This window comes from Neovison vison, chromosome 7, assembly GCF_020171115.1.
Source record: "Neovison vison isolate M4711 chromosome 7, ASM_NN_V1, whole genome shotgun sequence".
NCBI classification, from domain to species: Eukaryota; Metazoa; Chordata; class Mammalia; order Carnivora; family Mustelidae; genus Neogale; species Neogale vison.
Genome location: NC_058097.1, coordinates 57,760,870 through 57,823,825, shown reverse-complemented (window position 1 = coordinate 57,823,825; position 62,956 = coordinate 57,760,870). Strand labels below are relative to the sequence as shown.

General features: G+C 47.7%; 3 protein-coding genes across 11 annotated transcripts; all 3 read right to left on the bottom strand.

Moving 5' to 3' along the window:
• Positions 1 to 1,815: 1,815 nt before the first annotated feature.
• On the bottom strand, positions 1,816 to 13,083 carry LOC122912091 (zinc finger protein 814-like). Of its 3 annotated transcripts, none has more exons than XM_044257427.1 (3): positions 12,895 to 13,083; positions 8,778 to 8,904; positions 1,816 to 4,598 (listed from the first exon to the last, which is right to left on the bottom strand). In XM_044257427.1, the coding sequence occupies exons 1-3, from the start codon at positions 12,925 to 12,927 to the stop codon at positions 2,590 to 2,592; spliced, it is 2,169 nt and encodes a 722-aa protein (XP_044113362.1). In that variant the 5' UTR covers positions 12,928 to 13,083; the 3' UTR covers positions 1,816 to 2,589. The 3 variants fall into 3 exon arrangements, with proteins under 3 accessions (XP_044113362.1, XP_044113363.1, XP_044113364.1); XM_044257428.1 differs by lacking the exon at positions 12,895 to 13,083 and adding an exon at positions 6,898 to 7,070 and having other exon boundaries at positions 8,778 to 8,801; XM_044257429.1 differs by lacking the exons at positions 8,778 to 8,904; positions 12,895 to 13,083 and adding an exon at positions 4,677 to 5,102.
• Positions 13,084 to 27,855: 14,772 nt separating this feature from the next.
• Positions 27,856 to 62,235, bottom strand: LOC122912079 (zinc finger protein 585A-like). Of its 7 annotated transcripts, XM_044257398.1 has the most exons (5): positions 39,187 to 39,623; positions 38,925 to 39,073; positions 37,911 to 38,767; positions 35,330 to 35,456; positions 27,856 to 31,211 (listed from the first exon to the last, which is right to left on the bottom strand). In XM_044257398.1, exons 3-5 carry the CDS (start codon positions 38,001 to 38,003, stop codon positions 28,297 to 28,299), a joined length of 3,135 nt encoding a protein of 1,044 aa, XP_044113333.1. In that variant the 5' UTR covers positions 38,004 to 38,767; positions 38,925 to 39,073; positions 39,187 to 39,623; the 3' UTR covers positions 27,856 to 28,296. The 7 variants fall into 7 exon arrangements, with proteins under 7 accessions (XP_044113333.1, XP_044113336.1, XP_044113332.1 ...); XM_044257401.1 differs by lacking the exons at positions 37,911 to 38,767; positions 38,925 to 39,073; positions 39,187 to 39,623 and adding exons at positions 39,934 to 39,976; positions 43,496 to 43,549; XM_044257397.1 differs by having other exon boundaries at positions 38,925 to 39,623.
• Positions 51,366 to 52,225, bottom strand: LOC122914622 (zinc finger protein interacting with ribonucleoprotein K-like; the record flags this gene model as incomplete). Its single annotated transcript, XM_044261247.1, has 1 exon — positions 51,366 to 52,225. A coding segment is annotated over one exon (738 nt), but the record flags the coding sequence as incomplete, so codon positions are not given.
• Positions 62,236 to 62,956: the final 721 nt, after the last annotated feature.

Here is a 62,956-nt window from a genome sequence, read left to right as displayed (position 1 = left end):
GGATTCCAACAAGTATGCTGGCTCGGAGAGGTCACAAAAGCTACATCCCTGGAGGATAAACTGTCCCTTGTCTTTATCTTCTTTCCTCCTGCACCTTGACATGTAAGCACCAGAGTGCAAATCAGAATTCATAGGTTATTTTACCACGATCTCTTCCACAGGCTTTGCGTCTGAATGTGACGAATTTATGAACACTGATCCCGGCCAGCCAGGCACATCATCTGGAGATACCCTTTTGGAAGACATACACCCCATCAGGGGCCTGAGGTGTTCTCTGAGGTACCTAACTGCCCAATCATCTAGATTACCAATTACAGTCCCCCTGCCCCCGTGGGGGTTCCAAGTGGAAACTGCACAAGGCTCCTGTTAAGGATGTGGGTAGAGATTCCACTCAACAGTGTCCCGCAGCCTGGGCTATCAGTTGTGGACAAGCAAAATATTCTTGTTTCCACAAGCACTGGAGAAGGTCTCAAGTGCTCCCTCTTCATGGTGACCTCTGGGCATACACAGCTTCCTGGCACCCAGACCACAAAACCCAGACGTGGATCTGAGGAGGCTGTACTAGCTAGAACTGATGTAACACACCACCACTCTGGGTGACCAGACAAGAGAAATTTATTTCACCCCAATCTGGAGTCTCGAAATTGAACATAAGATGTCAGCTGGGTTAGTTTCTTCTGAGGCCTCTCTCCTTGGCTTGCAGATGGGGATTCCGTGTCCGCCCATGGTCATCCCTGGGTGCCGGATTCCTCATCTCCTCTTCTCACGGCGTCAGCCATACCACATGAGTCCATCCTAATAACCCACTTCAACCTCATGATGTCTTTAAAGATGCTCTAACTATCCTCACCTTGTGAGGTATTGGGGGTCATACTGCAAAATACGGATTTGGGTATACAATTCAGCTCATCACAAAGGTCTTGGGTTATAATGCAAATTAACACACAGGCTGGAGTATGTACATATGTATATGCACTTCAGTATTACTGATACATTTGCAATGTTCCTCTCAGAGACACAGCAAGAATGGGATGGAATGTGATCTGCTCATTCCTTCATGTGGGAGAGCTCGATGCTGCTTTCAAACCACCCCTTCGAGTGCACACAATGTCTAAGATCAAAGGTAATTAAACAAACATGGCACTTACTGATACATTAATCAGAGCAACACAGGGCACACAATTCCTGTGTGATGACCTGGAAGCTGCAAATAGTCATCAAAGCATCAGGAGACCAGCAACACCCCTGTGGGACTGAGCCTTCCTGTGCGAGTCACCACCCAGAACTCACAACGCCCACTGTGGATCAACAATGGTCACATCCATGCCCTAACTGGAACGGAACGAGGGGTTCCAGGTACCCAGAATTTGGATGACCAGTCGAGAATGCGAACAGCTCGACATCATTAACCATGTTAGGGTGCTGACATACGCACACTACTGGGAACTGCCAGGTGCCAGAAACTGCCAGTGACTGCCATCTTGGAACGGAACAAGTGGTTTCAGGTACCTAGAATAAGGATGAGCAGGCAGGAAAGCGGACAGCTCGGCATCATTAACCATGGTGGGGTGGTGATGACACTACTGGGAACTGCCAGTGACTTCCATCTTGCAGTGACTTCACACACATCCGAAAGCACTATGCAGGTTCCAAATTTTTCTGAAAAAGGCTGGTTCTTTTTTATTTTTTTTTAAGATTTTATTTATTTATTTGACAGAGAGAAATCACAAGTAGACGGAGAGGCAGGCAGAGAAATAGAGAGGGAAGCAGGCTCCCCGCTGAGCAGAGAGCCCGATGCGGGACTCAATCCCAGGACCCTGAGATCATGACCTGAGCCGAAGGCAGCGGCTTAACCCACTGATCCACCCATGCGCCCCAAAAGGCTGGTTCTTATGGGAAATCACTGCACTGGGGACATTCAGGGAAACCATGGTTAATTCAGGTGTTGTCTACCTCAGAGGTTGTCCTCCAGCCTAAACGCCACTACACAAGAAGTATCACCACCTTTGCTGTTTTAGATCCTTCCTGCAGTGCGAAGGCTGTAATGATGTCTCAAAGCATGATGACTTATAGAGATTTCCCACATTCATGGCACTCTAAGGCCTTTCTCTTGAGTGAACTAGCTTGTGACAATGGAGGGCAGTACTTGTAATAAAAGATTTCTCACATTCATTGCACTGATAAGGACTTTCTCCAGTGTGAAGTCTCTGGTGACGGTGGAGGGTAGAATTATCAGCAAATGATTTCCAACATTCATTACACACGTAAGGCCTGTCTCCAGTGTGAATTCTGTTGTCAGAACGGAGGGAAAAAACAGTACAGAATGATTTCCCACATTCATTGCCCTCATATGGCTTTTCTCCAGTGTGAAGTGTCAGGTGGGAATGGAGGGCAGATCTAGTAAAAAAGGATTTCCCACATTCATTACACTTAATAGGCCGTTCACCTGTGTGATGCATTTTGTGTTTACTGAGGGTACTTTCTTGGACAAAGGATTTGCTGCAGTCAGGGCATTTATAAGGTCTCTCTCCACTGTGAACTCTCTGGTGATCCTGGAGCTGTTTACTAGTGATGAAAGATTTCCCACATTCACTGCACTTTATCAGGTCTCTGTCCAGTATGAAGTATCTGGTGAGTACGGAGCGAAGAATTTGCAGCAAAGGATTTCCCACATTCATGGCACTTGTAAGGCTTTTCTCCAGAGTGAGTTCTCTGGTGACGTCGGAGGGCACTAAAAATCATAAAACATTTGCAACATTCGCTACACTTGTAACGCCTTTCCCCAGTGTGAATTTTCTGGTGATAATAGAGAGCAGAATGAGAGGTGAATGATTTCCCACATTCACGGCACTCATAAGGTCTTTCTCCAGTGTGACGTCTGCAGTGATTACGAAAGCCAAAAAGAGTAGTACAACATTTCCCACATTCAATACACTGATAAGGTTTCTGTCCAGCATGAGTTTTCTGGTGAAAACGGAAGGAACATTTAGCAGTAAAAGATTTCCCACATAAATAACACTTATAAGTCTGTTCACCAGGATGAAGCTTGATGTGATAATAGACGGAACTTTTTTGACGAAAGTATTTCCCACATTCAGTGCATTCATAAGGCCTTTCTCCAGTGTGAACCGTCTGATGACGACAGAGGGCAGAATTCCTAGCAAAGGATTTCCCACATTCACTGCACTTATAAGGCTTTTCTCCAGTGTGAACCCACTGGTGACAAGAGACTTGAAATTTACTTGTAAAAGATTTGCCACATTCATGGCACGTATAAGGCTTTTCTCCAGTGTGAACCCACTGGTGACAAGAGACTTGAAATTTACTTGTAAAAGATTTGCCACATTGATGGCACGTATAGGGCTTTTCTCCAGTGTGAACACTATGGTGATGACGGAGGCCACCGGTGCTCATAAAGGATTTGCCACATTTGCTACACTCGTAAGGCCTTTCTCCACTGTGAACTCTTTGGTGAGAACGGAAGGAAGTAATATGAACAAAACATTTCCCACATTCATTGCATTTATAAGGCCTTTCTCCAGTGTGAAGTCTCTGGTGAGAACGGAGAGATGAAGTACTGGTAACAGATTTCCCACAATCACTGCACTCATACTGTCTTTTCCCTGTGTGAGATCGCTGATGATAACGGAGGGCAGACATAGACGGAAAAGATTTTGCACATATGCGACACTTATAAAACCTATCTCCAGACTGAACCCTATGAGTATTCAACACTGAGCTACCGCTGACAGATTTCACACACCCGCTACAAACATAATTTTTCCCTCCACTGGGCAATTTCTGGACATTACGGGGCACAGATTTACCACCGAAAGATTTCCCACATTTGCTGCACGTGTACTGCCTGGATCCACCCTGAGTCTTCCCATGTTCGTTCAGGGTTGGTCGTTCCCCAAGGGATTTTCCACATGGACCAAACTCATGATGTCGTGCTCCAGTATGGTATCTCTGGTGTATGGCAAATAAGGACTTGTACCTGAAAGTTTTCCCACATTCACTGCACACAAAGCACTGTCCTCCAAGGTGGACACCCTGGTCACGTGTAACTGTGTGTTTGGGACCAAAGGCATTCTCGCATCCTCCCCAAGCACCATGACTGCTTCCGCGCTGTAACGTTGCCTTGCACTGGGGGATCATGTGTGCTTTCTCCCCAGTATGAGTGGCCTCTTGCCCCAGATGCCCCGAGCCAGAGAGCAAGTCCTTCTCAACCTCTCCACAGCTAAAGGGCTTTCCCGAACTACCGGATCCCGAGCTCTTGACAGCAGAGGCCCTGTCCACACGGCTTCTGAATGGTTTTGCTCCCAAGGGCTCCTCCTGCTGCTGCTGCTGCTGCTGCTCCAACTTCACACTGAAAGAAAATCGTTTCCCGCAGGCCCCACACCCCAACCGTTTCTGGCTGTTTTCTTTGCCCTGGAGCTCAGCCAAGTGGAAAATGTCTCTCAAGACGGGACCACACATCTCACAGGGGTGGGTCTTCCGGGAAGACAGAGCAGCCCTGGGCGTCCAGGTCCGTGAAACGCCTACAGAAGCGCTCTGTGCAAAGGGGGCCTCCTCATCCTCTGCTCCACAGCAGCAACCTGGAAGCAGAGAAACGTTGGTGAAACACGTGCTGGCTGTAGCGCGGGGTGAGCCCATCACACACGCACCCGACTCACCTAAGCAGGATGTACAGCATGCTTTTCCAGACAAAGGAGACAGAATTCATTTGAAAGACAGGTCGCTGTGCACGACTGGGCACAACCAGTCAGAGTACTGGGGAGAGCACACTAGAAGGACAGAAAACTAGGGTATGACACAAAGAAGACAGCCAGAGCCTACAGCTTATTCTTTGCCCAAAGGTTTGTGTAGGTCCATTTCTGCTGCTGAGATTTGGCTGAGTAGAAACTACAGGAATATCCCACCCCAAGAAATTTACTTGTGGTCAAGGACAGTTGAGGGCATGTGAATATGTCATGGTAAAACTTTCAGGGGTGAATGCTGAACCACATGGAAATAGCAGTGAGAGATACGGGTGCCATGTGGAGGCCCGAGAAGCATTAATTAACCCTATACTGGACACCATGGAAGTACCAAAGGGTAGAATTCCGAAGTCCACAAACTGTCAATAGTAAGGAAGGAAAGACAGAAATGGGGTGTGGCCATCTGCGTAGACACCGCAGTCAGGTTGAAGAAATTGAAGAAACTCAGTATGATCTGAACACGGTGCTGGTATCACACTTCTCCCAGCTGCCATCCACCAGAACCAGGTTCCCTATGAGCCCACCTGCTCATGCCTGGAGCACGTCCATGCTGTGACACACAACGGACTCTTCCCTGGAAGCCTTCCTGAGCAACCAAAGGGTACCAGAAGCACACTAATACTGTAGGAAAACGGGCCAAGGGGACCGCCAGCACTGTCTTAGAGCTACCCAGGACACAACAAAGAAAAACATCCTATGCGACTGATGGCAGCAGGAAGGCGGGAAAGCAGAAATCATCCCTCACCTCAACAAAAAATCAGTTCGACAGCTGTCTATGAGTGGCCTTAGCCTGAGTGCCCAAGAGCCCATTAACACTGACTAGAACACAGCAGACCATCAAAGGGGGCACAAGCACACAGAAAGACGGCTGGAGACTGTGTTAACACAGACATGTGCGACGTGTGAGAAATTAGGCCTGGGCTGGCTCCATCCGGCGCAGGGTGGGTGTGACTGCGGTCCCTGATCACACAGCCTCCAGCTTCCTGCTCCACAGGGGACACTGGAACACTGGCCAGTGAGTTAACCCATGTCTGAAGTCAAAGCAATTTGAGAAAGAGGATCAAGCTGAAGGCAGCACACTTGTGGTTTCAAACTATACTACAAAGTCATTGTTTTCACAACACTAGGACACGGGCATCCAAACAGACCAGTGGAACGGAATGAAGAGCCCATAAGTAAAGCAACACCTCTACAGACGACTGATCTTTTTTTTTTTTTTTTAAGATTTTATTTATTTATTTGACAGACAGAAATCACAAGTAGGCAGAGAAGCAGGCAGAGAGATATGAGGAAGCAGGCTCCCTGCTGAGCAGAGAGCCCGATGCTGGGCTCAATCCCAGGACCCTGGGATCATGACCTGAGCCAAAGGCAGAGGCTTTAACCAACTGAGCCACCCAGGCGCCCCAGACGACTAATCTTTGACAATGAGGCCAAGAATCAACCCTGGGGAGAATAACCTCTTTCATACTGCTGTGGTATCTGACTGTTCAAATGAAAACACAAGGATCCTGGGTCTCCTGCTTGCAGCACTCAAGGAAATGAACTTCAAATTGATTAAGGACCTACACATAGGATCTCAAACCCTAAAATTCCTAGGAAAAAAACATAGGGAAAAGCCTCTGTAACCTTATTCCTGACAATGCTTTTTTGAGTGGAAAAAAACATAGGGAAAAAGCCTCTGTAACCTTATTCCTGACAATGCTTTTTTGAGTGGGACATCTGAAGCACACACAACGAAAGCAAGCACTCACAAACACCACTACACCAAATTGAAAAGTGCAACTTTTCAGGTGCACCAGAGCCAATGAAACACACCAGAGAGTGAAAAGGATGTACAAGTGACTAACATGTGCTCACAATCACCAATCATCAGGGAAACGAAAACCAAAACCACAAGATATCACCTCCTACCTCTTACAATAGCTATTACCAAAAAAGACAAGAGGAAACACCCTGGTCAGGATGTGCAGAAAAAGGAACACTGGAATACCGCTGCTGGGAATGTATACAGGGAAGTCTGTATGGAAAATATAAGGGACACCCAACAAAAATTGAAAATACAACTACCACACAGTCAACCACTGCCATTTCTCGGTATGTATTCCAAGGACACAGAATTCGTATCTCCACAACCTACCCGAACAGGAACATCCACTGCAGTACTATTCACAAAGCCAACGTATGGAAACATTACTGTGTGTCAGTGTTTATACTGACAAATCGGGGGCAACCGCCCAGCTCAGTCCATAGAGTACACAACTCTTGATCTCAGGTGGTGAGTTCAAGCCCCATAGCCGGCATGGAGTATATCTTAAAAAAAAAAAAAAAGAATAAAAAAATAAATTGTTTCTAGATAGAGAAATGAATAACGTGACAAAAAAACATTTAGTACACGCATGTGCAGGAACAGTCAGCCATAAAACTGCAGGCAACCCTGCCACTTGCCACAAACAGATGAATCCGAAAAAAAAAACCACACTAAGTCAAATAAGCCACACAGCAAAACACAAACCCTGTATGTGGATACAGGATACAAACCCACTTATGTGGATTTTTTTTTTTTTAAGATTATTTATTTATTTATTTGACAGACAGAGATCACAAGTAGGCAGAGTAGGCAGAGAGAGAGAGAGAGGAGGACGCAGGCTTCCCGCCTCGCAGAGAGCCCGATGCCGGGCTCAACCCCAGGACCCCGGATTCATGACCTGAGCTGAAGACAGAGGCTTTAGCCCACTGAGCCACCCAGGGTGCCCCTATGTGGATATTTATTAAGAAAAGAAAAAAGTCAAACTCAAAGAAACAGAAAGGAGAATGCCACAAGCTAAGGACTGAGGGAAATGGGGAGATGTTGGTAAGGATACAACTAACATTCACAAGATAACTTCTGAGGCTCTATCATACAGCACATTGACTACAGTTGCCAATATTCTATGGAACACTTGAAATTTGCTATTCGGGTAGATAGTAAGCTTCAGAACCAACAACAACAGAAAATGTAATTGGGTCAAGCGATCCTGGACTGATCAGGTTCATTTTGTTAGTAATTTCATAATGTAAGGGCACCTCGATGTCTGGGTCTAGAGATCAAGGCCTGCCTCAGGATCCCTGCTCAGCATAGTCACCACGAGTTTCTCTCTGTCTGTCTGCCCCTCCCCCTGGCTCTCCCTCTATTCTCTCTCTCTCTCACACACATAACACACACTCTCTCTCTAATAAATAAATAAATAATTAAAAATTCATAATGTATATCAAACCATTATGTAATATAATTTCAATAATACAATTTTTTAAAGATTTTATTTATTTATTTGAGAGAGATTTATTGAGAGAGATCACAAGCAGGCAGAGAGGCAGGCAGAGAGAGAGGAGGAAGCAGGCTCCCTGCTGAGCAGAGAGCCCGATGCGGGGCTCAATCCCAGGACTCCGAGTTCATGACCTGAGCCGAAGGCAGCGGCTTAACCCGCTGAGCCACCCAGGCGCCCCTCAATAATACAATTTTATTTGTCAGTCATATCTCACAAGGATGAATGGAGGGTAGCAGGTAAAAAAGCGATAGAACACCACAAAAAGAACCATACAGGGCAGTCTTGAGAAGTAACCCATGGTACACATAAGCAGTAAACATGCCCATGCCTCCAGGCACAGGCAGGCAAGAGGAAATGTCACCCCAAGGAAGGGTTCAAAACCCAGGCCACAGAAATGGCACCGATCTGAACACAGAGACCAAGCCAGGGAGAGGGCAAGCAAGGTGCATTCCATCAGCCTCAATGCAGGACCACTGACCTGCGATCTTAGCCGATCAGGGCTCAGCACAGCGGGTACTGGGGCTGCGGGCAGACAGAAGGGCACACCAATAACTCAGGGCCAGCAACAAAAGCAACTGCCCAGAAAGCCGGGGAAGCACGCAGTGAACACAGTCCACACCAGAGAAGCACAAACTCTCCCCTGGAGAATGGAAAAGGGGAGTCCGCAGGATACAGAGTCCAGGGCAGGTCAAGGGGATGCTTAGGGCCTTACCCAGTGACGATACAAGTGCAAAGTTCTCCAGCATCACATGGTGGTACAGCCGTCTCTGAGCCTCATCAAGAAGTCTCCACTCCTTCCAGGAGAAGTACACGGCCACGTCCTCAAAGGTCACACCACACTACCATGAAAGGAAAACATGGAACCCTGAGCATTCTCTGAGAACCCACCAGCGTTGCAACCCACACACCCACCACCCCAGTCTCTCCTGCCAGCCCAGCTCCCCTCCTCAGATAAACACCAGGTCCTGGTGCCTCTAACGCTGCTCTCCTCTCACCTTCCCACCAATCACTGTTCAGTGCTCAGCGATAACACACAGGGGTCACATGGAAGCAATCTAAGCTCCGGGTTTGGCCTGCAAGTCCCATCCCTGCCAGGATATTCCCATGGAGTCTCCCAGGTCATGCCTTCAAGACAGCCAATTATAGACCCTGCTCTGCCGGGAAGTCTTCAATACCAGGACCCTGAGGCCCTTAGCTCACACTTCCTCTCCAGGTCTACATGATTCTGTAGACTGTACCTCTCTCATGTCTTCAGACCCCAGAGATGAAAAAGCTCACACCTTCCAAAGGATTCTCCCTTGACTCACACTTGTCCTTGTCACTTGACAACCACTTCATACATCACTTGATGTGTGACAAACTCAAACAGGTTCCACTACCACACCAATACGCCCATGTATCCCTACTGAGGGAAAGCCTCAAATGCTGCTGAGAGGCCTCCTCACCTGCCTCTAATCCTCCCTGCAGCACGACACTCATAACAACTGTCAACCTAGGATCCTCCTACACCGTCATCTACTTCTCTGCTGCCCATGCTGGCCCTCGACAATCTGAAGGTACCACTTTCCACTGAACCTTTGTGAAGTCTCCAGTGGTCTCCCTGCCCAGCACAGTGCATCACAAATGACCACATTTGCCCCAAACCTTTTCTTTTCTTGTTTTAAAGATTTTATTTATTTATTTGACAGAGAGAGATGACAAGCAGGCAGAGAGGCAGGCAGAGAGAGAGGAGGAAGCAGGCTCCCCGCTGAGCAGAGAGCCTGATGTGGGGCTCGATCCCAGGACCCTGAGATCATGACCTGAGCCGAAGGCAGTGGCTTAGCCCACTGAGCCACCCAGGCGCTGCCTGCCCCAAACCTTTTCTAACAGCAAGTCTTTGAAACACCTCAAGGACCATAAAAACATCCCAAATTGCTGTTGAAGCCCCACAACACTGAATAAAGAGCATCCCCGACTATCAAATGCTCCTGTACAAGAGGTGCTGTATGTCTCCATGGGTTAAGGGCTGATTTCTGCTCTTCGCTGAGGTCTTGATCAGGGTCCTGAGTTCAGCCCCCATGTTGGACCCTATACCCGGCATGGAGACTACTGGGGAAAACAAACAAACAAACTCCTAGGTGTCCTAGCTGTATCTCTTGTTTGATCATTCCATGGAAGGCTTGCCCATGTATCTGCCACATCATTCTTTCTCCTTCACCACCTGTGTTGGCCATGCCCAGCAAACCCAACCAGGAGTTGAAGAGAAACACTCTGAAGCACAGTTTACCAGGACCCTGCGACCTACGGATAGCATTGTCTGGGTACTCTGCATTCCCTTCCTAAATGTGATCCAAATCTCCACCCTACACAATACCTATCATTCTTCCAACTGTCCATCCTAATGGTCTTTCTCGCCCCAATGTCCCAAGATTTCCCATCCAGCTGCCCACCTTTTGCCATCACTCACACTTCTCTGAAACATCAGAGATTGTAAACAATGTGAAAACAACTTAGGTATCCCCAAGGACAATCAACTCACTGGTAACTTCCATCTGGATGATGGCAGCCTTCATACCTTTGCCTACCCTAGCCATGTGAAAATAATGGGAAAACTCACCAACATGGGGTCAGAGGCTGCAACTGGGACACCCTCAGACACGACTACCGTGATGAACTGCAGACGCAAGAGGAGGGACAGACTCGACCCTATACTACCACAGTACTTCACTACCCCAGAGCCCCAAAAAAGACAGGCTTTCTATCACCCCACCCAACTTCAGCCAATGCCAAGCCACTGTTCTTGGGACTCCCAGTTTACTTCAATGCACTGGGTGTTCATAACAGCCTTCAAAACTCTTCCCTTTTCCCCTTAAAAAAATCCTATCTAGGGCGCCTGGGTGGCTCAGTGGGTTAAGCCGCTGCCTTCGGCTCAGGTCATGATCTCAGGGTCCTGGGATCAAGTCCCGAATCGGGCTCTCTGCTCAGCAGGAAGCCTGCTTCCCTCTCTCTCTCTCTGCCTGCCTCTCCATCTACTTGTGATTTCTCTCTGTCAAATAAATAAATAAAATCTTTAAAAAAAAAAAAAATCCTATCTCTTGGGGCGCCTGGGTGGCTCAGTGGGTTAAAGCCTCTGCCTTGGGCTCAGGTCATGATCCCAGGGTCCTGGGATCGAGCCCCGCATCAGGCTCTCTGCTCAGCAGGGAGCCTGCTTCCTCCTCTCCCTCTGCCTGCTTCTCTGCCTACTTCTGATCTGTCTCTCAAATAAATAAATAAAATCTTAAAAAAAAAAAAATCCTATCTCTCCTTTGTACTCCTGACTATCCTACTGTTTTGCCGAAGCTTGTTTGTTCTGAACTGCAATTTCTTTCTTTTACCCACCATTTTCGTGGGTAAAATAACTGCCAGTTTTTGTTTTCATTTTTACGGTTCACTGGAGTTTTCCCAGACCCCTCCCTTTCTCTGTGTGTCACCTGCAACACCCACAATTTGGTTTGGCTCTTCTTAAAAAAGTACTATAATTTGGGTCGCCTGGAAGGCTCAGTGTTAGCCTCTGCCTTTGGCTCAGTTCATGATCTCAGGTCCTGGGATGGAGCCCTGTGGCGGCAGGGAGCCTACTTCCCCCTCTCTCTGTCTGCCTCTCTTCCTACTTCTCATCAAATAAGTAAATAACATCTTTTTTTTTTTTTTTTTGTAATGACCACAATTCAACCAATTCTCCAACATCCACGGTGGTCATTCTACTCCATCAACAATAACACTGAAGGGTCTCGGTGACGCTGTCCCTTGAAGGCCCCACTCTCGACTTTGGCTCAGGTCAGGATCAGAGGATGCTGGGGCAGTTGTCTCCACTCTCAGAAGGGAGTCGGCAGGGATTCTATCTCTCCCTCTCTTCCGAGCCCTCAACGTGCGCGTGTTTTATGTCAAATAAATATCTTTTTTTTTTTTAAGATTTTATTTATTTATTTATTTGACAGAGAGAAATCACAAGTAGATGGAGAGGCAGGCAGAGAGAGAGAGGAAGGGAAGCAGGCTCCCCGCGGAGCAGAGAGCCCGATGCGGGACTCGATCCCAGGACCCTGAGATCACGACCTGAGCTGAAGGCAGCGGCCTAACCCACTGAGCCACCCAGGTGTCCCTCAAATAAATATCTTTAAGAAAATCAGTATCATCCGGGGCGCCTGGGTGGCTCAGTGGGTTAAGCCGCTGCCTTCGGCTCAGGTCATGATCTCAGGGTCCTGGGATCGAATCCCACATCGGGCTCTCTGCTCAGCAGGGAGCCTGCTTCCTCCTCTCTCTCTCTCTGCCTGCCTCTCTGCCTACTTGTGGTCTCTCTCTCTCTCTGTCAAATAAAAAAAAAAAAAAAAAACTTTAAAAAAATAAAAAAAAAAAAAAAGAAAATCAGTATCATCCACTCTGCAATTGCCTCCTGCTGCGCGCTCTGCCTGCGCGCTCACCCCCGGCGGCGGCGCTTCTCCGCGGCCCGAGAAAGCCCCCCTGACACCCGGGTTAGACTACCTCCCCTCACCGCCAGCAGACACGCCCTCGGCAGGCAGAGACCGCGCCGGCCTCACCCGCCGCGCCGCACCCTGCTCCTGACAGAACCAATGCAGCCGCGCGGTCCCCCGTTGGTGGCGCGGGCCCCCTGCAGCCCCCGCCCCCGCGGCCCGTCAGCCCGGAGCCCGCGCCCACACGCAGCCTGCCGGCGCTCCCACACGGGCCCCCGCCCACCGGCGCCTCCTTGTCCCGGACACCAGGGCCTGGGCCGCAGGGCCGCGAACAGGCGCCCCGCGCTCGGGCCTTCGGGGTCTGCGTGGGGGGCGGCGGGGAGGGCCCGGGGGACGAGCGTTTACCTCAGCCGAGTCCCTGGGCGCGGCTGCCGCCATTGGGCCGGAGGGGAGCGGACACCTGGGCTCAACTGTGTGCGGCGAGGACGGCGCCTCCCTCAGTCTTTCAGATCAGTCACACAAACACGCGACCCTCCACAGCAGCCTACGAATAAGCAGGTCCAACAGGCAGCAAAAACACCTACAGGTCTAGTAGCCTGAAGTTCCCCACCCCCAGCGGATGCGCATTCGTAGAATTGCCTTGTCCTGTTCCCTCATTGGCTCCTCGGTCTGTCCCCGTGGGCGGAGCTTTTTCTGGGTGGTGTGCGTCCTAAAGTTCTGGCTGTTGCCCTCAGGCGACCTTGAACCCTGGAATGTGTGTGCTTTGTTTACGTGGCTTCCTGACTGTTGGAGAAAAGAGCTGCTCGCACTCAGAGGAACCGCCCTTGCGACTTTAAAGGCAGAGAAGATCCCTCATTTCAGACTCCGTGACTCTCAGCTTCCAAAGTAGAAAAGTGCTATTTTAGATGCTCCTAATCCTTTTACTGAAATAGTCTATCCTTTCTGTACGACAGTTCAGAAATAAAGAGACCTTACATAGCTGCAAAGATGTTCCTGCTCCTCCAATGTTTGCATCCTGAAGTATTAGAGTCAGTTTCCTATGTTTCAGTAGGATTGGCTGGGAACTGTAGATTAGTTCCGGTTAAACAGCCAGATATTCAAGCCATCACACTGTAAAGGTCTGTTGGCTTTGTTCAGTGATTTGTGGATTGGGCAGCATCCCATCTAGCAAGGAGAGGGCAGCTCTTAAGTGCTATAGAAAGGGAAAGTTTTAGGGGCACCTGGGTGGCTCAGTGGTTTAAAGCCTCTGCCTTTGGTTCAGGTTATGATCCCAGGGCCCTGGAATCAAGGCCCGCACCCGGCTCTCTGCTGAGCAGGAAACCTGCTTCCTCCTCTCTCTCTGCCTGCTTCTCTGCCTACTTGTGATCTCTGTCAAATAAATAAATAAAATCTTAAAAAAAAAAAAAAAAAGGAAAGTTTTCTAAAGGTAGGACAAGACTACTATAAGCAGAAAAAAGGATTAGTTAAGGCGAAGTCACCTTACTGTGGAGACGAGTCTTATTAGGGGAATGCCTCAACTTTTGGGTGACAGAGAGGGCCCATCAATGTGGCAGATTACATTTTTGGTGCTGAGTAGAAAATTCCTGACTGAGCAGTGGAATCTGAATTTCTGGAGGAGGTTGAAAGTGCAATGAGCTCAGGTATTATGCCCTGGTTTGGTGACATGGCCTAGCTAAGTGACACTATTTGGGGCCCCTGGTTTCCTTTTTCATACCTTAAACATCTTGGTGACATTAAAGGAGGACGAGGGATGGTGAGTCACCCAGAATTATGGGGATAATGATGATGAGGTGCATTTCTGGTTCCACACTCAACCTCGCTTGCTTATATAGTGACTGTGTTGCATCTGTTGAGAAACATTTTTTTTTTAAGATTTTATTTATTTATTTGACAGACAGAAATCACAAGTAGGCAGAGAGGCAGGCAGAGAGAGAGGAGGAAGCAGGCTCCCTGCCGAGCAGAGAGCCCGACGTGGGACTAGATCCCAGGACTCTGAGATCATGACCCGAGCCGAAGGCAGCGGCTGAACCCACTGAGCCACCCAGGCGCCCCGAGAAACATTTTTATCCATGTATTTCTTACTCCGTATTCTCAGGTATATTCATTGCCTTTTAAGAGTCTGACATTACCTCAAACACAGAGGTAACTACTTAACTGATGCTAGTTTTGGTACCAAAAGTGTTTGGTACAAAGTGTTTGGTACCACAACACTTTGCCATTTTCAGTTGGAGCATGTGTGCGAAGGGAGAATCCGAGTCCACTGCTCTCATCGTCTTGCTGGGAAGTAATTCTTCTTTCTTCAGGCACTGGCAGTAAGTACTGTTGCTGGAGGAGCTGAAATTACTTCTAAAAAAATTGTGAAATACATATTTAGATGTTTAAAGACAGTAGCAGAAATAGATATGGGGAAACCCACATTCCATCTCCCTACACATCACTAAAGGCTAATAAACAGTTACCAGTTCACAGACCTTTTAGGAGAAGGCTTAGCAAATCTGAGAAAAGATAGAATCAAATGAGCATTCACCATTCTAGACCAATGTGCCTCATATAGTGAGGCTTTTATCTCTAACACGTGATTTTTTTCATTCCTGAAAACACTGAACTATGCTACTGTCAACCCGAAGGATAAAGAGCCCATTTTGTTTTGTTTTGTTGTTGTTGTTTTTAAAGATTTTATTTATTTATTTGACAGAGAGAAATCACAAGTAGATGCAGAGGCAGGCAGAGAGGGAGAGGGAAACAGGCTCCCCGCTGAGCAGAGAGGCCGATGGGGGACTCGATCCCAGGACCCTGAGATCATGACCTGAGCCGAAGGCAGTGGCTTAACCCACTAAGCCACCCAGGCGCCCCTGTTGTTGTTGTTTTTTACAAGCAAACTGAGTTAATTCTAGAATAACAGTGCAATTCCAACTCAGGATAAGCACACTATAGCAAACCAGGAACAATACAAAGAGACAAGAGGAAAGTCAGCTTTTATTAGGTCTTAGAAGATTGAGGAGGATAACTTTGAATAAAATGTCCTTGAAAAACCAGAGATTGAGTTTTGACAGTGTTTCATTGTCTGCATACCAAGGTTAGTGTGTCCTTGCTTCCGCAAGGAGGTATCAACCTTTCTTTTATTAAAAGCAGAAGATTAGGGCGCCTGGGTGGCTCAGTGGGTTAAGCCGCTGCCTTCGGCTCAGGTCATGATCTCAGGGTCTTGGGATCGAGGCCCACATCGGGCTCTCTGCTCAGCAGGGAGCCTGCTTCCTCCTCTCTCTCTGCCTGCCTCTCTGCCTGCTTGTGATCTCTCTCTGTCAAATAAATAAATAAAATCTTTAAAAAAAAAAAAAAAAAAAGCAGAAGATTAAAATCCTCCCAGGAATGTATGTTCATTTGTCAAGATAAAAATTACCTTCCTTCCTACTGCTGATTTTGCATGTCCTACAAGTGTGTAGCCTGTGGTTCCTTAATCCATTTTCAATAAGTTGTCTCATGATTTCCACATTACTTTAGAGAGACTTAAAAGAGGACATTTAGGGTACCTAGAGTTAAAATGGCAGGGAAATTGAAAATGTCATCTTTATTTACTGTTCTAACAAATATGCATTGGGGTTTTCAGGAACTTGGGTAGATGCATGGGAGAAATGCAGGCACAAGACAAGCAGTCCTAGGGATGCCTGAGTGTCTCAGTCGGTGAAGTGCCTGCCTTCGGCTCAGGTCATGAACCCAGGGTCCTGGGATTGAGCCCCTCATTGGGCTCCCTGCTCCACGAGGAGCCTGCTTCTCCCTCTCTCTCTGCCTCTTTTCCTGCTTGTGCATGTTGTGTCTCTCTGACAAATAAATAAAATATTAAAAAAAAAAAAGACAAGCAGTCCTGTGTTCCTGTGGCACTCATTATGTTTAAGGAAAACACAGGAAACAAAAGCAGAAATACTGAGTTAAACAGCATGGTAGGTTGTAGCAGGAGCAATGGAACAAGGAGAGGTGATGTTGTGAAAAGGGGATTGGATGGAAGAGGCAGTAAGGAAGCCCCACTTGGCAGAGCCTTGACAGACAGGATCACAAGTAGGCAGAGAGGCAGGCAGAGAGAGAGAGAGAGGAGGAAGCAGGCTCCCTGCAGAGCAGAGAGCCCGATGTGGGGCTCGACCCCAGGACTCTGGGATCATGACCTGAGCCGAAGGCAGAGGCTTAACCCACTGAGCCACCCAGGTGCCCCTAGGCATCCCATTTTTTTTTTTTTTTTTTTTTAGGCATCCCATTTTTAATGAAGGAAATTAATGTGTTCTGAGGAATTTTGCTGCTGAGGTTACAAGCTCCTGCTGCTGTAGAGCAGGTAAGTGTGAGTGGAGGAGTATCAGGTGCCCATCCCCAGGATGCACAGGAAGGAGATGCAGTGCTATATGTCTGTCTCAGCCAGAGGCTTCTTGAAACACTCACTCTGAGGCTACCCCCAGAGTCCCTGAGTCAGTAGGTTGTCTCGTGCAGTGAGAATGAGCATTTCTAATGAGCTGGGGTGCAGCTGATGGAGAAAGCAATGCAGAGATGAAGCCTTGACAAGAGTTTTTTTTGAGGGGGAAGGCCGGGCGGCCTCCCTCCAGACTCCAGTAGAGGGCGGCTGGGGACCTACAGACTGTGATGAGTGGAAGAGCCCAGGCTGCTAATGCACACCTGCAGAGGGTCCCTGTGCTGAGTGGAGCAGACTGAAGCCTTAAAGGACTGGAGTGCCAGGGTCACCACTGGGGAAGACTCCACAGGAAGCCACCCTCCAACTCCCTTTCCAGCTTCCTATTGAAATCAACAAGCAGGACATTAGATGCAGGTGACTCTGATGCTCTACCCCCTACACAGGCAAACTGAAACCTAACCTCCAGCGAATTCTTTTAAATGTCTCAAATGGGGGCGCCTGGGTGGCTCAGTGGGTTAAGCCTCTGCCTTCAGCTCAGGTCATGATCCCAGAGTCCTGGGATCAAGCCCTGCATCCGGCTCTCTGCTCGGCGGGGAGCCTACTTCCCCCTCTGTCTCTGCCTGCCTCTCTGCCTACTTGTGATCCTGTCTGTCAAATAAATAAATAAAATCTTTTAAAAAATGGGATGCCTAGAATGACAGTTTTCTGTTGTTTTTTTAACAGATTACTAGTCCTCTGTGGACACAGAAAATGAAATTCACTAATCACTCTGCTGTGGAGAACGAAGGAGAACAACAAAGTTCCTTACAACTTCCACCCCACTGACAAGTACTTGGGAAAGGCAGGACGACCTTACTCTAGCAACTCAACTCCCTCAGGGTAGTACTTTCCTAAAGGAAAAGGACACCTTAGCTTGACCTTAGCCAGAACTCCAGGATCCTGTAAGTCTTCTTTAACATATGAAAATCTCTTTGGAAACTTCCTTTAGTTCTACCCAGCACCCCCCCCCCCAATGATTAGCAATCATTCTCTAAACAAATAGCCCACTGATACCCATCGGAAGGGTCTCAGGACTAAGGTTTTAGTAAACAGTACTAAATGAGATCCTCACAACAGCTATCCCTCAAGGTCCTGGAAACCTTGCTAACAAGATTCTAAGAGACTAATGCTATACCCAAACTTAAAAATATGAGTTACCCCTCATAATCCCAGTGCAACTCTTTCTGACCACAGGTCCTATTCTGTACTTTAATAAACCACCTCTGTCTTCCAGAAGACATCTCAAGAATTCTTTCTTGACCACGTGATCCCTCACCCCAACATTTCTTTTTTTTTTTTTTTTTTGAGATTTTATTTATTTATTTGACACAGAAAGAGAGCACAAGCAAGGGGAGCGGTAGGCAGAGGGAGAAGCAGGCTCCCCACCGAGCAAGGAGATGGATGTGGGGCTCCATCCCAGGGTCCTGACCCAAAGGCAAACCCTTAACTGACTGAGCCACTAAGGAGCCCCTCACTCCAACATCTCACCCAACTCTATGTGATGCACAAAAACTATTTTTTAAAAAGATTTTATTTTATTTATTTGACACAGAGAGAGAGAAAGACGGCAAGAGAGGAAACACAAGAGCAGGAGAGGGAGAGGGAACAGCAGACCCTGAGGAGCAGGGAGCCCGATGTGGGGCTCCATCCCAGGACTCTGGGATCATGACCTGAGCCGAAGGCAGACTGTTGAGCCACCCAGGCGCCCCCCAAAAATAATTTATTTGCAGTACAATATCCTTTTAGAATTTCTCTGGCACATGGAAGGGTTGCTCTGTGTGTGTGAGGGGCTCTTTGTTCAAATATGTTCCTATGTCAAAAAATCCAAGTTTGGTTGCACATGGCTTCAAATCCAATACTCAACAGACAACTACTGACTAGAACAGTGTATGAGCTTTAATCAGGAGACAGGCCACATGGAGAGAAGGCAGACCACTATACAAAGGCCAACTCCAAAGTTGTTTGGCCTCACCCAAACAGTTTTTATTTGGGGGGGGGTTATTTACTTATTTGAGAAAGAGAGAACACAAAGCTGGGGTAGAGGCAGAGGGAGAGAGAAAGAAGCAGGATCCCTGCTGATGGGGGACTCTATCTCAGGACCTGGGATCATGACCTGAGTTGAAGGCAGATGCTTCACCGACTGAGCCACCTGGTGCCCCAGCCAGGGGTTTTTAGAGGAGTTTGGGGAAGTTAACTAGTAAAGGGTGTACACCTGTCCTTAACACTTCTCAACTACATGCAGACTCCATGATACTACCTATCGATGTCATCACAGTGCTGGTGGGCTGGTTCCTTCCTTAATGCCTAGAGATTGTGCAAGAGGGTCTGTTCTGCTTTGTGGCATTCACAATGCTCAGCTCTTTCTTTTTTTTTTTTTTTAAATTTTTTTTTTTTAAGATTTTATTTTTTATTTGACAGAGAGAGATCACAAGCAGGCAGAGAGGCAGGCAGAGAGGCAGGCAGAGAGAGGGAAGGAAGCAGGCTCCCCGCCGAGCAGAGAGCCGGATGCGGGGCTCGATCCCAGGACCCTGGGATCATGACCTGAGCCGAAGGCAGCAGCTTAACCCACTGAGCCACCCAGGCGCCCCTGCTCAGCTCTTTCTATGAGAGAAAACATGACCTATAGATAAACGAGAAAGGTTAATCCATCATGTGGGCTAAGGATGCTTCTTTAACCTTAAGATTACTAGGTTGGCCCAAGGGCCCGAGATGAGTTCACATATATATACTGTTTTCTTCGGACTAAAAGAGGACCTTGGCTGCCCCCATTTTGACTTCAAACTTTCTAGTTGGGTTCTTTCCAGCCTGTCTCTTGACAGACGGAAGACCCTGTTGGCAAGGCATCCCCTAATGGGAACCAAAACTATCCCCTCGAGCTCTAAGAATTGTCCTGAGCCAGCAAGTGCCCCACCTATGACTGACTCCAGGAGTGATCTGACTTTCACTGCCTACCTGCATGTACCACCCACCTTTGGTCGAAAATTTCCTTATACAAACCTGAAGCTACTTTTGTCACTTTGGAGTCAGTCTTTGAGAGGTGAGTCCAGGGATCTTCTCTGCACCGGCCTCACTGAGAGAGATTCCTTCCCTGTTTCACCACCACCTCTCCCTCCGCCTTTGGACTTGGTCACAAAGGAGAGGCCAAACCTAGTCTGTTCGAGACCCTCAGGGTAGGTGCTCTTGCACCCCTATGCCCCGACAGTACAACAAAGTCATAACGAATAAGGGATAGGTGGTGCCTGGTGGGGATATATAGACAGGGGGCTCCATGATCAGGTTCACAAAAATCCCAAAAATGTGGAGATGTAAGGAAACCAGAGGAAAGGGAACACTCCAGACTTCCCTGCCCTAGGTGCCTGAGGGGGATGACAGTCTCCTGTGATCCCAGAAAATAACCAGACCCTAAAAAGAAGTAAGCCACTAAAGATGTTATCACTAGTCCTTAATCAGTGGTGTTGCCAGTAGACAAGCCGAAAAGATTTAAGTTCCCTGGTTAGCTTTCTATAAAAGACCAACCCTAAAAGCCCTCAGTGGCAACCCAGTCCGGATCCCTCTCGCTCCTGAGAGATTTTTCCGTATTCTTGCTTAATAAACTTCTACTGCTTTACTCACGCTCCTTTTCCGGAGATTCATTATTCAATTCCGTGAGACAAGAGTCTCCCTCTCGGGCTTCAATTATTTGTTGACCAACCTGCTCCTGAGGCTTTTTTCCCTTAAGATAATCGTGGACAACCTAATCTGGGGAGTTTAGTCCAGACTTCTACACCCTGGCACCGCCAGGAGGCGCCAGAGTGGTCCTGCTGCCGCCAGAGTAATGGAGGACTCTCCTGTGGACGGGGCTGAGTCCCTGAGGGGCCTGACGGCTCAAGAACGGTCAATGGTCCTGGGAAGGCACTGCCTTAAAGATCAGCGGTGGGAACTTCGGCTCCAGAGGAAATTCGGGAATTCAGCCCAGAGGGTCCTTCCTAAATCTTCTACCCAGGGTGCTGATCCCCTCCAGGCCTCTCCTTTGCCCCTGAGCCACCCTGCCCTCCTGCCTGGTATGATTGTCCTCAGGATATCCCACCACGATCTCCACACTCAGCCCCTTTCTCACTGACTCCCCAAGATGACATCGCGCTCACAGGAGGGTCCGCAGAGGAAAAGGCCCCTACAGTTCCCATACTAGCACTCGACCTGGGTACACTCTTCCTTATGAGCCAAGATGGACCTCACCTGGCCTTCCTTTTCTTTCCTTTCCTTTTCCCTCCCCTCCCTCCTCTTTCTTTCTCTTTCTTTTTTCTTTTCTTTCCCTCCTTCCCTCCCTCCCTCTCTTCCTTTCCTTTCTTCTTTTCCTATCTCTCCCTCCCTTTTGCTCTATCCTCTCTCCCTTCCTTCCTCCCACATTTTTACTCCTTCCTTTCCTCCTTTCTTTTATTTTTTTTAATTTTTTTTTAAAGATTTTATTTATTTATTTGACAGAGAGATCACAAGTAGGCAGAGAGGCAGGCAGAGAGAGAGAGGAGGAAGCAGGCTCCCTGCTGAGCAGAGAGCCCGATGCGGGACTCGATCCCAGGACCCTGAGATCATGACCTGAGCCGAAGGCAGCGGCTTAACCCACTGAGCCACCCAGGCGCCCCTCCTCCTTTCTTTTAAAAAATAAAACTGCTAGTTGCTAGTGGGGCGCCTGGTGGCTCAGTGGGTTGAGCCTCTGCCTTAGGCTCAGGTCATGATCTCAGGGTCCTGGGATCGAGCCCCGCATGGGGAGGGGTGTCTCTGCTCAGTGGGGAGCCTGCTTCCCCCTCTCTCTCTGTCTGCCTCTCTGCCTACTCGTGATCTCTGTCAAATAAATAATAAAATATTTTTTAAAAATGCTAGTAAGTTAAATGAATTACTTTTAAGCACTTGACATTACAGCCCACGCATTAAGGGCAGCCTTAAAGAGATTTACACCCTTCCTCCACTCTCTTGCATAGCTGGCAAAAATCAGTGCCAAACTTCTAGAGTCCCAGAATTAGCACACGTTGGGTGACATGGTCCCCTACTGTAGCCAATTAAGCTCTAGGTGAGAGGAGCTGAGACTGGTCAGAGCCCAGGGCATCTTCATGCTGAACCACTAAACCTTCCTGTGCATCCCCCAGCCTGCAGCTACAAAGGATCTGACATGCAAGCCCTCAGGTGGAAGGATGAAAGTGGATCAGAACAGGCAGAATGTAAAGGTGATAGTTCAAACAAACGGCTGAAGTCACCACCTGGAGGTAACAAGCAAAAGGTGCACCAACACTGACCCCAGATCTATTCTGAGAGAGGCCCCATCCCACCTGGCTCCCAGCCCTTCCAGGATAGGGGGCTGGAAATGACACCAGCGTCCCCCCCCCTCCCCAGGCCCAGGAGTCTTCCCCTGAAAAGCTGTCTGGAAACACAGTCCCAGGCTGTGGTGAGATGCGCAGAATATAGACTTCTTGGGGACCAGCAGTCAACTATTACAGAAAGAGAAGGAGGGCGCCTGGTTGGCTCAGTTGTTAAGTGTCTGCCTTTGGCTCAGATCATGATTACAGGGTCTTGGAATCGAGCCCCACAACTGGATCTCTGCTCAGCAGAGAGCCTGCCTCTCCTTCTCCCTCTGTTGCTCCCCCTGCTTGTGCTATCAGATAAAATAAATCTTTAAAAAAATAAAATAAAGAGAAGGAAATGAATCATTTGGTTGGTGCACCAGGGTGAGAAGTTCTTTCAGTCTATGGGGTGGGATGGGAGGAAGCAACTCTGAACCAGGTGGGTGTGCCTGGCAACATTGTCATTACTAGGTTGAGAACCAGCCAGATTTTCAGCCACCCATCAGGCTGTTTAAGGAAGTCCCTCCCCTCAGACCTGTCAGGATTAAAGTTTCCTGCCTATGAGCTCCTGCAGACCTCCAGTCAGCTCCCACGCCCCACAGTGAGCAGTTTTCCACCAAACACCCAAATACAGTTATTCAGCACCTTTTTCTGAGAATATCCCACTCTCACAATGGGAGAATTTACACTCTGGAAAGTGGCAAAAACTACAAAGTGGGGATGAAGTTTTGTTTTCCTGAATGGCTGCACTTAAGAAGAAAATGATGATATAAGTAAGAATGCACCCTAGACTTAAATCCATAAGGTATTTTGGGCCATGACATTGTGGACACAAAAAAATCTGAGGATGGCACAAAACAGACTCATACATCAATGGAACAGAATAGAGAGCCCGGAAATGGACTCTCAACTCTAGGTCAAGAAATGGGCAGAGAACAGGAACAGACATTTCAGCAAAGAAGACATCCAGATGGCCAACAGACACATGAGAAAGTGCTCCACATCACTTGGCATCATGGAAAAACAAATCAAAACCACAATGAGATACCACCACACAACAGTCAGAATAGCTAAAATTAACAAGTCAGGAAATGACAGAAGTTGGCGAGGATGTGGAGAAAGGGGAGCCTCCTACACTGCTGATGAATGCAAGGTGGTGCAGCCACTCTGGAAAACAGCATGGAGGTTCTTCAAAATGTTGAAAATAGAGCTGCCCTACGACCCAGCAATCACACTACTGGGTGTTTATCCTGAAGATACAAATGTAGTGATCCGAAGGAACATGTGCACCCAAATGTTTATAGCAGCAATGTCCACAATAGCCAAACTAAGAAAAGAGCCTAGATGTCCATCAACAGATGAACAGATAAAGATGTGGTCTATATACACAATGAATACTATGCAGCCATCCAAAAAAAACCAAAAACAAAATCTTGGCATTTGCAACAAAGTGGATGGAACTAGAGGGTATTATGCTGAGTGAAATAAGTTAGTCAGAGAAAGACAATTCCATGTGATCTCCCTGATATAAGGAATTTGAGAGGCAGAGCGGGGGCGGGGTTGTGGGGGAAAGGGAGAGAAAAAAATGAAACAAAATGGGACTGGAGAGGGAGACAAACCCCAAGAGACTCTTAATCTCAGGAAACAAATTGAGGGTTGCTGCAGGGGGCGGGGGAAGGGAAAGATGGGGGGCTGGGTATTGGACATTGGGGAGGGTGTGTGCTATGGTGAGTGCTGTGAATTGTGTAAGCCTGATGATTCACAGACCTGTACTCCTGAAGCAAATAATACATTCTGTTAATAAAAAAAAAAAAAACCCAACTAAGATTCCATATGAAAAAAAAATTTTGAGGAACAATACTGAATACCCTTCCAGTATTACTCTGACTCCACAGACAAAAATGTCGCACCACGTGAATGAGGAAGATTTCATCATATACCTTCGTTGCATGCATGTATTATTTGAAATTAAAAAAGGAACTAGTTATGGGACACCTGGGTGGCTCAGGGGGTTAAGCCTCTGCCTTTGGCTCTGGTCATGATCTCAGGGTCCTGAGATCATCCAGATCTTTTTTTAAAAAGATTTTATTTATTGGGCGCCTGGGTGGCTCAGTGGGTTAAGCTGCTGCCTTCGGCTCAGGTCATGATCTCAGGGTCCTGGGATCGGGTCCTGCATCGGGCTCTCTGCTCTGCAGGGAGCCTGCTTCCTCCTCTCTCTCTCTCTGCCTGCCTCTCTGCCTACTTGTAATCTCTCTCTGTCAAATAAATAAATAAAATCTTAAAAAAAAAACATTTTATTTATTTACGTGACACACACACAGAGAAATCACAAGTAGGCAGAGAGGCAGGCAGAGGGGGGGGGAAGCAGGCTCTCTGTTGAGCAGAGAGCCCCATGAGGGACTCGATCCCAGGAACCTGAGATCATGACCTGAGCTGAAGACAGAGGTTTAACCCACTGAGCCACCCAGGCACCCTGTAAATAAATAAAATCTTAAAAAAAAAAAAAAAAGGGAACTATTCATAACTCACTTCAAAGAAAATGGGCAAATGATATGAACAGAAATTGTATGACAGAAGACATACAAGTGGTAAATAAACACATGAAAAAAAATGCTGAAAGGCAGAAATCCCTAGGAACTGCAGTTACAACACAGCACCGCAAATGTGTTAAAAGGGCTGACATGAAAGACTGATCTGAGTACGTACTGTCAGGGATGGAAGAAACTGCATCTCTCACATATGTGGGGTGGGAATGCGATGGTGAAGTTTAGATTCCATTTTGGCCCTTGGCCCTTTCAGGGAAATGTTAACACTCACCTACCTGTGACTTAGCCAATGTACGTTGAGTTTTAACAGGAGAGAAATGAAACCTCTATCCGCGTAAGGAACCATAATGAAAATATATAGAGGGATTGGTTTGTGTAAGTGAAACACTGATAGTAACCCAAGTGCTCCCAACAGATGAAGAGATCGATAGTGTATATATCCAGAAAGAAAACAGTACTGTTGACTGAAAGGGACACATATGTAAAATGACCTCAGAGCAGAATGACCGAAGTAAAAAGGTGAGAGGGTGTCTGGGTGGTTTAGTCAGTTAAGCCTCTGCTTTCAGCTCAGATTGTGAGCTCAGGGTCTTGGGATAAAGGCCTGCATCAGGCTCCCTACTAGCGAGTCTGCTTCTCCCTCTGCCCCTCCCCCAGCTCATGCTAACAAGCAAAATCTTAAAAGGATGGAAATCCAGCTTGAGAAGGAATGGTTTATTTACTTTTAAGATTTATCCATTGTCAGAGAAACAGAGAGATAGAGCGCATGCAAAGCAGGGGGAACTGCAGACAGAACAAACGGGGTACCCGCTGAGCAAGAGAAGCCCAATGCAGAGCTTGATCCTAGGATCCTGGAATCATGACCTAAACCAAAGGCAGATGCTTAACCCACTGAGCCACCCACACAACCCAAGGAATGGTTTATCGAAGGCCTTGGGGACAGAAGCAAGACTAGGGCAACCTTAGCAGAAGTAGGACTCCATACCACCTCCAACAGTAAGACTTGCTTTTATAACCCTGGGGGCTGGGGTGTACCTGAGAGACAACCAGGGAGGAAGATGATTCAGAACACGTGTCTGCCATAGCTATACAAGACACTAAGAAGAATGCTCCCTAAGTGGGGTCACAAAGTTACACCCTTGGACTCTGAAATCTCCCGTTTTTGTCATTTTCTGGCCTAAACCACAGTGGCCTTGACATGTAAGCGCCACAGAGGACAAAAGAATTCAGAGACCTTTGGATTATTTTGACAATGTATCTGAAAGTGGAGAGTTTCTGTGCACACTGATCCTTCCCAGCCAGTCACTGCAACATCTGAGGGCACACTTTTTTAAGAGATACATACCACTTAGGTGGCTGGTGTCTCCTCTACTCCCTAGTTACCCAATCATCTAGATTACCAATTACAGTCCCCCTGCCCCTGTGCAGCTCCAAGTGGAAACTGCACAGCTGGTCACAAGACTCCTGTGAAGGATGTGGGTAGAGATTCCACTCAACAGTGCCCCGCAGCCTGAGCTATCAGCTATGGACAAGCAAAATATTCATTTCCACAAGCACTGGAGAAGGTCTCAAGTGCTCCCTCTTCACGGTGACCTCTGGGCACACAAAGCTTCCTGGCACCCAGACCACAAAACCCAGATGTAGATCCGAGGAGGCTGTATTAGCTAGAACTGATGTAATACGGTACCACACTCTGAGTGACGAGAGAAATTTATTTCACCCCAATCTGGAGTCTCGAAATTGAACATAAGGTGTCAGCCGGGTTAGTTTCTTCTGAGGCCTTTCTCCTTGGCTTGCAGATGGGGATCCCATCTTCACAATCACCCAGCTGTGCTTGTACCCTCATCTCCTCTTTTTTTTTTTAAAGATTTTTTTATTTATTTACTTGACAGAGATCACAAGGAGGCAGAGAGGCAGGCAGAGAGAGGGAAGGAAGCAGGCTCCCCGCTGAGCAGAGAGCCCGATGCGGGGCTCGATCCCAGGACCCTGGGATCATGACCTGAGCCGAAAGTAGAGGCTTTAACCCACTGAGCCACCCAGGCGCCCCTCATCTCCTCTTCTTATGACACCAGCCATACCGCATGAGTCCATCCTAATAACCCACTTCAACTTCATGATGTTTTTGAAGATGCTATGTCTAACTATCGTCACGTTGAGAGGTTGGGGGGGTTATAACTTCAAAATGTGAATTGTGAGTGCACATTCAGCCCATCAGATAGGTTTTAGAGTTAATGCAAATTAAGGCCCAGGCTGGAGAATAGTAATGTATGCAGGTAGGTAATATCCATTCTGGGACACAATTAACATGGAATGCAATGAAATCTGTTCACTCCTACATGTGGGGAGCCCAATTCTGATTTCAAACCACTCCTTAGAGTGAACACAACACCGAAGATTACAGGTAATTAAATAAAAAGGACATATTAATGCATAAACATTTCCTCTGGAAATGCAGATTGGAAATTGATTGGAAATGCAATTGAAATTGCAGCTTGGAAGCTGCAAAGATTTATCAGAAGCATTATAAGACCAACAAGTCCCTATGAGATTTAGTCTTCCTGTGCAACTAACTGCCCAAAACATAGATCAGGTGCTGATGGTCAACACTGGGTTACATGCATGACCAAAATCAGAAGGAAATGAAGAGACCCAATTACCTGTAATTTCCATCAGCAAATGACAAAGGACAGCAGCACTGTTAAGCATGTTGGGTAGTGACTGATCTACATTACTGGGACCATCCAGGTGGCAGAAATGAAAGGACTTCTGCCATGCAATCTGGCAGTGACTTCTAGCATTAACTTCAGACACATCAGAACACAATATACACCTTCTGAATTTTTTGCCAAAAGGCTGTACTTATGCAAAGTCATTCAACTGTAGAGATTCAGCTGAACAAAGTTCAATTCAGGAAGGTGGCTTCCTCAAAAAGGTTCTTCTCCAGGGGCGCCTGGGTGGCTCAGCGGGTTAAAGCCTCTGCCTTCAGCTCGGGTCATGATCCCAGGGTTCTGGGATCGAGCCCCGCATCGAGCCCGGCATCGGGCTCTCTGCTCGGCGGGGAGCCTGCTTCCTCCTCTCTCTCTCTGCCTGCCTACTTGTGATTTCTGTCTGTCAAATGAATAAATAAAATCTTTAAAAAAAAAAAAAAAAGGTTCTTCTCCAGAGTAAATATTCTAAAGAGGGAAATGTTACATTTTATGCTATTTTTAACTCTTTCTGCAGTGTGAACTCTCCAGTGTGGAATGAATACAGATAACCAGCTAAAGGAATTGTGTCATTCACCTACTCATGAAGACTTGCTCCAGGGCTAATTCAGATTTTCATGAAACGTTATCTTTAAATTATCTCCCAAGAAATCACATGCTAAACCTACTGCATTAGAGGATAGGGGTTGAACATACCAGTTTTTGTGAACATAAACATTCAGTTCATAATATTGCCCATAAGGACTCTATTTCCTGTGTATTTCCTCAGGTTGAAGGAGGCTAAAGATTTAGCAAAAAGATTCCCCACAACAGCATCCCTAAGGCCTGTTGCTAGTGTGAACTCTGTGATGATGACTAAGAGCACCATGACTCATAAAAGATTTCCCACATTCGCTGCAAGCAAAAGACTTTTCTCCTATATGAATTCTCTGGTGTTTTATGAATGTCGACTTACACTTCCAAGATTTCCCACATTCACTACACTTATAAGGCTTTTCACCTGAGTGAACCCTTATGTGTACATTGAGGCTATTTCTTCTGACAAAGGACTTGCCACATTTACTGCACTCATAAGGCCTTTCCCGAGAGTGAACTCTCTGGTGAGAACGGAGGACAGAACGAGCAGTGAAAGATTTCCCACACTGACTGCAATCATAAGGCCTTTCTCCAGTGTGAAGTCTCTGGTGATCACGGAGGACAGAACTACAGGTAAAAGATTTCCCACATTCACTACAATCATAGGGACTTATTCCAAGGTGACTCTGACGATGATACCGGAGGGCACAGCTATGACTAAAAGATTTCCCACATTCACTGCACAGGTAAGGTTTTTCTCCTGTGTGAATTCTCTGGTGTTGAATGAACGTTGACTTATAGTTCAAAGATTTCCCACATTCATTACATTTATAGGGTCTTTCACCTGAGTGAACCTTGATGTGTACATTGAGGCTATTTCTGTGGAGAAAGAACTTGCCACACTCATGGCACTCATAAGGCTTTTCTCCAGTGTGCACTCTTTGGTGAGAACGGAGGGCAGAACTAGAGGTAAAAGATTTTCCACATTCACTGCACTCATAAGGCCTTTCTCCTGTGTGTATTCTCTGGTGAGAACGAAGGACAGAAGTAGCTGAAAAAGATTTCCCACATTCACTGCACTCATAAGGCCTTTCTCCTGTGTGAATTCTCTGGTGTTGAGTGAATGTTGACTTACACTTCAATGACTTCCCACATTCATTACACTTATAAGGCTTTTCACCTGAGTGCACTTTTAGGTGCACGCTCAGGCTATTTCTTCGGACAAAGGTCTTGCCACATTCAGTGCACTTATAAGGTCTTTCTCCAGTGTGGACTCTGTGGTGATAATGGAGGGCAGAACTTGTGGTAAAAGTCTTCCCACATTCACTGCACTCATAAGGCCTTTCTCCAGTATGAAGTCTCTGGTGATCACGGAGGACAGAACTAGTGGTAAAAGTTTTCCCACAGTCACTGCATTCATAAGGCCTTTCTCCAGTGTGAACTCTCTGGTGAGAATGAAGCACAGAACTAGTGATGAAAGATTTCCCACATTCACTGCACTCATAAGGCCTCTCTCCTGTGTGAATTCTCTGGTGTTTAATCAATGATGCCTTACACTTCAAAGATTTCCCACATTCATTACACTTATAAGGCCTTTCACCTGAGTGAACCTTTCTGTGTACTTTGAGGATATTTCTTCGGACAAAGGACTTGCCACATTCTGTGCACTGATAAGGTCTCTCTCCTGTGTGAATTCTCTGATGATACCGTAGGTCAGTCCTAGAGATAAAAGATTTCCCACATTCACTGCAAGCGTAAGGCCTTTCTCCTGTGTGAATTCTCTGGTGTTTAATGAATGTTGACTTAAACTTAAATGATTTCCCACATTCATTACAATTATAAGGTCTTTCCCCTGAATGAACCTTTATGTGTACATTCAGAGTATTTCTTCGTAGAAAGGACTTGCCACATTCACTGCACTCATAAGGCCTTTCTCCTGTGTGAATTCTCTGGTGTTTAATGAATGCTGACTTACACTTCAAAGATTTCCCACATTCATTACATTTGAAAGGCCTTTCACCTGAATGAACCTTTATGTGTACACTGAGGCTATTTCTTTGGAGAAAGGACTGGCCACCGCACTCATAAGGCCTTTCTCCAATGTGAAGTCTCTGGTGGTAATGGAGGACCGAACTACTGGTAAAACATTTCCCACAATCACTGCACTCATACTGTCTTTCCCCTGTGTGAGATCTCTGATGATATGACAGGGCAGACATAGACGGAAAAGATTTTGTACAGCAACGACACTTATATAAACGTTCTCCAGACTGAACCCTATGACTAATCAACAATGAGCTCCCACTAAGGGATTCTGCACACTCGCTACAAACATAACTCTTTCCTCCACTGTGCCATCTCTGGATATGAAGGGGGACAGATTTGCCACTGAAGGATTTCCCACATTTGCTGCACATGTTCTGCCTGGACCCACCCTGAGTATTCCCATGTTCATTCAGGGTTGGTTGTTGCCCAAGGGATTTTCCACATGGACCAAACTCATGATGTCGTGCTCTAGTATGGTATCTCTGGTGTATGGCAAATAAGGATTTGTACCTGAAAATTTTCCCACATTCACTGCACACAAAGGACTGTCTACCAAAGTGGACACCCTGCTCCCGAGTATCCGTGTGTTTGGGACCAAAGGCGTTCTCGCATCCGCCCCAAGCGCCACGACTGCTTCCGCATTGTAATGTGGCCCTGCACTGGGAGATTCTGTGTGGCTTCTCCACAGTATGAGTGACCTCTTGGCCCAGATACCCCGAGCCAGAGAGCAAGTCCTTCTCAACCTCTCCACAAGTAAAGGGCTTTCCCGAACTACCGGATCCCGAGCTCTTGACAGCAGAGGCCCTGTCCACACGGCTTCTGAATGGTTTTGCTCCCAAGGGCTCCTCCTGCTGCTGCTGCTGCTGCTGCTCCAACTTCACACTGAAAGAAAATCGTTTCCCGCAGGCCCCACACCCCAACCGTTTCTGGCTGTTTTCTTTGCCCTGGAGCTCAGCCAAGTGGAAAATGTCTCTCAAGACGGGACCACACATCTCACAGGGGTGGGTCTTCCGGGAAGACAGAGCAGCCCTGGGCGTCCAGGTCCGTGAAACGCCTACAGAAGCGCTCTGTGCAAAGGGGGCCTCCTCATCCTCTGCTCCACAGCAGCAACCTGGAAGCAGAGAAACGTTGGTGAAACACGTGCTGGCTGTAGCGCGGGGTGAGCCCATCACACACGCACCCGACTCACCTAAGCAGGATGTACAGCATGCTTTTCCAGACAAAGGAGACAGAATTCATTTGAAAGACAGGTCGCTGTGCACGACTGGGCACAACCAGTCAGAGTACTGGGGAGAGCACACTAGAAGGACAGAAAACTAGGGTATGACACAAAGAAGACAGCCAGAGCCTACAGCTTATTCTTTGCCCAAAGGTTTGTGTAGGTCCATTTCTGCTGCTGAGATTTGGCTGAGTAGAAACTACAGGAATATCCCACCCCAAGAAATTTACTTGTGGTCAAGGACAGTTGAGGGCATGTGAATATGTCATGGTAAAACTTTCAGGGGTGAATGCTGAACCACATGGAAATAGCAGTGAGAGATACGGGTGCCATGTGGAGGCCCGAGAAGCATTAATTAACCCTATACTGGACACCATGGAAGTACCAAAGGGTAGAATTCCGAAGTCCACAAACTGTCAATAGTAAGGAAGGAAAGACAGAAATGGGGTGTGGCCATCTGCGTAGACACCGCAGTCAGGTTGAAGAAATTGAAGAAACTCAGTATGATCTGAACACGGTGCTGGTATCACACTTCTCCCAGCTGCCATCCACCAGAACCAGGTTCCCTATGAGCCCACCTGCTCATGCCTGGAGCACGTCCATGCTGTGACACACAACGGACTCTTCCCTGGAAGCCTTCCTGAGCAACCAAAGGGTACCAGAAGCACACTAATACTGTAGGAAAACGGGCCAAGGGGACCGCCAGCACTGTCTTAGAGCTACCCAGGACACAACAAAGAAAAACATCCTATGCGACTGATGGCAGCAGGAAGGCGGGAAAGCAGAAATCATCCCTCACCTCAACAAAAAATCAGTTCGACAGCTGTCTATGAGTGGCCTTAGCCTGAGTGCCCAAGAGCCCATTAACACTGACTAGAACACAGCAGACCATCAAAGGGGGCACAAGCACACAGAAAGACGGCTGGAGACTGTGTTAACACAGACATGTGCGACGTGTGAGAAATTAGGCCTGGGCTGGCTCCATCCGGCGCAGGGTGGGTGTGACTGCGGTCCCTGATCACACAGCCTCCAGCTTCCTGCTCCACAGGGGACACTGGAACACTGGCCAGTGAGTTAACCCATGTCTGAAGTCAAAGCAATTTGAGAAAGAGGATCAAGCTGAAGGCAGCACACTTGTGGTTTCAAACTATACTACAAAGTCATTGTTTTCACAACACTAGGGCACGGGCATCCAAACAGACCAGTGGAACGGAATGAAGAGCCCATAAGTAAAGCAACACCTCTACAGACGACTGATCTTTTTTTTTTTTTTTTAAGATTTTATTTATTTATTTGACAGACAGAAATCACAAGTAGGCAGAGAAGCAGGCAGAGAGATATGAGGAAGCAGGCTCCCTGCTGAGCAGAGAGCCCGATGCTGGGCTCAATCCCAGGACCCTGGGATCATGACCTGAGCCAAAGGCAGAGGCTTTAACCAACTGAGCCACCCAGGCGCCCCAGACGACTAATCTTTGACAATGAGGCCAAGAATCAACCCTGGGGAGAATAACCTCTTTCATACTGCTGTGGTATCTGACTGTTCAAATGAAAACACAAGGATCCTGGGTCTCCTGCTTGCAGCACTCAAGGAAATGAACTTCAAATTGATTAAGGACCTACACATAGGATCTCAAACCCTAAAATTCCTAGGAAAAAAACATAGGGAAAAGCCTCTGTAACCTTATTCCTGACAATGCTTTTTTGAGTGGGACATCTGAAGCACACACAACGAAAGCAAGCACTCACAAACACCACTACACCAAATTGAAAAGTGCAACTTTTCAGGTGCACCAGAGCCAATGAAACACACCAGAGAGTGAAAAAGGATGTACAAGTGACTAACATGTGCTCACAATCACCAATCATCAGGGAAACAAAAACCAAAACCACAAGATATCACCTCCTACCTCTTACAATGGCTATTACCAAAAAAGACAAGAGGAAACACCCTGGTCAGGATGTGCAGAAAAAGGAACACTGGAATACCGCTGCTGGGAATGTATACAGGGAAGTCTGTATGGAAAATATAAGGGACACCCAACAAAAATTGAAAATACAACTACCACACAGTCAACCACTGCCATTTCTCGGTATGTATTCCAAGGACACAGAATTCGTATCTCCACAACCTACCCGAACAGGAACATCCACTGCAGTACTATTCACAAAGCCAACGTATGGAAACATTACTGTGTGTCAGTGTTTATACTGACAAATCGGGGGCAACCGCCCAGCTCAGTCCATAGAGTACACAACTCTTGATCTCAGGTGGTGAGTTCAAGCCCCATAGCCGGCATGGAGTATATCTTAAAAAAAAAAAAAAAGAATAAAAAAATAAATTGTTTCTAGATAGAGAAATGAATAACGTGACAAAAAAACATTTAGTACACGCATGTGCAGGAACAGTCAGCCATAAAACTGCAGGCAACCCTGCCACTTGCCACAAACAGATGAATCCGAAAAAAAAAACCACACTAAGTCAAATAAGCCACACAGCAAAACACAAACCCTGTATGTGGATACAGGATACAAACCCACTTATGTGGATTTTTTTTTTTTAAGATTATTTATTTATTTATTTGACAGACAGAGATCACAAGTAGGCAGAGTAGGCAGAGAGAGAGAGAGGAGGACGCAGGCTTCCCGCCTCGCAGAGAGCCCGATGCCGGGCTCAACCCCAGGACCCCGGATTCATGACCTGAGCTGAAGACAGAGGCTTTAGCCCACTGAGCCACCCAGGGTGCCCCTATGTGGATATTTATTAAGAAAAGAAAAAAGTCAAACTCAAAGAAACAGAAAGGAGAATGCCACAAGCTAAGGACTGAGGGAAATGGGGAGATGTTGGTAAGGATACAACTAACATTCACAAGATAACTTCTGAGGCTCTATCATACAGCACATTGACTACAGTTGCCAATATTCTATGGAACACTTGAAATTTGCTATTCGGGTAGATAGTAAGCTTCAGAACCAACAACAACAGAAAATGTAATTGGGTCAAGCGATCCTGGACTGATCAGGTTCATTTTGTTAGTAATTTCATAATGTAAGGGCACCTCGATGTCTGGGTCTAGAGATCAAGGCCTGCCTCAGGATCCCTGCTCAGCATAGTCACCACGAGTTTCTCTCTGTCTGTCTGCCCCTCCCCCTGGCTCTCCCTCTATTCTCTCTCTCTCTCACACACATAACACACACTCTCTCTCTAATAAATAAATAAATAATTAAAAATTCATAATGTATATCAAACCATTATGTAATATAATTTCAATAATACAATTTTTTAAAGATTTTATTTATTTATTTGAGAGAGATTTATTGAGAGAGATCACAAGCAGGCAGAGAGGCAGGCAGAGAGAGAGGAGGAAGCAGGCTCCCTGCTGAGCAGAGAGCCCGATGCGGGGCTCAATCCCAGGACTCCGAGTTCATGACCTGAGCCGAAGGCAGCGGCTTAACCCGCTGAGCCACCCAGGCGCCCCTCAATAATACAATTTTATTTGTCAGTCATATCTCACAAGGATGAATGGAGGGTAGCAGGTAAAAAAGCGATAGAACACCACAAAAAGAACCATACAGGGCAGTCTTGAGAAGTAACCCATGGTACACATAAGCAGTAAACATGCCCATGCCTCCAGGCACAGGCAGGCAAGAGGAAATGTCACCCCAAGGAAGGGTTCAAAACCCAGGCCACAGAAATGGCACCGATCTGAACACAGAGACCAAGCCAGGGAGAGGGCAAGCAAGGTGCATTCCATCAGCCTCAATGCAGGACCACTGACCTGCGATCTTAGCCGATCAGGGCTCAGCACAGCGGGTACTGGGGCTGCGGGCAGACAGAAGGGCACACCAATAACTCAGGGCCAGCAACAAAAGCAACTGCCCAGAAAGCCGGGGAAGCACGCAGTGAACACAGTCCACACCAGAGAAGCACAAACTCTCCCCTGGAGAATGGAAAAGGGGAGTCCGCAGGATACAGAGTCCAGGGCAGGTCAAGGGGATGCTTAGGGCCTTACCCAGTGACGATACAAGTGCAAAGTTCTCCAGCATCACATGGTGGTACAGCCGTCTCTGAGCCTCATCAAGAAGTCTCCACTCCTTCCAGGAGAAGTACACGGCCACGTCCTCAAAGGTCACACCACACTACCATGAAAGGAAAACATGGAACCTTGAGCATTCTCTGAGAACCCACCAGCGTTGCAACCCACACACCCACCACCCCAGTCTCTCCTGCCAGCCCAGCTCCCCTCCTCAGATAAACACCAGGTCCTGGTGCCTCTAACGCTGCTCTCCTCTCACCTTCCCACCAATCACTGTTCAGTGCTCAGCGATAACACGCAGGGGACACATGGAAGCAATGTGGCCTGCAAGTCCCATCCCCCTGCTACAATATTCCCATGGAGTCTCCCAGGGCAAGCCCTTAAGACCGCCAATTATAGTCCCTGCTCTGCCGGGAAGTCTTCAATACCAGGACCCTGAGGCCCTTAGCTCATACTTCCTCTCCAGGTCTACATGATTCTGTAGACTGTACCTCTCTCATGTCTTCAGACCTCACAGATGAAAAAGCTCACATCTTCCAAAGGATTCTCCCTTGATTCACAGTTGTCCTTATCACTTGACAACCAAAGGATGTGTGACAAACACAAAGAGGTTCCACTACCACCCCAATATGACCATGGATCCCAACTGAGGGAAAGCCTCAAATGCTGCTGAGAAGCATCCTCACCTGCCTCTAATCTTCCCTCCAGTATCACACTCACAACCACTGTCAACCTAGAATGTTCCCATGTCATCTTCTACTCCCCTACTACCCATGCTGGCCCTCCACAGTTGGGAACCAACCATCCACTACTGGACCTTTCTGAAAACCCCAGCCCTAAGGACCTCTCTGCCAGGCACAGAAAAGCAAAAATGACATTTGCCCCAGACCGTTTCTGGCAGGAAGACTCCGAAACACTCCGGATGCCATAAAAGCTGACCCCAAAATTCTGGTGAAGTCCTAGAACACTGAAGAGAGAGCAGCTCCAGCCTCTCAAATACTCGCAGGAGGGGCCGCCTGGGTGGCTAAATGGCTTCAGCATCTAACTCTTCATCTCCACACAGGTCTCCATCTCATAGTCCTGAGTTCAAGACTCCTGTTGGGCTCCACACTGGGAATGGAGCCTACTTAAACAACAAACAAACAAACAAACCCCAGCCCCATGTCCTCAGCTATCACTTGTCCCAGCATCCCACGGAAGGCTTGTCCATGTATCTGCCAGATCACTGCCTCTCTCCTTCACCTGTGTTCACAACGCCCAGCAACCCCGACCACGAGTTGAGCAGGAAAACCTCTCTTCAGCACACGTTACTAGGTCCCTCTGACCCACTAGGAGCATTGCCATGACACTCTGCATTCCCTTCCCAAATGTGATCCCAGTCTCCACCCTGGTCCACACAGCAGCCATCACTTTTCAAACTCTCCATCATGAATCTTTCCCCCAGTTTCCCAAAATTTCCTGTCCAGCTGCCCACTGGATGCCATCACTTACCATTTTCTGAAATATCTAAGTCGCCTAATACTATGGAAACCCGTTCGGACACTCCCAAAGATAAGCAACCTACTGTTAACTTCCATCAGGTTGATGGGACTTTCCCTCCCTTCAGCTGCTAGAACTGTCAAAATTAATGAGGGGAAACCTTCCTAAATTGGGGTCGGGAGGTTGCACTGGGGGCAGCTCTCAGACACTACGGTAGTGGGTGGTATCACCTGCGGGTCCAACAGAAAGAGATGGACTTGAACTTATTTGGGGATACTACTTCACTACCCCCCCAAAAGACAGCCTTTTCATGATCGCCTCGCCCAAAAAGCTCAGCCAATGAGAAGCCACTATACTTCGACCTTCCAGTTTAGCCCAGTGGACTCGGGAGTACATAACAGTTTTAGCTCCTTTCCTTAAGGGGGGGGGGGCGACGACCTTTCTCTTCTCCACACTGGCTACTGCTTTGACTCGGATTCTTCAAGCGTCACCGACCAAAAGCCCCGGGGTTCCCCTCACTCCCCCCGTTCTCCTCTCCCCTGCGACACCCACAATTCGCCTCAGCCCTTCTCCGAAAACAGACCAACAGCAGCCGGTTCTCCAACATCCAGGGCGGACACGGTGGCGGTCGGGCCACTACCAGCGACAACCGCTAGTCCCTCCTGCTGCGCGTCCTGCCTGCGTGCTCACCCCCGGCGGTGGCGCTTCTGCGCTGCCCGAGAAAGCCCCTGACACCCGGAGTAGACCACCTCCCCTCACCGCCAGCAGACACGGCCTCAGCAGTCAGAGACGGCGCCGGTCTCACCCGCCTGCTCCTGACAGAACCAATGCAGCCGCGCCGTCCCCAGTTGGTGGCGTGGGCCCCCTGCAGCTCCCGCCCCGGCGGCCCGGCGGCCAGTCAGCCCCGAGCCCGCGCCCGCACTCAGCGCGCCGGCGCTCCCACACGGGCCCCGCCCACCGGCGCCTCCTTGTCCGGGACACCCGGGCCTGGGCCGCAGGGCCGCGAGCAGGCGCTCCACGCTCGAGACTTCGGTCTGGGTGGGGGGCGGCGGGGAGGGCCCGGGGGACGAGCGTTTACCTCAGCCGAGTCCCTGGGCGGGGCTGCCGCCATCGGACTCCGTGGGCGAAGCGGAGTCGGGAGCTGAGGGAGGGGAGCGGACACCCGGGCCATCAGTGTTTGTCTAGGCCCCGGTACGCGGCAACTCGAGAGAGGTCACAGAGCCTCGGGCCCCCAGTCTGTCTTGGAGGGAAGAGCCTCCCCTCACGTCTTCTCCACTAATCACCCTTCACAAAGCTCCTTTCCGAACCCTCCCAAGTAAACAATCGGGAAAGAGATGCCGAACGCCGCAATTGGCAGGAAGTCCCGCACTAGCGGATGCGCACGCCTAGAAATGCCTCGTCCTGTTCTCTCATTGGCCCCTTGCTCTGTCGTCAGGGCCGATGGTCTTCCGGGTGTTGTGGCTCCCAGAACTTGGGCGGTCTCAGAAAAGGGGTCTTCTACCCTGGAGTTCGGCGCTTCGGTCAGGTCTCACCTTGAGGGATTCCGGAAAGTTCTGCCCCTCCTCAGAGGCACCGGACCGCATTTGGTTCTGGTTTAAGGCGGAGAAGACTCCAGGAAGGCCAATCTTCTTCCAAAGGAGAAAACCGTTACGTTAGATACTCCCGAATTCCGTGGCTGAGGTAAATGACAAATCATCCCTTGAGGCGCCTCTGAAATAAATGAGTCTGTCTACCTGGAAAGTTGTTGTTGCTCTTTCATGCTTGCATCCTTCAGCGCGTTAGTCAGTTCATAGTTCGTTAGGAACTTAGAAACCTTCCTGTTAAATCATAAAACTTCAACACGGTGCATTCTGAGGGGGCTTTCGGCGCTATTCCTTCCTGGGTTTGTGGGTTGGGGAGCACCCCGTCCAGCACGCAGAGGGCAGCTCCTAAGCGCTACAGAAAGGAAAGGTTTTTAAAGGTAGGACAGGAACATCATAAATAGAAAAAAGGTTAATGTCAGATGAGGTCACCTTACTGTGGGGACAAAAGACTCATTAGGAGAAGCCATCCTCTATCTTTGGGGGATGGAGGGCCCATCCATGTAGATTACCTTTTTGGTGCTGACCGGTGTATTCCTGACTGAGCAGTGGAAACGGAATTTCTGGGGAAGTCCAAAGTGCAGTGAACTTCGGCATTATGCGCTAGTTTGGTGACACGGCCTAGCAGAAGTGACTCCATTTGGCGCCCGTGGTTTCCTTTCTACGTCCCATACAGGTGCATGACAGGGAAGAAGGACAATGGATGGTAGGCTGCCCCGAATGATGTGGTCAGTGACGTGGTCAGCCTCTGGTTCCACACTTAGCCTCTCTTACCTGTATCGCGATTGCGTCCCATCTATGAAGGAACACTTTTACCCGTATATTTCTTCGTCCAGAGTCTCAGATATACCCAGTTCCTTTTAGGAGTCTGATATCATCCCAATCATAGTGCAACTTGACCAATGCTGTTTTTGGTACCAAACACATGTTGCCATTTTCAGTTGGAGCCAGTGTGCAAGGGGAGAATCTGAGCCTGAAATGAAGGGTTGTCTGAACCCAATGATCTCACCTTCTTGCGGGGAAGTGACTCTTCTTTCTTCAGGCACTGTAGCAGTGTCGCTTAACAATTGAAGTTATCTCAGAAAACAGTTGTGAAATGCACATTTTGGAAAGCAGTTTCTAACCTTTATCAAGTTGTTTAAAGACAGTGGTAGAAATAGCTACGGGGAAACCCACATTTCATCTCCCTACCCATCATTAAAGTCTTAAAAAATGCTATGATCTCAAAGAACTTTTATTTTATTTTTTTTTTAAGATTTTATTTATTTATTTGACAGAGAGAGATCACAAGTAGGCAGAGAGGCAGGCAGAGAGAGGAGGAAGCAGGCTCCCTGCTGAGCAGAAAGCCCGATGCGGGACCCGATCCCAGGACCCTGAGATCGTGACCTGAGCTGAAGGCAGCGGCTTAACCCACTGAGCCACCCAGGCGCCCCTCAGAGAACTTTTAGAGAAGGCTCCAAGAAGTCTGAGAAAAGACGGAATAAAATTGAGCATGTGATTCTGCTAGACCAATATACTTACTCATTGTGAGGGCTTCTGTCTCCACAATGTAACTTTTTCATTCCTGAAAACATTGAGCAATGCTGTCATCCTTAAAAATAAATAGCCACTTATTTTACTAGTAAACAGGATTTTATTCAGGAATTAACAGGAATTTTAACTGGGGATAGGCACAGTAGGGCAAATCACAGGAAAGTCTGAAGAAACAGAAGGTAAGTCTGCTTTTATTAGGTTTTAGGAGACTGGGGAGGTTTGCTTTCAATAAAAGTTCATTGAAGGAGTACCTGGGTGGCTCAGTGGGTTAAAGCCTCTGACTTCGGCTCAGGTCATGATCCCAGGGTACTGGGATTGAGCCCCGGCATCAGGCTCTCTGCTCGCCAGGGAGACTGCTTCCCCCTGCCGCCCTGCCTTTCTCTCTGCCTACTTGTGATCTCTGTCTGTGAAATAAATAAAATTCTTAAAGAAAATAGTTTCATTGAAGACCAAGAGTTTCCAGTTGCGACAGTTTTCCATTGGCTCTCTGCCCTGGTTAGGGTGTAGTTGCTGGGGCAAGGGGCATTCATTCTTCTTTTTGTTAAAAGCAGGAGATTAAATTACTACTGTGAAAGTTTCCTCCCTTGTCAGGATAAAAATAATTTTCCTTTTTCCTGCTAACTAACCATTCCTGCCTCTGTGAAAGTTTCATTTTACTTTATTTATTTTTATTTTTATTTATTTTAATTTTTTAAACTAAATTCAATTCATTGACATGTAATACATTGTTAGTTTCAGAGTCAGAGTTCAGTGATTTATCAATTTTTTATAATAACCAGTGCTCATTATATCACGTGCACTCAGTGTCCATCACCAAGTTGCCCCATCCCCCACCAGGACACCTTCATTTTATTTTATTTTTTAAGATTTTATTTATTTATTTGACAGAGAGAGATCACAAGTAGATGGAAAGGCAGGCAGAGAGAGAGAGAGGAAAGCAAGCTCCCCGCTGAGCAGAAGCTCGACGCAGGCCTCGATCCCAGGACCCTGAGATCATGACCCAAGCCGAAGGCAGCGGCCCAACCCACTGAGCCACCCAGATGCCCCGACTCCTTCATTTTAAATGCGGTTTCCTTTACTAATTTTAAGACTACCTTGGAGAGAGAAAAGGACATTTAGGGTACCCATAAGAATTAAAATGAAGAGAAATGGGTATGTCATGTGTATTCACTGTTCCCACAAACGTCCACTGAGCACATACTGGTTTTTTAGGAAATTTGTTCGATGCATGGGAGAAATGCAGGCACAAGACAAGCAGTCCTGCCTTCAGATGCGTTGTATTATGCTCAAGGAAAACACAGGGAACATGAAAACAAAAGTTCAAGTTTACATTCAATGTTAAAATGTGGCAGGTGAGATAGAAACAAGGAGAGGTGATTTTGTGAGAAAAGAGATCCACTGGGCAGAAAGGAAGACCTCGTTAATAAGAGCACCACTGAGCAAGGATGAGTCCTTTGGGTTTTATTTTTATTTGTTCTGGGTTTTGTTAAGATTTTATTTATTTATTTGACACAGAGAGAGAGAGACAGCAGGAGAGGGAACACAAGTGGGGGCAGTGTGGGGCACCTGGGTGGTTCAGTGGGTTAAAGCCTCTGGCTTCGGCTCAGGTCATGATTCCAGGGTCCTGGGATCAAGCCCCGCATTGGGCTCTCTGCTCAGCAGGGAGCCTGCTTCCCTTCCTCTCTCTCTCTGCCTGCCTGTCTGCGTACTTGTGATCTCTCTCTGTCAAATAAATAAAATCTTAAAAAAACAAAACAAAACAAAACAAAAAAACAAGCAGGGGCAGTGGGAGAGGGAGAAGCAGCCTTCCACAGAGCAGAGAGCCCAATGCAGGGCTCCGTCCCAGAACCCTTGGATCATGACCTAAGCCAAAGGCAGAAGCTTAGCAACTGAGCCACCCAGGCACCCCTGTTAGTTCTGTTAAAAGATTAAGTGAGCTACATGAAAATTTCGAAGAGCTTATTTGAGCAAACACCAAAACCACTCAGGTAACAGCGAACCAAACTAGGGAAAAGGCTAATCTGTAAAGGGAAGACCGTGAGGTGCTTGGGTGGCTCAGTTGGTTAAGTGGCTGCCTTCTGTTCAGGTCGTGATCCCAGGGGCTTGGGACTGGAGCCCCTGCATCAGGCTCCCTGTTCAGTGGGGCGCCTCCTCCCTCTCCCTCTGCCTGTCTCTGTAGGTGGTAGAACATAGGAGCCACTAGCATCTAGCGGCCTCTTTGCTGATTTGCAGTTCCAAGCAAAAGCCAGTGGCTAGGTGTCTTCCTGTGGCCTCTCTGCCCTGGAGACCCTGGGACTCCAGTCCTTTAAGTCTTTACCCTGCTTGGCTCACTGCAGAGGCACTCAGCAGGTGTGCATAAGAACCCTTCACCCTGCTGCTCCTCACAGTCTGTAGGTCTACGGAGTCCCTGTACTGGAGCGTGGAGGGAGGAAGCCTGGCCTTCCTGGAAAAACCTGTTTTCAGTTTCACCTCTGCCCTCTCCATCAGCTTTACCTCAGCTCATTAGAAATGCTCATTCTCAGTCCACAACAGAGACCTCTTGACTCAGACACTTCAGTGGTAGCCCAGGAATCAGTTCTTTAAGACGTCTCTGGGTAAGATAGACAGACAGTTGAATGTTCCATGCTCTCCTTGCGTTCCTGAAGAAAGGCACCTGATATTCTTGTGATGGACGGTAATCGCCTCTATAGCTACAAATTTCAGAATACAGGCTGCAAAATTTATCAGTACACATTTGTTTCCTTCACTAAAAAAGTGATGTCTAGAGAAGCACCTGGATGGCTCATTTGGTTAAGCGTCTGACCTCAGCTCAGGTCATGCATGATCTTGGGGTCTTGGGATTGAGCCCTGCAATGGGCTCCCTGCTCAGCGGGGAGTCTGCTTGTCCCTCCCCCCTGCTGTCCATTTCCTGTGCTTGCTCTCTTTCTTTCTCTCTCTCACTCAAATAAATACATAAAATCTTTTTTTAAAAAAAAGTAATGTCTAGAATTCCGATTTTCTGTACTTTGTTAGTGAATTAGTGCTACTTCATGAACATAAAAAGCAAAAAACCTTTAACCACTGTACCTGGTACAGAAAGACAGTACTTGCAGTATGGTGTTTGTTGGTTGTTTAAAGAGAGGGAGCATGTGTGGGGAAGTAAGCTGGACAGAAAGTAAAAGAAGCTCAAGCAGACACCACAGTGAGGATGGAGCCCAGGGATGAGGTTATCTCACAATCCCCAGATCACCAGCTGAGCCAAAATCAAGATGTGGACTGTTACCCAAATGAGACACATGGGCGCCCCATAATATCCTCTTAGAATTGCTTTTGCATATGGATGGATTGCTCTGTGTCTGTGCCTGTGTTCAAATACGTTCCTGTGTTACCAAATCCCACTTTTGGCTGCCTAGCACTCCAAAAGTCAATACTCAAAAGTATTGATTGGAAAGGAAAATGAGCTTTATTGGGAAGGCTGGCAATGTGGGGAGAAGGTTGACTCTTGGACAAAGGCCAACTCCAAGGTTTCATCCTCATCCAGGGGATTTTAAAGGAGTTTAGGGCAGCTTACCAGTAAGGGGAGTAAAGCAGTCCTTAACACTTCTTGACTACATGCAGACTCGATGGTACTAGCTATAGGTGTCATCGCAGTGCTGGGAGATTGTGCAACAGGGTCTGGTTCCTTAGTACCTGGGGGTTGTACAAGAGGGTCTGTTTTGCTTAGTGGCATTTGGAAGTCCCCAGCTGTTTCTAGGAGTGAATGTGTGGTCTATAGATAAATAGAAAAGTTAATCCATCATGTAGGCTAAGGATGCTTGTTTAACCTTAAGGTTACTAGGTTGCCTGGGGGCCTGAGTTGGCTTCACCCATACACACTATTTTTCTTAGTACAGAAGAATCTCAGCTTCCCCCAGTTGGAGCTCAAACTTTCCAGGCAGCTTCTTTCCAACTTGTCTGTTGACTCAGATGGAAGATCCTGCTGGCAAGGCATGCACTGATGGGAACCAAAACTACCCCCTCGAGGACTTTTTGCCCTGAGCCAGCAAGTCCCCACTCATGACTGACTCCAGGACAATGATCTGTTTGACTTTCACTGCCTACCTGTGTGTACTCACCCACCTTGGCCCCACATTTTCCTTCTACAAACCCAGAAGCATTCTCCGCTGATTGGAGACAATCTCTGAGCGGTTTGGCCATTGTCTTCTCTGTGCTGGGCTTGCTGAGATGCCTTTCTGCTTTACCACCTCTGCTTTCTCTGTCTTTGGATTTCTGCACCAGGAAGTGGCCAAACCTAGTCTGTCTGGGATCCCCAGGATAAGTGCTCTTGCACCCTTGTGCCCCAATCCCTACAACAAAGTTGTAATTTGTTTTTGGGTTTTTTTTTTTTAAAAGATTTTATTTATTTGAGAGAGAGAGAGCACAAGCAGGAGGAGGGCTAGTGGGCGAGGGAGAGGCAGACTCCCCAATGAGCAGGGAGCCCAAGGCAGGGCTCTATCCCAGACACCCAGATCCTGACCTGAGTCTAAAGGCTTAATTGACTGAACCACCCAGGTGCCTCAAAGTCATAATTTGTTGAAAAACCTGCACCTGACATTTTCCCCCATTAAGATAACTGTGGACAACCTAATCCTCTGAGTTTAGGCCAGACTTTTACTCACATCAGCACCAAAGTGGTCACAATGGTGCATGCAAGAGGAACGGAGGACTCACCTGCAGACTGTGCTGTGTCTGTCCCTGAGGGGCAAAGGAGGACCAGAGCTCTGGGTAGAGCACTGACTTAAGAATTGATGGTGGGAACGTCCTCTCCAGTGAAGTACAGGTACTCAACCTAGACGGCCCTTTCAGTAACTTCCAAATGTCTCCTCTGTCTCTGCCCTCCAAACTGGCATCAGGCCCCGCTGCAGGCCCCTTCCTGGCATGTACTCCGAGATGAGACCATGATCCCACATGTGTCCAGGGGTGGGAGGGGGAGTTAAGGCTTCCACAGGTTGCCACACACCTAACCTATGGACCTTCTTACTTCTGGTAGAGGCCCTCCTTCGGGTGGAGAGGGACTCCTGAATCCACCCCCGATCCTCTGGGTGAGGCCCACCTAGGAGAGAATCCCCATCATTTCCGGGACAGGCCCCACCCCACCTGGTTCCCAGTCCTTCCTGGCCAGGGGGAGGTTGGAGGGGCCCAGTGCCCTCAGCCCCTCCCTGGCCCCAGCCCACTTTCCCTGAGACAGCTGCCTGGGAACACAGCCCACAGTGGCAGCGAGATGCATGAATGTTGACTCTTTGGGGGCCCGCAGCCAACTATTACAGAAAGAGAAGGAATTACATCACTTGGAGGCTGAGGTTCCATGGTGAGAATCTCCCAAGAAGTGACTCTGAACTGAGTGGGTGGACACGATAACCCTCTTGCTACTAAGGTGAGACGAAAGCTCATCAGTCACCAGTCCCGGGTGTTCAGGGACGTCCCTCCCCTCTGGCCTGTCAGGGTTAACGTCTCCTGACTGTGAGGCTCCTGCAGACCTCCAGCCAGCTCCCAGCCCCCACAGCCGCTGTATGCATGGCCTTGTCACATCTCCTGCACACATCAAGGTTTAGTTTTCTTCCAAACACCCAAGTACAGTTTTTCAGCACCTACTCTGAGCACATCGCTCTCACCATGGGAGAATTTACACTCTAGAAATTGGCAAATGCTACAAAGCTGGGATGGATTGTTTTTCTGAACGTCTGGACTTAAGAAAATGATGACATAATGGAATGAATGTGCCTAGACTTAAACATGTAAGGTGTTTTGGTCCAGGACAATGGATAGGCCACAAAAACCTAATGTACTTAATGAAAAAATAGCCTTTTAGTATTACCATGACACTACAGAGAAAAATGTAACACCAGGTAAGAATGAGAAAAACTCTATAACATTTTTTTGTTGTTGCTGTGTGCCTGGCTTATTTGTAATTGAAAAAGAACTGGCCATAACCACATCAAAGAAAGTAGGCAAGTGAAACAAACAGCAATTGTATGAAAGAAGACATACAGGTGGTAAAGAAACTCATGAAATAATGCTGAAAAGTCAGAAATCCCTAGGAAATGCAATTACAACAACATAGCACTGCACACATACTAAAAGGGCTGACATTAGATGTCCTATGAAGTACTGGGAGGGGCTGGAAATACTAGAACTCTCATACATACCTGGTGGGAATGCAACAGCGAACAGTTTGGAACTCATGGCACCCCTTTGGCACTTCAAGGAAAATGTTAACACTCGCCTACCTGTGCCTAGCCATTGTGCTTTGAGTTTTAACAGAAGTGAAATGAAACAGTTATCTGCATAAGGAACTATAATGAAAGTATATAGAGGGATTTGTTTGTGAAAGAAAACACTGGAAAATAACCCAAATGCCCAAACAGATGAAGACATCAATAGTGGTGTACATCCAGAGAAGAAAACAATACTGTTGAATATAAGGGACAGACCTGCAAAATGACCTCTGAGCCTTCAGACCAAACAAAAAGGCTGAAAAGTCCACCTGGAGGATAAATGGTTTATTTATGGAATTTGGGACATTAGATGATCTTGAGCAACCTTAACAGGAGTAGGACTCCATACCACCTCCTCCAGAAAGATCTGTGTTCTTAGCCCTAGAGGCTGGGAGTACCTGGGAGACTACCTAGGAGGAGGACAGTTCAGAACAAGTGTCTGCTAGTCCTTCAGGATTCCAACAAGTATGCTGGCTGGGAGGGGTCACAAAAGCTACATCCGTAGAGGATAAATTCTCTTTTGTCTTTATCCTTTTTCCTCCTGCACCACTATGGCCTTGACATGTAAGCACCACAGAGGACAAAAGAATTCAGAGACTTGGATTATTTTATGACAGTGACCTCAGCCAACCAGGATATGTGTGTGTGAAAGAAAGTGGAGAATTTCTATGCACACTGATCCTTCCCAGCCAGTCACTGCAACATCTGAGGGCACACTTTTTTTTTTTTTAAAGATTTTATTTATTTATTTGACAGAGAGAAATCACAAGTAGATGGAGAGGCAGGCAGAGAGAGAGAGAGGGAGGGAAGCAGGCTCCCTGCTGAGCAGAGAGCCCGATGCGGGACTCGATCCCAGGACCCTGAGATCATGACCTGAGCCGAAGGCAGCGGCTCAACCCACTGAGCCACCCAGGCGCCCCTGAGGGCACACTTTTTAAAGAGATACATACCACTTAGGTGGCTGGTGTCTCCTCTACTCCCTAGGTACCCAATCATCTAGATTACCAATTACAGTCCCCTTGCCCCTGTGCAGTTCCAAGTGGAAACTGCACAGTCGGTCACAAGGCTCCTGTGAAGGATGTGGGTAGAGATTCCACTCAACAGTGCCCAGCAGCCTGGGCTATCAGCTGTGGACAAGCAAAATATTCTTGTTTCTACAAGCACTGGAGAAGGTCTCAAGTGCTCCCTCTTCACGGTGACCTCTGGGCACACAAAGCTTCCTGGCACCCAGACCACAAAACCCAGATGTGGATCCGAGGAGGCTGTATTAGCTAGAACTGATGTTAACATGGTACTACACTCCGGGTGACCAGACAACAGAAATTTATTTCACCCTAATCTGGAGTCTCAAAATTGAACATAAGGTGTCAGCTGGGTTAGTTTCTTCTGGGGCCTCTCTCCTTGGCTTGCAGATGGGGATTCCGTGTCCGCCCATGGTCATCCCTGGGTGCCAGATTCCTCATCTCTTCTCAGAGCATCAGCCATACTGCATGAATCCATCCTAATAACCCATTTCAACCTCATCATGTTTTTGAAGATGCTCTGTCTAACTGTGGTCATGTTGTGAGGTACTGGGGTTACCACATTAAGTGTAGGGCATAGAAATCTCCCCATAACAAAGGTCTTGAGGGTTTTTTTTTTTTTAAAGATTTTATTTATGTATTTGACAGAGAGAGATTACAAGTAGGCAGAGAGGCAGGCAGAGAGACAGAGGAGGAAGCAGGCTCCCTGCTGAGCAGAGAGCCCGATGCGGGACTCGATCCCAGGACCCTGAGATCATGACCTGAGCCGAAGGCAGCGGCTTAACCCACTGAGCCACCCAGGCGCCTGGTCTTGAGGTTTTTTAAAAAGTGAAATGTATCACTTTTTTAAAAGACTTTATTTATTTGACAGAGATCACAGGTAGGCAGAGAGGCAGGCAGAGAAGAGAGAGAGAGGAGGAAACAGCTTCCCTGTTGAGCAGAGAGACCAATGTGGGGCTCGATCCCAGGACCCCGGCATCATGACCGGAGCCGAAAGCAGAGGCTTTAGCCCACTGAGCCACCCAGGCACCCCGGTCTTGAGTTTTAATACAAATTAAAGCCCAAGTTGGAGAACAGAACTGACCTATGTATTACTTATTTGCAGACATCCTCTCTGAGACACAGTAAGTTTGACGTTGCAATGAAATCTGTTCACTCACTGGCAAAGCCCAATTCCAACTTCAAACCCTCCCTCAGAGTGATTTTAATACCTAAGACCAATGGTAATTGTAAGGACCTATTTAGCAAGACCCTTTCATTAAAGTTAAGCTGCCCCTGCTCCCCTTCCCCCAGGGGACTGACTTAAAAACAAGTCCCAGAAAACAGCTCCAGGTAACAAAGCCCAGATACAAGGGTGGGTCAGGCCAGGTGGAGACATCGATCAGTGGGGGGTTGCATACTGTCTTCCTAGCTACTAATGAGTATGGGCCCCGGCCCTTTAGGAGCCTTTTTGGTGCCAATCCTAATTAAGGTGTGATAGGCTGGTTCAAATGTCTACTAGGGTAAATTGTAATTCAATTGGTCACCTAGCATCACTGTGGAGTTTCCTGTGTGTGTTAAAATCTCATTGGCCACCTGTGGGTGGCCAGGCCCCACAGCATGGCCTTTGCCCTTAAAAGGTAGTCTGCGTGGGACGCCTGGGTGGTTCAGTGGGTTAAGCCTCTGCCTTCAGCTTGGGTCATGATCTCAGGGTACTGGGATAGAGACTCGCATCGGGCTCTCTGCTCAGTGGGGAGCCTGCTTCTCCCTCTCCCTCTGCCTGCCTCTCTACCTACTTGTGATCTCTCTCTCTCTGTCAAATAAATAAATAAAATCTTAAAAAAAAAAAGCTAGTTGCAAAACAGAGAAGGGTCGCTCTCTCTTGTAAGAGGTGCAGCCCCGAACGTTCGGTTAGATTCTTGATGCTTGGCGCAAAATAAAGCTTTGCTTGACCTTTGCTTTGTATCAGTCTCACTCCTTTAACCACGGACCCATTATTGGGGCATAACAGTAATTAAACACAAAGGCCTTCAATAATGCATAAGCGAGAGCAATACACAGCACCCATTTCTTGCGTTACTGACTTAGAAGCTACAAATATTTATCACAAAACTCAGGAGACCAACAAGGTCCCTAAATCATTTAGTCTTTCTCTGCAAAACATCATCCAGAACTCAAGAGGTATGGAGGGTCAACACTGGGTCATATCCATGCACTAACTTAGACGGCACTGAGGAGATCTCAGTACACATCATGTCCACCAGCGAATGACAAAGTGAAGTGGTCAGCATCACTAAGCTGGGTGGTGACAGATGTTCATTATTGGGACCATCCAGGTGACAGAGGTGAAATGACTTCTGTCACAAAATCTGGCAGGGACTCCAGCAATGACCTTGGACACATCAGAACATACATTACCCAAATAGTTGGAATTTCGGGAAGTAACTCCGCTGTGGATGTGCAGGTGAACAAAGCTGAATTCAGGAAGGTGGCTGCCTCGTAAGGTTCTCTGCAGCATAATTACACGAAAGAAGGAAATACCATGTTCTCTACCATTTTAAAGTCTTTCTGCAGTGTGAACTCTCAAGTGTAGAATGAAGACAGATGTCTGGCTGAAGGCCTAGTGTCCTTCAGCTCACCCATGTGGTCATGCTCCGAGGTGACCTCCGATTTTTATGAAAAAGTACCTTTGCCCAAAACATTACCTACACTATTCACGTGTTTCTTAGCTCAGGCTGCTCTAACAAAATACGATATATAGGGTGGCTTGTAAGCAACAAAAATTTCTCACTTCTGGAGGCTGGCTATCTCCCATTCTCCATATAGCCTGGTTTTGTGTCTCATGAGGACCAGCTTCCTGATTTATAGACGATCTCAAAGGGTCCTCACACAATTGACAGGGGAAGGAGGCTGTCTCAGAATACTTCCAATACATTAACAACATTCATTAGGAATTCACATACATGATCCATTCTAGTTATCAATTACCTCCCAAAGACAATCTGCTACTCCTACTGCATTAGAGGACAGGAGTCAACATAGCAACATTACAGAACAGAAGCCTTTAGTTCATGTTTTCACCCAAGCAGACTTTATCTACTGTGTACTTTCTCATGCTAAATGAGACTGGAAATTTAGCTGAAAGATTCCCCACACCCCCACTACTCCTAAGGTCTTTTTCCAGTGTGAACTCTGTGATGATAACTGAGCGCACCATAACTGAAAAAAAATTTCCCACATTCACAGCAAGCATAAGGCCTTTCTCCTGTGTGAATTCTCTGGTGTTGAATGAATGCTGACTTGTACTTCAACAATTTCCCACATTCATTGCACTTGTAAGGCTTTTCACCTGAGTGAACCTTTATGTGTACATTCAGGGTATTTCTTTGGAAGAAGGATTTGCCACATTAACTGCACTCATAAGGCCTTTTTCCAGGGTGAAGTCTCTGGTGATCACGGAGATAAGAACTACAAGTAAAAGATTTCCCACAATCACTACAATCATAAGGACTTACTGCAAGGTGACTCTGACGATGATACCAGAGGGCAAGGCTAGAACTAAAAGATTTCCCACATTCACTGCACAGATAAGGTTTTTCTCCTGTGTGAATTCTCTGGTGTTGAATGAATGCTGACTTATAGTTCAAAGATTTCCCACATTCATTACATTTGTAAGGCCTTTCACCTGAATGAACCTTGATATGTACATTGAGACTATTCCTTCGGGAAAAGGACTTGCCACATTCGCTGCATTTGTAAGGCCTTTCACTAATGTGAACTCTCTTGTGAGAACGAAGGTGAGAAGCAGTGGTAAAAGATTTCCCACAGTCACTGCTCTCATATGGCCGTTCTCCGGTGTGAACTCTCTGGTGGGAATGAAGGGCAGATTTCCAAGTAAAAGATTTCCCACAGGGCGCCTGGGTGGCTCAGTGGGTTAAGCCCCTGTCTGCAGCTCAGGTCATGATCTCAGGGTCCTGGGATCGAGTCCCGCATCGGGCTCTCTGCTCAGCAGGGAGCCTGCTTCCTCCTCTCTCTCTCTGCCTGCCTCTCTGCCTACTTGAGCTCTCTCTCTGTCAAATAAATAAATAAATAAATAATCTTTAAAAAAAAAAAAAAAAAAGATTTCCCACAATCACGGCATTCATGAGAACGGTCTCCAGTGTGAATTCTCTGGTGTTCAATGAATGTTGACTTACACTTCAGTGATATCCCACACTCATTACACTTGTAAGGCTTTTCACCTGAGTGGACCTTTAGGTGCATGCTCAGGCTATTTCTTCGGACAAAGGACTTCCACATTCACTGCACTCATAAGGTCTCTCTCCAGTGTGAGCTCTCTGGTGATAATGGGAGGGCCGAATTAGCAGTAAAAGATTTCCCACATTCATTGCACTCATAAGGCCTTTCTCCAGTGTGAACTCTCTGGTGATCAAGGAGGACAGACCTTGTGGTAAAGAATTTCCCACATTCACTGCACTTATAAGGCCTTTCTCTAGTGTGAACTCTTTGGTGACAATGAAGGACAGAACGAGTGGCAAAAGATTTCCCACATTCACTGCACTCATAAGGCCTCTCTCCTGTGTGAATTCTCTGGTGTTTAATCAATGTTGACTTACATTTTAAAGATTTCCCACATTCATTACACTTATAAGGCTTTTCACCTGAGTGAATCTTTATGTGTACTGTGAGAATATTTCTTTGGACAAAGGACTTGCCACATTCACTGCATTCATAAGGCCTTTCTCCTGTGTGAATTCTCTGGTGTTTAATCAAAGTTGACTTCCACTTAAAAGATTTCTCACATTCATTACACTTATAAGGCCTTTCACCTGAGCGAACCTTTACATGTACTTTGAGGCTATACCTTCGGACAAAGGACTTGCCACATTCACTGCACTCATAAGGCCTTTCTGCTGTATGAACTCTCTGGTGAGCATGGAGAATCGAACTAGTGGTAAAACATTTCCCACAATCACTGCACTCATACAGTCTTTCCCCTGTGTGAGTTCTCTGATGATGTGAGAGGGCATAGAGGGAAAAGACTTTGCACAGCTAAGACACTTAATATAACCATTCTTCAGACTGAATCCTATGACTAATCAACACTGAGCTACTGCTAACAGATTCTGCACACCCGCTACAAACATAACTTTTCCCTCCACTGTGCCATCTCTGGGGATGAAGGAGGACAGATTTGCGGCCTAAGAATCTCCCATATTTGCCGTACGTGTACTGCCTGGATCCACTTTGAGTCCTTCCATGTTGACTGTGGGTTGACCTCTGCCAAAGTGATTTTCCATATTTCCCAAACTTACGTCTTTTTCCAGTATGGTATCTAATGGCAAATAAGGACTTGTACCTGAAAAATTTCCCACATACACTGCACACAAAGGACTGTCCTCCAAGGTGGACACCCTGGTCCTGTGTATCTGTGTGTTTGGGACCAAAGGCGTTCTTGCATCCTCCCCAAGCGCCACGACTGCTTCCACACTGTAATGTTGCCCTGCACTGGGGGATCGTGTGTGGCTTCTCCCCAGTACGAGTGGCCTCTTGCCCCAGATGCCCCGAGGCAGACAGTAAGTCCTTCTCAACCTCTCCACAGGTAAAGGGTTTTCCCAAACCATCGAATCCCCAGCTCTTGACAACAGAGGCCCTGTCCACACAGCTTCTGAATGGTTTTGCTCCCACCGGCTGCTCCTGCTGCTCCTGCTCTAACTTCACAGTGAAAGAAAATCGTTTCCTGCAGGCCCCACACCTCAACCGTTTCTGACTGTTTTCTTTCCCCTGGAGCTCAGCCAAGTGGAAAATATCTCTCAAGACGGGACCACACATCTCACAGGGGTGGGTCTTCTGGGAAGACAGAGCGGCCCTGGGCATCTTGGTCTGGGACACACCTATAGAAGCGCTCTGTGCAAAGGGGGCCTCCTCATCTTCTGCTCCACAGCAGCAACCTGAAGGCAGAGAAATGCGGTAAAACATGTGCTGGCTGTAGCACGGGGTGAACCCATCACACACACGCATCTATCTCAGAGGCACAAGTGTATAAGATGCTTTTCCAGCAAAGGAGATGCAATTCATTTGAAGGAGTGGTTGCTGTACATTACTGGGCCCCAAAAGTTGTTGAGAGCACACTAGAAGGACAAAAAACTAGGGTATGACACAAGGAGGAGAGCCATGGTTTAAACCTTACTTCTCGTCACACAAGTTTGTGTAGGACCAGTTCTGCTGGCATTATTTGTCTAAGTACAAGGCTGCAGGAAAATCTAATCACAATAAATCTGCTGATCTTCAATGTCAGTTTAAGGACATGTGAAGGGGGTGCCTGGGTGGGTCTATCTGTTAAGAATCTGCCTTCAGCTCATGTATGATCCCAAGGTTCTAGGACTGAGCCCCACATTAGGCTTGCTGCTCACAGGGAAGCCTCTCTCTCTCTCTGCCATTCCCTTTGCTCATTCTCTCTCAAATTAGTACATAAAATCTGGTTTACAAAATTAAAAAAAAATAAAGATGTGAGTATCTCATGGTAAAACGTTTGGGGGTGAATGCTGGGGTACACACAAAGCAGTGAGAGTAAGAGGTGAGACATGGAGGCCTGAGAAGCACTGATGATGTCGTGTAATTACCACTGGAGTCGAACCCAGAATCCACAAACTGTCAACAGTAAGAAGGAGAGACAGAGGTAAGATGGGGCCATCAGCAATCACACCAAACTCTGGTTAAACAAACAAAGGTGCCCAGTATGGTCTGAAAACAGTGCTGATATCACACATTCCCCACTTCTATTCCCCAGTGAGCACACCTGGTCATGCTGGAGCATGGCCATACTATGACACACAAAGGACTCCTCCCTTTATTTTTTATTTTTATTTTTTTTAAAGATTTTATTTATTTATTTGAGAGAGAGACAGTGAGAGAGAACATGAGCGAGGAGAAGGTCAGAGAGAGAAGCAGACTCCCCGTGGAGCTGGGAGCCCGATGCGGGACTGGAGCCCGATGCGGGACTCGATCCCGTGACTCCGGGATCATGACCTGAGCTGAAGGCAGTCGTCCAACCAACTGAGCCGCCCAGGCGTCCCAAGGACTCCTCCCTTTAAGCCTTCCTGAGCAACTACAAGATGCCAGGAAGATAGAAATAATGAAGGAAAACCAAACTGTCCCAGAGCTCGGGACACTTCAGACACAGAAAAACATCTTATGTGACTGACGTCAGCAGGGTGGGATAATAGAAGATACCATTTTTTTTTTTTTTTAAAGATTTTATTTATTTTTTATTTGTGAGAGAGAGAGAGAGAGAGAGAGCGCGAGCGCACGCAAGTGCACAAGCAGGGCAGAGTGGCAGACAGAGGCAAAGAGAGAAGCACATTCCCTGTAGAGCAAGGAGCCCAATGCAGGACTTGATCCCAGGACCCTGGGATCATGATCTGAGCCAAAGGCAGCAGCTTAACCGATTGAGTCACCCAGGTGTCCCTAGAAGATACCATTCTTCACCCCGAAAAAAATCAATTCAACTGGGGCACCTGGGTGGCTCAGTGGGTTAAAGCCTCTGCCTTCGGCTCAGGTCATGATCCCAGGGTGCTGGGATCGAGCCCCACATCGGGTCTCTGCTCGGCCGGGAGCCTGCTTCCTCCTCTCTCTCTGCCTGCTTGTGATCTCTGTCTGTCAAATAAATAAAAACAAATAAAATCTTTAAAAAAAAAACAAAATCTTAAAAAAAAAAAATCAATTCAACTGTTGTCTCTGAATGGCATTCCCTCAGAGGGCACAACAGCGTCACTAAGACTGAGCAGTACACAGTGGAGGTTAAAAAGGCACAAGCATACAGAAAAGATGACTGCAGACTGCTACCAGAGACATGGGGAGTGGGTAAGAAATAAGGGCTGAGATTATCTTTGTCAGCCACACGGTGCGTGCTATGCAGACCCTGCTCAGCAGAGCCTCCAGCTTCCTGCTCCACAGAGGACACTGGAACATCTGCCACCAAGTCAACCAAAGCGTAAAGCCCAAGCAATCTTCAGAAAGATCAAAGCTGAAGGCAGCATATTTTAGATTTCAAACTACATTACAAAGCTACTGGATTCAAAATAATAGCACACTGGCTTAAAAAGAGTTCAAGGGAACAAAATACAAATTCCAGAAGTAAACATTCGTATATACAGTCAACTAATCTTTGGCAAATATGCCAAAGGGATATTTGGGAAGAATTCTACACTAGGGAAGAATAATCTCTTTAATAATGTTGTGAAATCTACCCAGAGCCCCAGGGGGCACATTTGGTTGAACTTCGACTTCAGTGAGGTCAAGATCTCAGGGTCATGAGAGCAATCCTGCATCTGTCAGCTTAGAGCCTGCTTGGGACTATCTATCTCCCTCTCCCTCTGCCTTTCCCCGCCATTATCTCTGTCTCTCTGTAAAATAAATAAATGTTTAAAATACTGTTTTGAAGGGCGCCAGGGTGGCTCGCTGTTGAGCACCTGACTCTTGGTTTCAACTCAGGTCATGAACTACCAGTTTTGAGATAAAGCTGGCACCGGACTCCAGGCGCACTGCTGAGTCTGCTTTGGATTCATTTTCCCTCTTCCTCAGCCCCTCTCTGCTTGCTCTCTCTCTGAAATAAATAAATAAATAAATAAATCTTTAAAAAATAGTAACAAAATATTGCTGTGAAATTTAAATATCTAAATGGAAAAACAATGAAACTTGATCCCTATCCTTTAATACACATGGAAATGAAGTTGAAATTGACTAAATACTTAAACATACAACCTTTAACCCTAAAACTCCTAGAAAAAAAAAAAGCCTCCTTAACCTTATTCCTCCCAGTGATTTTTTTTAAAGACTTTTTTTTTTTTTTTAATTTGACAGAGAGAGATCACAAGCAGACAGAGAGGCAGGCAGAGAGGGAGATAGAGGGAAGCAGGCTCCCTGCTGAGCAGAGAGCCCGATGCGGGACTCGATCCCAGGACCCCGAGATCATGACCTGAGCCGAAGGCAGTGGCTTAACCCACTGAGCCACCCAGGCGCCCCCTCCCAGTGATTTTTTGAATAGAACATCTAAAACATACACAACAAAAGCAAAAAACTACAAGTACCACCATACCAAATTGAAAAGTTGCATCACAGCCAGTGAAACCCACAAAAATGAAAAGGATTTACAAGTGGCTAACACATGCTCACAATCACGAATCTTCAGGTAAATGAAAACCAAAACCATGGGAGCCTAGGGGGCTCAGACAGTTAAGTGTCTGCTTTTGGCTCAGGTCATGATCTCGGGGTCTTGGGATCAAATCCGACATAGGGTTCCCTGCTCGGTGGAGAGTACTCCTTCTCCCTCTATCCCTCCTCCCGCTTCATGCCCTTGCTCTCTCAAGTAAGTATCTTAAAAAGCCAAACCAAAATACCACAAAACCACAAGATATCACCTCGTACCTATTAACATGGCTATTACCAAAAAGACAAGAAGTAACATGCTGGTCAGGACATGCAGAAAAAAATGACATTGGAATGCTACTGCTGCTGGGAAGGTCAAGAGGGAAGTCATTATGGAAAATATGAAGGAGGGGCGCCTAGATGGCTCAGTGGGTTAAGCCTCTGCCTTCAGCTCAGGTCATGGTCTCAGGGTCCTGGGAAGGAGCCCCGCACTGGGCTCCTTGCTCAGCGGGGAGCCTACTTCTCCCTCTCCCTCCGTGTGCTTACTTGTAATCTCTATCTCTCTGTCAAATAAATAAATAAAATCTTTAAAAAAAGAAAATACTAGGGAGACCCACCAAAATCTGAAAATATAATTGCGCTACAGTCTACCACTGCCATTTCTAGGTATGTATTCCAAAGAAACAGAATCAGTATCTCCACAACCAATCCGAGCATGAATATCCACTGCAGTACTATTCACAAAGACAACATATGGACATATCAGTAGATGTGTATGAGCGTTTAAAGCGACAAAGAAGGGATGCCCTGGCTGGCTTAGCTGGTAGGGCATCCAACTCTTGATCTCAGGATGGTGAGTTCAAACTCCAGACTGGGTATGGAGTCTATGTAAGAAAACAAAATAAAAAAAAATAAATTGTATTTAAATGAAAAAATAAAGAGACAAAGAACAATTAGGACACACACATACAAGGGCAGGAATATTCAGCCATAAAAAAGGCAACATTGGGGACGCCTGGGTGGCGCAGTTGGTTGGACGACTGCCTCCAGCTCAGGGTGTGATCCTGGAGTCCCAGGATCGAGTCCCACATCAGGCTCCCAGCTCCATGGGGAGTCTGCTTCGCTCTCTGACCTTCTCCTCGCTCATGCTCTCTCTCACTGTCTCTCTCTCTCAAATAAATAAATAAAATCTTAAAAAAAAAAAAAAAAAAAAAAAAGGCAACATTGGCCTTTCCACAGACAAACCTGGAAAACATTATGGAGGGCCAAATCAGCCCCACAGCAACATACAAACCTTGTATGGTACCACTTATATGAGCATTCCTTAAAAGAGAAAGAAATCAAACTCACTGATACAGAAAATAGAAAGCCAGAAGCTAAGGACTGAGGGAAGTGGGGCAATGCCAGTCAGGGATACACACATCCACTGACAAGATGAATAAGTACAACAGGTTGATTATAAATGTTAATATTGTATTCTATACTTGAAATTGGCTAACAGGGTAGATACTAAGTTTCTGAACCACCACCAACAAAAAAAGTAATTATGTCAAGTGATTGTGTGTTTTAACTTCACTTTGTTAATAATCCTATAAAGTAGGGGTGTCTGGGTACTGCACTAGTTCTAGCACCCCACTCATGGTTGTGGCTCAACTTGTGATGTCTGGGTTGTGATACTGAGGCCCCGCCTCAGGCTCCACTCTCAGGAGTGTCAGCTTGGGATTTTCTCTTCCTTTCCCCTCCACTCTACTTGTGCACATGTGCACATAAACTCTTGTGCTCACTCTCTCTCAAATACATAAATAAAAAAGAAATTAGGGTGCCTGGGTGGCTCAGTTTTTGAGCATCTGCCTTTGGCTCAGGACATGATCCCAGAGTCCTGGGATGAAGCCCTGCACTGGGCTCCCTCCTCCCTATCTCACTCCCCCTGCTTGTATTCCCTCTCCTGCTTTTTCTCAAATTAATAAATAAAATCTTAAAAAAAAAAAAAAAAGAAAGAAATCTTACAGTAGTCTGTTTAAAAAAAATTTTTTTAAAGATTTTATTTATTTATTTGACAGAGATCACAAGTAGGCAGAGAGGTAGGCAGAGAGAGAGGAGGAAACAGGCTCCCTGCTGAGCAGAGAGCCCGATGCAGAGCAGAGCTCCATCCCGGGACCCTGGGATCATGACCTGAGCGGAAGGCAGAGGCTTTAACCCACTGAGCCACCCAGGCGCCCCCCCCCTTTTTTTAATTACACTAATCTCAATGTATATCAATTTATCATGTAATAAAATTTCAATAATATAATCTTTTGGGTCAATCATACCTCAACAAAGCTCATGGGATAGGGGCAGGTGGAAGAAGAGATGTAAACACTAAAAAAAACCAAACAGGACAGGGGCACATGGGTGGCTCAGTGGGTTAAAGCCTCCACCTTCAGCGCAGGTCATAATCCCAGGGTCCTGGGATCGAGCCCCACATTGGGCTCTCTCTGTGGGGACCCTGCTTCCTCCTCTCTCTCTGCCTGCCTGTCTGCCTACTTGTGATCTCTGTCAAATAAATAAATCAATCTTCAAGAAAAAACCAAGAACAATACAGGGCAGTCTTGAGAAGTAACCCATGGTTCACATAAGCAGTAAACATGTACATGCCTCCAATTTCAGGCACAGGCAGGCACAGGGAAATGTCACCTAAGGGAGGGGTCAAAACCTAGGCCATCGATGAGTCATGGACTTAGATACAGGGTCCCAGCCAAGGAAATGGCAAGCAAGGTGCATTCCATCAGCCTCAATGCAGGACCACTGACCTGCGATCTTAGCCGATCAGGGCTCAGCACAGCGGGTACTCGGGCTGCAGGCAGACAGAAGGGCACACCAACAACTCAGGGCCAGCAACAAAAGCAACTGCCCAGAAAGCTGGGGAAGCACGCAGTGAACACAGTCCATACCAGAGAAGCACAAACTCTCCCCTGGAGAATGGAAAAGGGGAGTCCGCAGGATACAGAGTCCAGGGCAGGTCAAGGGGACGCTGAGGGCCTTACCCAGTGACGATACAAGTGCAAAGTTCTCCAGCATCACATGGTGGTACAGCCGTCTCTGAGCCTCATCAAGAAGCCTCCACTCTGGGGCACCTGGGTGGCTTAGTGGGTTGAGCCGCTGCCTTAGGCTCGGGTCATGATCTCAGGGTCCTGGGATCGAGTCCCGCATCGGGCTCTCTGCTCGGCAGGGAGCCTGCTTCCTTCTCTCTCTACCTGCCTCTCCATCTACTTGTGATTTCTCTCTGTCAAATAAATAAATAAAATCTTTAAAAAAAAAAAAAAAAAGAAGCCTCCTCTCCTTCCAGGAGAAGTACATGGCCACGTCCTCAAAGGTCACACCACACTACCATGAAAGGAAAACATGGAACCCTGAGCATTCTCTCTCTGAGAACCCACCAGCGTTGCAACCCACACACCAACCACCCCAGTCTCTCCTGCCAGCCCAGCTCCCCTCCTCAGATAATACCAGGCCCTGGTGCCTCTAATGCTGCTCTCCTCTCACCTTCCCACCAATCACTGTTCAGTGCTCAGCAATAACATGCAGGGGACGCATGGAAGCAATGTGGCCTGCAAGTCCCATCCCCCTGCTACAATATTCCCATGGAGTCTCCCAGGTCATGCCCTCAAGACAGCCAATTATAGTCCCTGCTCTGCCAGGAAGTCTTTTATACCAGGACCCTGAGGCCCTTAGCTCACACTTCCTCTCCAGGTCTACATGATTCTGTTGACTGTACCTTTCTCGTGTCTTCAGACCCCACAGATGAGAGCCCACACCTTCCAAAGGACTCTCCCTTGACTCACACTTGTCCTTGTCACTTGACAACCAATAGATGTGTGACAAACACAAACAGGTTCCACTACCACCCCAGTACTCCCAAGGATCCCAACTGAGGGAAAGCCTCAAATGCTCCAAGAGAAGTCTCCTCGCCTGCCTCTAATCCTCTCTGCAGTAGGACACTCACAACCACTGTGAACCTAGGATCCTCCTACACCGTCTTCTATTTCTCTGCTGCCCATGCCGGCCCTCGACAATCAGGAACCAACCATCCTCTACTGAACCTTCGTGAAAACCCCAGCACTAAGGGTCTCCCTGCCAGGCACACAGAACCACAAATCACATTTGCCCCAGACCTTTTCTGGCACGAAGACTCTGAAACACCCCAGACACGGTAAAAGCTGACCACAAAATTCTGCGGAAGCCCTAGAACACGGAAGAGAGAACAGCCCCAGTCTCACTGTCATCTTGTCTCAATTTTCAACGTCCTCAGCCATCTCTTCCAATCATCCCAATCAACCTTGGCCATCATCAGCCAGATCTTTCTCTCTCCTTCACCCACGGTGACAATGCTGGACAACCACCACCACATGCTGCCCAAGACAACCATTCTTCCACACAACGTAGTAGGATACTGAACCTACTAGCAGCTTTGTCATTACACTCTGTGTTTCGTTCCTAAATGTGATCCAAATCTCCACCCGGGTTCACGTCACAGCCATCACTTTTCAAACCCTCCATCGGAAACTTTCCCTACTGTCCCAAGCTTTGCCATCCAGCTCCCTAGTTATTCCATGACTCACACTTCTCTGACACATCTGAGACTGTAAACAATGTCAAAACAATGTAGGACATCCCCCAGAAAAATCAACCTACGCTACCTTTAATCCAGTTAATGGGAGCTTCCGTTCCTTCAGCTGCTAGGAACTGTGAAAATCAGTAACTGCAAACTTCACTAAAATGGAGTCAGGAGGTTGCAGCAGAGGGAGCTCTCAGGCACTGTCACAGTGATCAAGGGCAGGCAGACGGAAGAGGAAGACAGTGACTTGACCTGGAATGGGCACACTCCTTCACTAGCACAGATCCAGAAAGACAGTCTTTCCCGATCACCCACCCAACAGTCAGCCACCGGGAAGACACGACTCCCACCTTACTCTCGTCGCCTCAGAGTTGGTAACAGCCTTCCCGACTTCGCCCCTTTCCCTTAAAAAGCACGACCTCCCCCCTCTTCTCCACACTGGCTTCTGCTTTGACTCGGATTCTTCGGTCCCAATCGCTGTTCCCTGTCGCTCCCACAAAAACAACATCTCTGCGGGTAAAATCTCTGCAGTTTTCTCTTCAAGCGTCACCGACCAAAAGCCTTGGGGTTCCCCTCACTCCCCCCCGTTCTCCTCTCCCCTGCGACACCCACAGTTCGCCTCAGCCCTTCTCCGAAAACAGACCAACAGCAGCCGGTTCTCCAACATCCAGGGCGGACACGGTGGCGGTCCCGGCCACTACCAGCGACCACCACGAGTCCCTCCTGCTGCGCGCCCTGCCTGCGCGCTCAACCCCGGCGGCGGCGCTTCTCCGCGGCCGGAGAAAGCTCCCTGACACCCGGGTTAGACCACCTCCCCTCACCGCCAGCAGACACGGCCTTGGCAGACAGCGACCGCGCCGGCCTCACCCGCCGCGCCGCACACTGCTCCGGACATAACCAATGCAGCCGCGCTGTCTCCGGTTGGTGGCGCGGGCCCCCTGCAGCCCCCGCCCCGGCGGCCCCTCAGCCTGGGGCCCGCTCCCGCACGCAGCCCGCCGGCGCTCCCACACGAGCCCTCGCCCACCGGCGCCTCCCTGTCCCGGACACCGGGGCCTGGGCCGCAGGGCCGCGAGCAGGCGCCCCGCGCTCGGGCCTTTGGGGTGTGGGTGGGGGTGCCGGCGGGGAGGGCCGGGGGGACAAGCATTTACCTCAGCCGAGTCCCTGGGCGGGGCCGCCGCCATCGGACTCGGTGCGCCGGCAGCGGGCCGGAGTGGAGCGGACACCCGGACTGAACTGTGTGCGGCGGGGACCGCGCCTCCCGTCGCGTCTTCAAGACCGGTCACCCAGACCCTGAACCCGCGTTCCGGAACCTGAAGAGAAAAGCAGACGCTAAAAAAGGTAAATACAGACACAGCAGGGAACGTAGCCGGAAGTCCCGCCCCCAGCGCATGCGCCCGCCTAAGAGTGCCGCGTCCTGTTCCTTCATTGGCTCTGCGTTCTCCGGGCAAAGGCTCTTCCGGGTGGTGTGTCTTCCAGAGCTCCCGGGTCTCGGTTAGGGCGTCCTCCACCGGGAATAAGGGAGTTTTGGTCACGTGGCACGCTTAGGGATGCTGGGAAGTGAGGCTCCTACACACAGGGACTTGCGTTGCTCCTTGTCAAAGGCTGAAAAGAGCCCTTTTTTCACTCTATGACGGTCAGTTTCCCAGGTAGAAAACTATTATTTTAGGTGCTTCCAGATTCTTTTACGGATTTAAATAGGATATCATTTCGTACAGCGCTTCAAAAAGAAATGAGCTTGTGCGTAGCTAGAAAGATGTTGCTTATTGAATATTTCCACCCTGAAACATTAGAGTCAGTTTTGGACTGGTTAGGAAGAATTCAAAAAAGTTCCTGTTAAAAAACAAAAATTCAGGGGCGCCTGGGTGGCTCAGTGGGTTAAGCCTCTGGCTTCGGATCAGGTCATGATCTCGGGGTCCAGGGATGGAGCCCCACATCGGGCTCTCTGCTCAGCGGGGAGCCTGCTTCCCTCCCCCTCTGCCTACTTGTGCTCTGTCCGTCAAATAAATAAAATCTTTTTAAAAAAATTTAGCCCAGTA

Excerpts from the sequence above, each read along its gene's own strand:
- LOC122912091 (XM_044257427.1), bottom strand. The coding sequence starts at position 12,927 with ATGGCGGCAGCCGCGCCCAGGGACTCGGCTGAG. Across the intron at positions 8,905-12,894 it reads CGCCCAGGGACTCGGCTGAG|TGTGGTGTGACCTTTGAGGA; the intron begins GTAAACGCTCGT and ends CTTTCATGGTAG. Across the intron at positions 4,599-8,777 it reads TGCACTTGTATCGTCACTGG|GTTGCTGCTGTGGAGCAGAG; the intron begins GTAAGGCCCTAA and ends CTCTGCTTCCAG.
- LOC122912079 (XM_044257397.1), bottom strand. The coding sequence starts at position 38,003 with ATGGCCCGGGTGTCCGCTCCCCTCCCTCAGCTCCCGACTCCGCTTCGC. Across the intron at positions 35,457-37,910 it reads CGCCCAGGGACTCGGCTGAG|TGTGGTGTGACCTTTGAGGA; the intron begins GTAAACGCTCGT and ends CTTTCATGGTAG. Across the intron at positions 31,212-35,329 it reads TGCACTTGTATCGTCACTGG|GTTGCTGCTGTGGAGCAGAG; the intron begins GTAAGGCCCTAA and ends CTCTGCTTCCAG.